The sequence below is a fragment of the Balaenoptera acutorostrata genome, chromosome 11 (genome assembly GCF_949987535.1).
Source record: "Balaenoptera acutorostrata chromosome 11, mBalAcu1.1, whole genome shotgun sequence".
Taxonomy (NCBI): domain Eukaryota; kingdom Metazoa; phylum Chordata; class Mammalia; order Artiodactyla; family Balaenopteridae; genus Balaenoptera; species Balaenoptera acutorostrata.
The window spans coordinates 11,546,952-11,609,733 of NC_080074.1; the positions used below are offsets into that span (position 1 = coordinate 11,546,952).

Below are 62,782 nucleotides of genomic sequence, written 5' to 3' on the forward strand. Positions count from 1 at the left end.
AAAAACTGAAACACTGCTTTTCATTAGAAGTTCAGGAAGGGGGTGTGCATAGCAGTTTTCCAGGAAGAATGATAACATCTCACCAGTGGTTTTTTTTGTTTGTTTGTTTTCTCCCATCCCTGCACTGAATATGTACCACTGGCACAAAGCAGTTGCTCATCAGTCAGAAGGTATTTCTCTGGTCACCCATGCTGTCTGGTTTGTCTGGGCAGCACTTCTTATTTGAACTAAAAAGACGTTGGCTGCTGCTTCACATTTGCTTTCTAAAAGTCTCTTGCAAAATGTCTCTTCTGGCCCATGCTAACCTGGATCCACGCAGGGAAGGAAATTCTTGGAAATACAGCTCCAGCTTAGCTAAGTCAACACAAGTCCAAAAATTATGTTCACCTTTTTGTTTATCATTTGTCCTTGCATCTCAGACTATCCCTCTAGGGCCATTTTCCTTCTTCTCGAAACATGTACTTTAAAGATACGTTTAGTTCAGGTATCTTTTTTTTTATTTTTATTGAAGTATAGTTGATTTACAATGTTGTGTTAACTTCTCATGTACAACATAGTTCAGGTATCTCAATGGCAGATTCTCAGTTTGTATCCATACTTGACTTCATTTCACCTTCATTACTGAAAGAGAGTTTTACTGAGCATAGAATTCTAGATTGAAAGTTATTTTGTCTCCGAAATATGAAGGTACAATTATATTGGCTTTGGCTTCCATTGATGTTGTTGAAAAGTCCGCTTCTCATTCTAATTGTTGTTATTTTGTAGTGATCGCCACTTTCTCTGACTGCTTTTAAGATCTTCCCTTGCACTTCCATGTTCTGTAGTTTTGAAATATTGTAGCCAGATGTGACCACTTTTAATTTATCCTGCTTATCCAGACATGCTTCTTGTATCCATAGGTTTAAGTTTTTCATCAGTTTTGAAATACTGCATCTGCCATCTATTTAAATGTTGCCTCTTTGCCATTCTCTGTATTTTCTCTTTCTGAGATGCTGATTTTTAAAAAAATCTCATTCTATTGTACCTATCGCTTAACTCCATTTTCATACTCTCCAACTACTTGCCTCTCTGTGTTATATTCTGGGTAATTTCTGATTTTACCTTTCAATTCACTAATTTTCTCATCACCTGTGTGTAATATATAATACTATCCAACTCATCCACTGGGTTTTCTGTTTCAACAGATGTACACACACACATACTCCTATACATAGGTATATGTACAAGTACAATATATATGCCATCTTTCTTTTGCAAATCTGCCTGGTCATTCACTTTAGCTCATTCATTTTTATGATTTAAGCCTTCATTTCTTTAAACATTTTAGTCACACAGTTCAATAATCTGTAGACCCTGGGGGTCTAAAGCTATTATTTATTGTCACTGCCTATTGTCACTCACAGAGATTCAGTGATCTTTGACTAGGAGCTTTTTGCTTCATCTTTTTTTTTTTTAAATAAATTTTTTTTTTTTTTTTGGCTGCGTTGGGTCTTTGTTGCTGCGCGCGGGCTTTCTCTAGTTGCGCTGAACGGGGGCTACCCTTCATTGTGGTGAGCGGGCTTCTCATTGCGGTGGCTTCTCTTGTTGCGGAGCACGGGCTCTAGGTGCGCGGGCTTCAGTAGTTGTGATGCATGGGCTCAGTAGTTGTGGCTCGGCACTAGAACACAGGCTCAGTAGTTGTGGCGCACGGGCTTAGTTGTTCTGCAGCATGTGGGATCTTCCCCGACCAGAGCTTGAACCCGTGTCCCCTGCATTGGCAGGAGGATTCTTAACCACTGCGCCACCAGGGAAGTCCCCATCTTTTTTAAAAAATTATTATTTACTTACATATTTATTTATTTTGGCTGTGCCAGGTCTTAATTGCAGCACGCAGGATCTTTAGTCGTGGTGTGCAGGATCCTCTGTAGCTGTGGTGCGGGGAATTCTTAGTTGCGGTATGCAGACTCTTAGGTGTGGTATGCATGCAGGATCTAGTTCCCTGACCAGGGATCGAACCCGGGCCCCCTGCATTGGGAGCGCAGAATCTTATCCACTGGACCACCAGGGAAGTCCCCTTTTCGCTTCATGTTAATCTGAGTGACTCCTGTTAGCCTCAACTGGGGACACTTTACTCCAGAGGGGACTTTCTTCTGCTTCTGCTTGGAGGCGGGGACACCACTCTCTCAGGGTCACTTCAACCCTTATCCCCAGGCCTTGACCTAGCACAAGAGCTCCTGGTCCAGGTTCCCCATGTCACGGCTTCCCCTGGGGCTCAGCATTCTAACAGCAGCACTGCCTTTGCATTCCACAACAACCTCCCAGATGCTGTGGGTTCTGGCCCCAGCTCTCATCATGGGATTTTTTTTCAGTGGGGGTGGGTGGTGGGGTGGGAGGGTCATTGGAGAACCCTGCTACTTCTTATCGGGCTCATGATTCTTTGAAGAGTGTGTGCTATCTAGGGTCTTGATGCTTTGCAGCAGCAGGGTCCCTCAGCGAGTCTGGTCAGGCAACATGTTAGAAGTCAAACAACTGAATTTTCCAGTACATACTTTGCATGGTCTGTTTAATGATTCTTTTTTTTTTTTTTAACATCTTTATTGGCATATAATTGCTTTACAATGGTGTTTAATGATTCTTAAACAGATGTTTTCTAGTGCATTCTTACAGTTGAATTGTACTCCCGCAAAAGATATGAACCCCCAGTGACTCAGAATGTGACCTTACATGGAGATAGGGTCTGGACAGAGGTTATTAAGTCAAAATAAAATGATCAGGGTAGGCTGTAATCCAATATGACTGTTGTCCTTATAAAAAGGGGAAATTTGGACACAGAGACAGTCACTCACAGAGGGAAGAAAAATGCGAAGACACACATGAAGATGGAGGATTAGAGTGAGGTGTCTACACGCTAAGGGATGGCAAAGAACGCCAGAAAACTACCAGCAGCTAAGAAGAGGCAAAGAAGGATTTCCCAACAGCCTTCATTGGAAGCATGGCCCTGCAGACACCTTGATTTCAGTCTTCTACCCTCTAGAACTGTGAGACAATAAATTTCTGTTGTGAAAGCCATCCGTGTGTTGTTATTTATGTATTTACTTATTTTATTTTTGGCCTCGCTGGGCGGCATGTGGGATCTTAGTTCCCCGACCAGGGATCGAACCTGTGCCCCCTGCAGTGGAAGCGTGGAGTCTTAACCACTGGACCACCAGGGAAGTCCCTGTGGTACTTTGTTATGGCGGCCCCAGCACACAGATGTAGGGGGCCGTGATGGCCTGGAATAGCACTTCCACAACACAGGGCTGTGGGGATGAGAGGCGCTGGCAGCCTGCCCTTTCTGGGGCTGAAATGGCAAAAGACGGGGAGCTGAGGGGAGAGGGGTCCCCCATCTTCTTGGCTGCATCCACTCAGAATCGTGCATCTGGAGCAGAGTTTCCATCACATGAAGCAGGGGATGGGGAAGGGAGGGGATCACATTGAGACTCATATGCCACAGACTCATTGTTCTTACTGAGATTTAGCAGGCTTTTCTAGAATAAATGCTTCTCCACTTGCTGTATGCCCTCAGAACAATTTCTAGAAACTTTCAATGGTTGGTTTTTAGTATTTTTAATCAGTTCAGTGTTTGTTTCACTGGGGAGGGGCGTCCACCAAGCTCCTCCTGCAGCCATTCTGGAGGTGATAGCTATTGCCATTTTAGCTGCTTAGGAGAGAAAAAGCTTATCCAGCTCACAGAGGAAGAGCCCGTCATTCTGCTTCCTCTTCCTCCCTAGTGGGGCCAGGGTCTTCTCTCCGCTCACCACCTACTTACAATGGAGACCACCAACACCACGACCCAGGTCTCTGCCCCCTCTGCAGAGCAGCAGGAATAAGAGGGCAGAGGAAACCCTCGACCCTGGTCATGCAGAGCGCTTGGTGTTGGCCTGACCCAGAGGGCTCCCGGGGGAGTATGACTTCCATGAGGCAGGCGGCCACTCCTGGGAAAGGGCGTAAAAGGGAGTGACCAGAAGGGACGCGAGTGTTGCTGGGTTTCTCCACACCTGGGCACAGGGCGAGGGAACGGGGCAGCTGGATCAGTGGCCCAAAGCCAGGGCCCCCTCCCGTATATAAATGACCCCTCAGTGATGCTCATGAATGAGTATTTTCCTCCCTCTCCTCTCTTTCCTCAAAAGACACTATCTTCCTCAGTCCAGCACTTTGAGATGAAATGGTTTATTTAATTCAGAGACCAAATGTAGAGATGGTACAAGCCAAGACCAGTGGGTCCATCTGATTCAGAACCAGGAAGTCTGTCCCGTGCTCCCAGCCTTTCTTGGTCCTAATCCTCTCCGAGGGCTCTTTGCTAGGTGTCCCCTCACTGCCCCAGGGATGCCACTGGCTCAGGGGACCGTGTTGTAGACCTTGTAGTTGTCCTGCTGGGTGATATGCAGCTTCCAGGGGAAGAGGTGCTTCTGGGAGGGGAGACCTTGGGCCCACTTCACCATGAGCCTCACATCCTCGTCTGATAGCAGCCGAACCAGATCACCCTCGGCATCCTGATAATTGAGGGCGATGTCCTCCCTCCGGAACTCCCTCCTGGGTGGGAGAGATCAGGGTTCAGGAAAGGTCCAGTGGCCTTAGGCCTAAGCGTGGGGGCAGGGAGAGGGGACGGAGGGAGTTTTAGGGCCGGGACCTAAAAAATCAAAAGAGGTCAGAGCTGGACACCAGCCCTATCATCCGAGTGGTCCAACCTCCTACTATACAGATGGGGAAACTGAGATCTCGAGGGGAGAATGGGACTTTCACAACAAATTAGTGGCGCAGCTTGAAATGTCTTGTGCATAAATGTGCTGAAGACTTAAGAACTGTCATAGGGAAGAGGAGTGGGTTTTGCCGGGTGCAGAGTAGAGCAGAAAAAAGCCCCTGTGACAGCCCCTGTGTGTGGCTATGAACCTTTTAAGGATTGGAACCGTCTGACCTGGGGTGCAGGTAGATGGGCGAAAAGCCATCCAGTTTTCCATAGGTAATCTGATAAAATGGGTCAGAAGCCCTATCAGACTTGCAAACACCTTGAACTCCAAATCTCACTTCTAGAAAATCATCCTAAGGAAATAATCAGGCAAGTCACCAAATATGTGAATCCCAGCACTATTCACGGTAGTAAAAAAGTGGAAGATAACTTAAATGGCCAACAGAAGGGGATGGCTACGTTAGTTATGGTGCATCCACAGAATGATGCTGTGTAGCCAATTAAATAATATTTAAGGGGGAGTGGGGTGCAGGTGGGGTGTGCGCTGAAGACATCTGAATGCATATCAGATAATGAGAGGAGGAAAATATGAGGGGATTTCACCTCTTTATATTTTCTGGGATTTCTGACATTCTTTTTAAAAAAATAATGAATTGATATTGCTTTTACAGTCAGGAATATAACAATGTTATTTCCATTCTGTAAAATGACTGTTCATAACTCAACTGGATCTTGGGAGGTGGTGGTTCCCTGAGGGTGGAGGGTCCAAGTCCAAGGTTTTGAACCTAGAGAGACTTTAGCAAATCCAGGCCCACAAACTGTAAGCCCCTTTACCTCTCTGCAGCCCCCCACTCATCTCTAATGTGGACAGGCGATACCCACCCTTCAGGGCTGGGCTATGGATAAAACAAGAAGGCGAAATAGATGCAAAACGCCCAGCCCCTGAATGCACTGTTTCCCCTTCTGTTCTCTCCTCCAGAGTGTCTGACGCCCCCAGCGCCTCCCACCCCAGCCCCTCACCTCATGAGCTCCAGCAAGTCCTTGAAGAGTGGGGTGCTCTTGAGGTCTTCCTCCACTGCAATGTCCCTAAAGGGACAAGGGGCAGGGGTGGGGAGGCAGCAGGCTGGAAGGGGGACAGGGGGATGAGGCTGGCCAGGTCACGCTGGACCTTGACATCCTGTGACAGACTTTTGGCTTATCTGGAGGGCGCTGGGAGCCCCTGAGGGCTTTTAAGTGTGTGTGTTTGGTGGGGGGACATGCGATCTGGTTTGGGTCTTAGAGCCCAGAGTGTGATATGGAGGTGGGGGAGGGGGGAGGGGCAGGGAGGCTGGACAGGCCCCTCCCTCCCAGCAGGGCCACTAACTTGATGGTGCTGATGGTGTCCTCATAGTAGTAGCAGCGTAGCCAGTTGGTGGGGTCATCCTCCTCCGGGAAGTCCTTGAGGATCTTCACAAAGGATACCGGGAAGATGCCTGTGGTTCCCCGGACAGTGCCCTGCGAGGGGGGAGGGGGAGAAGGCACTGCCCTGTCCGGTACCAGCAGAGGCAGCGGGGCCATGCCCCGGGGACCCGCCCCTTTATAATGACAGGACAGGCGGACGAGCTCTGGGTCCCCTTAGGCAGAGGGAGGAGAAAAAGTGGGTAAGGTCACCAAGCTGTTCACCCCAAGGCATCCATTTTAGAACAAGTTAAGACCTGAATTTATCTGGAAAGCTGCTTTCACCTCATTCATTTATTCACTCAGTCATTCATTCAAAGGCTTCTTGAGTGCCAGCTAAGGAACAGGCTCTGGGCACTCAGAAGAGATGAAAATCCCTGCCCTCCCTCCTGGAGCTTCCACTGTGATGGAGGGCGACAGACAATGCACAGGTAAACAGGTGAACCTCACGGGGACTCAGGTGGTGGTAGGCGTTCAGGAAGAAAATTGGGGGGGGGAGGGAGGAGGGGGGGGCCCATTCACTCATTTGTCCACGGATTCCACCTGCTCTAGACCAGACAGCCAGAAATCTCCCTCCAGCCAGGCCTCTCTCCTAAACTCCATCCAAGACCCAGCCACTGCCTGTGCTTTGTCACCTGTTCTCTTAATCTTCGCAACACTATGGAAGACATATTGTTTCCGTCCCCTTTTACAGACATATAAACTGAGGCTGAAGTACTACCCTCGCTCTTCCCCTAGCCCTCCCTTCCATCTGAGGCCAGAAGTCGGCCAGCATACTGACTCATAGAACTTTCTAGAAAACAAGAAGTCAACAAACATTTCCTGTTTCTGGAGAATGACCCAGCAATACCCTTCAGCTGTAACAGCTTGTAGACTGCCTGAGACAGAGCTCCGGGACTGGCGTAAAATCAAAACCGCCAAGTTGCGAGACCAACGGTTGGTCTACACTCCTCTCCAGCCCCTGGATGCCAGGGACCCTCCCCTTTCCTCAATGGTTCCAGGACCCCCGGGGGCTGGCCCTGCCTCCTGTGCCATGACCTCCTTCACACCCCACCCCCCAGGAGCCCCGAGAAAAGAGAGTCTTTCATAACTATAGGACTTAATCCAAAAGGCTGGCACCAGGCCAGGGCCTCCCACCCGGTGACCCCCACCCCCCATCTCCCATCGTGCTATGAACCCTTGTGTGGATCACGCTTGCCGCGTGCAGGGACAAAGCATGGCCAAGATGCCACACACCCAGGCTCCCTATGGGCCGAGCCCTGAACAACTGCGCCTCCGGGGCTTCCCTGGTGGCGCAGTGGTTGAGAGTCTGCCTGCTAATGCGGGGGACACGGGTTCGAGCCCTGGTCTGGGAGGGTCCCACATGCCGCGGAGCGGCTGGGCCCGTGGGCCACAATTGCTGAGCCTGCGCGTCTGGAGCCTGTGCTCCGCAACGTGAGAGGCCGCGATGGTGAGAGGCCCGCGCAACGCGATGAAGAGTGGCCCCCACTTGCCGCAGTTAGAGAAAGCCCTCGCACAGAAACGAAGACCCAACACAGCCATAAATAAATAAATAAAATAAAAAAAACAACTGCGCCTCCTTCAACCCTTCCCGGAAACCTGTGAAGAAACGGCCACTGTTAGTTATCTCCATTTATGGGAAAGGAAACCACGGGGTTGAGTAAGTTTCCCAAAGTTGCAAAGCTAGTTAAAAACAGAGCTAGGATGTCACGCCAGACTCTGGAGCTCAAGTCTCCCTCATCACCTTCACTCGCTCCCTGCGTGGTGAGTAACGTTACCCCAGATTACAGACAGTGCGTCTCAACTGGGCGTGATTCTGCCCCCCAGGGCCAGAGGTCTGGGGACACATTTGATTGTTGCAGCTGGAGGGGTGCGACTGGCATCTAGTGGATGGAGGCCAAGGACGCCGCTAAACACCCTGCAGTGCACAGGTCAGCCCCCCAACAGAGAACTGCCTGGCCCCAAATGCCAATAGTGAACAGGCTGAGATACCCTGTTATAGACCAAGAAATTCAACTCAGAAGGTTAACTGACTTGCTTAAAGAGACCGTTGGTGGGGGTCAGTACCAAAGGCAAGTGTAGGCTCAGAATCTGCTTCTGCAGCCACACACAACTGTATTTCCTCAGGCTTCCCCGATCCACCTGCCCAGATCTCCAGGACTATCTTTGGACAGCATCTCTTCCTTAGGGCCTTCGCAGATCCCTCCGTGTTCTCTGATCCCCTCACAGACTTGAAGTGACCTCACCTCCAACTTAACTTCCACCTCACCTCCAGCCTCACCTCCATCCTCACCTCCAGCCTCACCTCCATCCTCACCTCCAACCTCACCTCCATCCTCACCTCCAACCTCACCTCCATCCTCACCTCCATCCTCACCTCCATCCTCACTTCCAATCTTACCTCCAGCCAGTCTTTATTGATCCGACTGAGAAGGAAGATCACATCTCCAACTTTGAAATTCAGCTCCAGTTTGCTGTTCCCAGTGAAGTCAAACAGGGCCTGGGGAGAAGGTGGAGTAAGGAGGGAGGGAGGAAACATTCACTGAGTTCCTACTAAAGTGCTTTACATACTTCAGTGTCCCATTTAACAGATGAGGAAACTGAGGCTCAGGGAGGATAAGTGACTTGTCTGAGGCCACTCTATCTGTTAGCGGAGGAGCCGGGTTTAGAACCCATGTCTCCCTGACTCCAGAATGGTGCTTCTTCCAGGTCTGCCAGGGTAAGCATGAGAGGGAAGGGGCCAAACTCCGTGGACTGGGCAACTCCCCATCCCCCAGGCCTCACTGGGGACTTCAGTGCCCCCGTAACCCCCAGGGCATTGACCACACTGGTTTTGAAATGCCCATTTCTAAGGGTGCATCCCTGGGGAGCTGTGAGCCCCTTGAGGACAGGGCCTGGTCTGAGTCACCTCTGAAGCTTCAGTCCCCAAGGCAGGGCTGACCCAGAAGAGCTTGCTGAATGAATGATGGATGGATGGATTCCCCTTTGCCTCTGTGTGCTCCTCACATGCCCTCCCCTCAGCTGGCTGGGAGTCCTCAGGTGTCCAAGGCCGCGGCTGTGGGTCCTTCCACCCCCCCAGTACCCAGCCCCATCCTGGGCACACAGCGGGCGCCAGCAGGACGGGCTCAGTGGCTGAAGGGTGGAGCGAGCCTGCTGCCCAGTGGTGAGGTACCTCTGCTCGTGGAGCTGCCATACGGTCAAAGCCGGCGCCTTGAGGGGAGGCGCTCTTTCTGTGGAGAGAGAAGAGCGGCTTGTCACCTTTCCTGCTTCTGTGCCCGGAGGAGACCCTCAGCAGAGGCAGGAAAGGTAGGGGAGGGAGAGGGTGTTAAAGATGCAGCTACAATTGCTCCTCTGGACCAGCACATTCCCCACAGCTTTCACCACCCTGGAGGAGGGATTGCATTCCCCTCTGTGGACCAGGAGGCATAGGCTCAGATATACATTTGCTTAGTGCCATAGCTTGCCAACCCTTTCACATTACTCCCACACTCAACCCCTAATTTTTCAGCTGAGGAAATGGGCTTCAAGAAGTGCTGAGCTCCACTCCAGGACACAGGGCTGCTGTGGGGCACAGCAGGAATTCAGAGCTCACCTGCCTGGGTGCACAGGGGAGATGGCCAGGCACCACACGGAGAGGACACTCAGAGATACTGGCCAGAGGGAGGAGGGAGGAGTTGGGTGGGAGGGCGGGGCTCAGGAGCCCTGTCCTGGAATTCTTAGCAGCAGCAGCCAAAGCAGCAACAGCAGCCTCTTGTTTGGAAGTCCAGCCCTATTTCGGTGGCTTGGATTTTTGAAGACTTTTTCCAGCTTAGGAGGGGCTGGAGGGAGCTGTGGGCCCTTTGGAATAAGGGAGTGAGCAGCAGCGCCCCCTGGGGCCAGTGTGATACACCAGGAGCCACAGCCGGCCCCATGGAACTAAAACTAACCAGGGACAAGGCATCCCAGGAGATCCTGGGAGGAGTGTTTGCAGACAGAACGATTCCTCCTCCCTTCCCCACTCCCTACTCTCCCCAGGCACCCAAAGCCCTCGGACCATCCCCAGTGGTTGCTGAGGCGCCAAGCTCTCCCCCATCAATGGCCCACCAGCCCCTGCCCTCCAGCCCTTACTGTCAAACACACTTTCTGTCCTCTAGGCACTACGCTTGATTTTCCAAGCTCACCTAACAAGCCAAACCACCCTGGAGTGCTTAGGTGTAGACCTGGTCTCTACTCCTTGCTTCTTTCAGGGAAAATAAGGGCCTTTGCAGCAGAGGCCTCTGGGACAGAGTGCCTGATTAGGAGCAAGTGGCCCAGGGCTCTAGCTGATGGGGGCGCAGGGACCGGTCACTTACACTTTCCGGGTGCGCGGGCGGAGCCGGCGGAGCGCCTGGGGCACCTGCTCCGCGTCATAGGACGACTGGTAGAAGAAGATCCGGACGTCCTCATCCATCAGCACCCAGATGGGCAGGCTGAGGAGGTGCTGCGTTTGGGGAGGGTGCAGGACAGATGGGGTGGTCAGCAGAAAGCTCTTGACATCCCAGCCCAGCTGCCCCATCCCCGCCCCCCATGCTGCGCCCGCCTCTCTCCACTAATGTGTTCTCTGCCTGATAACAAGTAAGACATATTTTAAAATCTCAGTAGGCTGAGGGTAACACGTCACAAGATTTGCCCCTGGGTTCAAGGTCAGGAGGGGGCCAACTTGCTCGAGAACAGTTCATTTGGAAAAGACCCAAAGGCCTTCAGACACGATGGTAATGGTGACGACAGGTCACGTGATGTGGTGGTGACTGTCCTGGCATTGCACTGATGGCCCCACGGCGTGACCTCGCTCCACCTAACAGTAACCTGGGAGCGAGGGTCAGAAAGGTGAAGGGACCTGCCCAGGGCCACGCAGCCTAGCGAGTGACACCCAGAGCCATCTGCCACCAAGTCTCATCCCTTAGATAAAAACGAGACAACGGTGGGGGAAGTATTCCCCAGATAACCCAAATTAACAACAGTTAGTGGAATTACAGCCTAAAAAGATGCTTCCTGATACTTCATCTCATATCACAGTTGGGGAAACTGAGGCTCAGAGTGAGAAAGTGCCCGGGCCGGTGGGCAGAGCTAGGAAGTGGTGGGGTCGGGACTCTCAATCAGATGCTGGTTACACCCACCACAGTGCAACAACCCTCAGGCTGTGAGGATGCAGAGCGCCCAGGACCTGCCAGGGTCATCCCCCCAAGCTGCCCACTGCACGGGTCCCCAGGAGCACTGTGATTGGCTTTGAGTGCTACAGCTCCAGAGGCACCCAGACCCCCTCAGAGAATTCCGTGGGGACAGCGGGTTGGGGAGGGGCCGGGAACTCCACTCCAGAGGAACTGGGAACGCAGAGCCTGGAAAAGACACAGTTGTCCTACAGGGAGGGCAGCGGGCCAGCCCAGAGATGGGTTCAAGGGCACAGAGAGAGAGAGCCAGGCGATGCCCGGGATAGAATCCCGCTCATCTGGGTGACCTGGAGCAAGGGTGCCTCTGTATGTTCATTAATACAATGGAGGTGATATTATTTCCCCCATGGAATTGTGTAAAGATTCAATAAGTGAACACGTGCAGAACACTTAGAACAGCATCGGGCATCTAGCAAGGGCCCTACCCAAGTCGGATATTATTATTGTTGCTGTTACTTTTATTACAATACAGCACAGTGGGTAAGAGCTCAACCCTGGAGTCACAGAGATGTGGGTTCAAATCCCATCCTACCTACCTAACTGCTCTGTGACACTGAGTGAGTGACTCTACCTCTCTGTGCCTCTACTTCCTCACTTTAAAATAGGGATAAGAGTATTGAACTCACAGGTTATTGAGGGAATTAAATAAGCCTATTTATTTATCCAATAAATGTATATCAAGAGCCTCCTTGTTGCCAGTCAGAGCACTCCACATAGTTCTAGGCAATTGTCATTACCACGTGAGCCCTATTCTTCATGAGGACAGAGGTGAGACCGGTGGGTAGAAGTCACAGGGAGTCGGGCTTTTCTAACAGCTGTCCAACAATGGAAGAGCAGCCTGGGTCAGGGGAGAGTGGTAGTGAGCTCCCCGTCTCTGAATGTTTCAAGCCCAGGGTGAGGTTACCATAGCACTGACTGACCTCTGAGCTTCGAGGAACCCACTCAGACACAGACAGGCAGAGATGAGATCCTTCAGGCTGCTGGTTGCCAAGACCAGGTGTGGATGGAAGAGCTCCAGCTCCACAGCCCCTCCTCCCTCCTTCCAGCCCCGCTGGAGTAGAGTGGAGCCGCCAGCTGCCCAGAGGGAGCAGCTGTCACAGCGCCCCCTGGAGGGGAGATGCCTCCAGTACTGGAGCCCATGGGCTTTCCCACCCTACCCCTCCTCTGCCCAGAGCCCAGGATTCCTGCAGCCACTGGGGAGGGCAGGCCGGCCACCTCCTCCCTCCCCCACCCCCTTTATACTCCTCCTGCCCCCTCATTCCACTAGGAGTCATGCTCTCTCACATTCTGGAAGCAGGTTCACAGTTTACAAAGCACCTTCCTGTCCTTTTCTCAATAGATCCCAACATCACTCCCCTCCTGTGAGACTGGAGAGCTGGGGGCACGGCTCCATTTCATAGGTGAGAAAACCAAGTCCTAGACAGAATGAGCAAATAGCCCTAAATCACCCGCTCAGTGTCAGAGCAAAGACCAGAGCACTTAGCTCGGTGCTCTTTTCCCATAAGAGTAGAACAGGGAGGCCTCACTGTCTGTGAGGATGCCTCTGGGCTATGAAGAGGGCTTCTCTCCCCAGTTTCCTAAGGTTGCCATCAAGCCAAGGTTTGCATGCCTCTAGTGACAGGGTGCTCACTACCTCATGAGGAAAACTATCCCTCTCTTGCCCAGCTCTAATTGGTGGAAGGCCTTTCCTGACCAGCCTGGCTCTCTGCCTTTAAGATGTTCCTTCCTCTGTGCTCCCATCTTCTAAGGAGGTAGACAATTCACGGGTTGGGGAATACACAAGGGCATCCATCCAAGGCCCCTGGATGCAACTAAAATCCAGCCTGTGGCCTGTTCATACAAAGGTGCTACGTGAGAAAGCCGGGGCCTTGGTCCGCCGTGCCCTTGTTATACAGACCGTATCCCTTTATGGTTTCATGACCCACCTGTCTGTATTCCCCCTGGACAGCGGGGACCCTGGGGCAGGCACTGGATCCTATTCTCCTCTGTACCAGGACACCCGGCACAGCCATTAGATTTGTCAGTTCAAAGTGTGGCTCTCTGAACTTTCTCCATTGCTCCTGTCCCATCCCCCGGAACCCTGAGAACACATCCTGTTTCTCTCCCTAGGCTTGGTCTTTAAGGATTGAAGATGGGGACCATCGGAGCAGGAGAGCCAGCCCTAGTTCCCAAAGCCATGCCCAGGGATGGTACCTGGGCCCCGCCCAGTCCTCAGCATCCTGGGGCCTCCCAGGGGCCACCTGGCCTGGCCCCTCTGTTACCTTCATATAGGCGTTGAGGGCAGGTATCCGCATCTCGGCGATCTCCTGTTTCACACCCATGTAGACTTTGGCTGGGGAAACACAAAGAGCTGTCCTGGGAATCTGACCCAAGAGTGTGGTCTCTGGGCCCAGAGCTGCCCACCCGGGCCAGGAACCCTCCACACTGGCTCAGCGCTTTTCCGCCTCCTCTTCCCATGGCGCTGCGGTGGCCACCATCCAACGTGCGTTCTCTGAGTTGTACTATCACCAGCTGATATTTTTCTTGTTTTAATTGTTTATGTATTGGCTGTTCCTACACACACACACACACACACACACACACACACACACACAGTTCTTCGCTCTGAGAGAACAGCATCTTTGCAATGCTCACAGCTGTATTCTCATCACCCTGGCTGCACATTCGTGTCACCTGAGAAGCATTTAAAATCTCCTTGCATAGGACTCACTTCAGAACAATTAAATCAGAATCTCTGGGAGTGGGACTCGGGCATCAGGATTCTTTAAATCTCAAGGTACTTCCAATATGCCACCAAGGTTAAGAACCATGGTGTAGAATCATGCCCAAATCAATAAATATTTGTGCAGTGGATGGGGGAATCATGCCTCACAAGCAAGGCAGAGTGTTTGTGGGAAAAGGGAAAGCGATGACGGCTGATCAAAGACAAATGTCCTCTCCAGGAGCCTCAGGTGGGGGTCCTGGGAGAACTGCCCACCCAGAGAGCCCCCCAGAAAGCGAATGTGAGATGGGTCTGCTTCCTGCTGCCCACTGCCTGTGAGACACACTGGCTGGTGTCTGGCGGTGTAAGGAGGGTAGCGTCTGAGGTCTGGGGTAGAGAGAGACATTGGGGAATTAGTAGCAAGAAAAGGGCAGTTAAAATCACAGGCACGGGTCAGATTGCCTAGGGGGGAGTGAGAAGACAAAACTGAGGATGACGGTACAGAGGATGCCCGCCTTCCAAGGAGCACCAGAGGAGGCAGATTCTCTACGGAGATGGAGGAGCAGCAGTGAGGTAGGAAGGGAGGTGGGAGATGCTGGCAGCACAGGAGTGTGGAAAGAGCTTCCTGGAGAAAAAGAGGGACAGGGAAGATGAGGCCTGAGCTGTACCCACAGATCAGAGTTAATGGGTCACGGGCCACTGTCCCGAGGGGAATTCAGTGCAGCAGAAAGAGCTGAAACCAGGCTGCTGGGTTGAGCGGAGGATGGAAGATGAGAAGGTGAGACAGCAAGTGAAGATTTATCACCGAAGGAAGGAGAGATCTTTGAGGGTCCTCGGGGCTCAAGGAGGCTTGTGGCCAGAATGCCCAATTAGGGCACGTGTTTGTTTAAAGATGGAAGAGAACCGAACCCTCCCGTGGTGAAGCTTGGCAGAGAATCAGAAGATAAAGGAGAAGGTGAGTCTACAGGGAACGCACGGGACAAGGTGTCAGGGAGGAGAGGTCAGCTGAGAGCAAGAGGGACCCCTCCTCCCTGCTGCTCAGAGATGGGGAGGGGGCGGGGCGGGGCCAGGGAGTGGGCGAACCCCTGGGAGACAGTTTCCTCCCTGGGGCTGGATGCTGGACACTGGATGCAGGGAACCTCAGGCCCTGGCTGAGGCAGAGAGGAAAGCAAGCTGGAGGCAGGGTTTGGAGCTTGAGGAAGGGAAGGTCAGGAAGTAGCATCTTTGCTGTTTAGGGGAACGGTGCTTGGATGCAGCCTGCAGCGTGTGCAGGGCACAGCCAAGACCACGCCGTGTACCCGAAACCCCACTCTGATGGGGTTTTCTCCTGCTGGGCTCACGCAGGCTGGCCTTGAGAAGCCAGAGGTTTGGGCGTGTCCAAGGTGAGGACCGAGCAGGGGAGGAAGGTTAGGAGACAAGGGGTGAGGGGACTGTCCGAAAGCGGAGGTGCACACCCACAGCGTCCCAGCAGAGCAGGGAAGGAGGGGGAGCCACGGGGAACTGGGGAGTTAGAGGGCAGTTCCCCCGCAGGGGACAGAGGGAGGGCTGGAAGATGAGCCTCTGTTTCACGTGGGAGACACGGGGATTCCTCTCTCGCAGAGGAGAGGCCCGGGCTGATGCGCTCCGAAGCTGGTGGTGGATAGCTGAAGCAGGGCGGCCGTAAGGGTCATCAGAGAGCAGGAGGTCAAGGGCTATGAGCCCGGAGAGTTACAGGTGGCAGCCCGTGGCTGGCAGGAGGGGGGCCGTGGACTAAGTGAACGGTTTTCACTAAAATAGAACGGTTTGTGCTAAAATAGAAGCACCGAACAGCGCCCACAGAGCTGGGAGGAGAGGCTGGCGGGCGCCGCTCCATCCTGGGGCAGCCCGTTGGTGGCCTACCTGGGAGCGTGGGGAGGACGCAGGTGTAGGGGCTGGCCTTGCTCTCCGGCCCGAAGCGCTCCTCCAGCTTGCTCTGCAAGGCGTAGAACTGGCGGTAGCGGCGGTAGATGAGGTACTTAGACCCCCCTTTCGTCTTCACCTCGATGACAAAAACCTAAGGAGGAAAGAGGCCAGGCAGTGGGGCCTCGCATGCCAGGGGGTGGGGCCTCGTAGGCCAGGGGGTGGGCCTTTGCAGCCCAGGGGGTGGGGCTTCGAAGACCAGGGGGTGGGGCATCGCAGGCCAGGGGGTGGGCCTTTGTAGACCAGGGGGTGGGGCTTCGAAGACCAGGGGGTGGGGCATCGCAGGCGAGGGCCAGAGCCGGGGAGAGGTCCACAGGTCCTAGGGTTAGAGCAGAATTTCTCGACTTGGTATCACATGCGAGGCCAGGTAATTCTCTGTCGTGGGGACTGGCCGGTGCACCGCACTGCGTGAAGCAGCATTCCCGGACTCCAGGCAGTAGACGCTCTGCCCCAGGCTGTGATAATCAAACCTGTCTCAAGATATTTACTGCCAAGCGTCCCTTGGAGGGCAGAATCGCCCTGTTGAGAAGCCCTGGGATAGAGGTGAAGAGAGGAGAGCGCTGGAGGCTCAGAGGTCAGGGGGTGAAGGTCCAGGGGTCTCTCTTACAAAGTGGCTGGTGAAGCCTTTCTTCTCCTCGATGTCGGCGATGTTGGCTGAGGTGGCAATGTCGTCAGGAAGCTGGTCGAAGTCGCTGAGGGAGGCGGGAGGAGGAGAAATCCTGGTTATCACCCTGCTGTGTTGGGTGGCCCCTGGGGGTGAGGCCCTGTGCAAAGTGAACCCATGTACCCGCATTCCCCCGTTCAACACCCCTCCTGTGCCAGGCAGCGACACAGACCAGACCTTGACAGTGAAGGCATTTGGAATCGGAGCCATATATCAGCAGCCATAGTAGAGTCTAGCAAACCGCTTTGGGGCTGCGTTATTCATCCGGAAACAGGGAATCAAGTACCCCTGCCTATCAGACCCTGTTCTAGGCCCTGGATCACAGGGGTAAACAAAGTCAACACACACCGCCCAGAGAGAATGGCTCATTATACCCAGGTTGGGAAAATCCTCACAGAGGAGGTGACATTGGAGCCAGGTCTAGAAGGCTGAATAAGAGTCCACCAGGTAGGACCGGGGAGGGGGAAGGGCCTTCCAGGCAGAAGGAACAGCACATGCTAAGGGTCTGAGGCCCGAGGAGTGGTTCCAGGTCTAGTGTGGCTGGACTCTGGTGTGATCAGAGACTGAATAGGCGGATGAGGCCAGGTTGAGGAGGGTCTCCAGTGCTGAGCTAAGGAGTTTTATAGGCAACAGGGAGCCATGTAAAGCTTCAGAAGAGAGTGAAAACACAATAGGACCCTGGCTTTAGGAGGCCAACTGGGGTAGCTGCATGGAGAGGAAAAGGAGGGCCGAGACTGAAGGGACAGAGCACCACTGGGACGCCCTGAAGTGGTCTAGCTGAGAGATGATGTGGCCCTGAGCCAGACAGTGGGGACAGGCGGAGAGGACAGACACAAGGGACACCACCCTTGGCAGACACTGTTCCCTTTTTGTGTCCCCTGCTTCTTCCTGCTAATCAAGCTCCAATTTTTTTCAGGGTGGCAATGCCTAGCCCCAAGGTGATAGATCACTACTGGTCTGAGCCAAACATGCTAATCCCGTTGCTGTTTCCCAGACCCCCTTGCAGCTAGGAGCAGCCATATGAGCAGTTCTGGCCAATGAAACCTAAGAGGAAACCTAGAGCCTGTAGGAGCCTCTGGGAGAGTGTTTGCTTCAAGATCCAGAGGATTGGACAAGGCTAGCTTGGTCTCCTCCCCTTTCCCCCTCTGCCTGCCTGGAAAGCAGGTGAGACATCTGGACCTGCAGCAGCTGCATTGCATCCCTGAGGCAAAAACATGAGACTGATCACAGGAATCTCTGGAACGCTGGTACTGAAGTCACTGAGCTGCAGAACCAGCTGTGGCCCTCGTCTGGACTTCTCATTATGTGAAAACATAAACCCCTGTTTGTTTCAGCCACTATCAGTTCCTCTGTTCTCTGCAGCCTTTTGCATATCTGACAGACACACTACTACTTTGTGAGTCATTCCAGAGTTACGACCAGCAGGGTTTGGAGACCGTTTGGATGCGGAGGTGAAAGAAAGGGCAGTGTCAGGAGTGACACCCACATGTCACCCATATTCTGACCAGGATGGGTGGGACAGGGGGAGCCTGGTTGATGGGCTCAGTTTGGGGCATGCTAATCTGAGAGGTCCCTTGGGCACACAGGTCGAGGTCTGGCAAAAGGTGGTGTGTGGCTCTGGAGTTCAGCGGGGGTGGGGCTGGGGGCTTCTCCACTGGAGCGGGAGTGGTAAAAACCATCTGCCCTGTGACTGGTGGTTAAGACCCCCAGGGAAGAGCAATCACTGAGCAGAGGAGGGGGCTGAGAGGGACAGATGGAGGAAGAGAAAAGGGACCGCCAAGGAGATGGAGAAGGAACAGCTAGGTGTCGCTGAGTCCAGCCGCTTGTGGACAGATGAGGAAATAAGAAGCAATCAGCAATCCTGTTCCTGTTGCGGCGATTGGGAAACAGAGTGGGAGTTGGGGGCAGGGCTGCCCTGTCCGAGCCTCAGAGCTGGCTGGGACCTCAGTCGATATTGGTTTCAAAGTCTACACACCCAGTCCCGGCCCTTGCTGGTCCCCACGTGACCTGGGCTGCTTGGGATCTCAGGCTACCTCAGGACTCTGGAGGCTGGCGGGGAGGTGACTCAGGGTGGCAGAGGGCGGGAATAGGAAATCCCCAGCACTCCCAGAGCAATTTGGTGGCGGCTGGCAACCTCCCCACTCACTTTCCACACACGGTCCTGTGGTAACACCCATGGGAGAAGCTTCCTCCTCCACTTTCTCCCCTGAGACTGCATTTCCTGGGTATATCACCTGCAATAGGATGGGAGTGGGGCAGGAAAAAACCCCGAGAGGTAGAAATGGCCCTTTGCGGGGAATCAGGAGGGTTGGGTAACAGTAACTACAGCTAACGATTTCCTGAGCACACTGACCACCAGGTACCCTTCTAAGACAGCGTCACCTTTTTCCAGACAAGGAAACCGGGGCACAGAGAGGTTAACGAACTTGCCCAAGTAAGTAAAGAAGCTGGGATTTGGCTCCAGAATTTTGGTCCCAAACACTGCTGCACTGGCCCTGGTCTGAAAGCTCCTAGCAGCTTGTTGTGTGAACTCAGATAAACCCCAGCCCCTCCCCGCCTCAGTCACCCCATCCAAAATAATAATAATAACACTGTTAGAACCTACTGTAGCTCAGACCCTGTTCTAAGAACATTAGGACATGGCCTCTGCCTTCCTGGGTCTCATAGTTGAGTGGAGGAGCTGGACAAATAATTACATAATTTCAGTGGTCCTAGAAGCTGTGAAGGAAAAGCCCATGATGTTTCGAGCTGCAGCAGGGGCCTGGCCATTATTATATTCCCTCAACGAATTGGTAGTAGTGGGCAAAAAAGCTTGGCAAGCAGACAATTCTAAGATGAGGGTGACGTTTATCAGAGAGAGAGAAGCAGGGGTCCTGTGTATGTAGGAGGGCAAGGTGCGCTCAGATCGAGGATGGTCAGGGAGGGCTTCCCAGAAGAAGTGGCACCAGGTCAGGGGGAGAAGTAAAGAGGACCTGGCCCCAGGATGACAGGCAAGGGAAAGAGCGAGTGCAAAGACCCCAGCCATGCAAGAGGAGGCAAGTTATGAGGGACGAAGCCAGCGAGACAGGCAGGGCCTGCTCACGAAGGGCCCTTGAGCCTCACCCTTTGGTGGTGGGGCGAGGAAGGGGTTGTTACATCGGGAGACCTGTGTGTCATGGAGTGAGAGAGCACAGGTGAAAGATGAAGACCCGAATTCCCGCTCTGCCGTCACCAAGGTCAGCAGGCTTGGGGAGACTCCTCTCTGCACTCTGGCCTCTCCCCGACTCCAAAATGGGGACCATGGAAGTATTTACATCCCTGGAGGGTCCAGAGGTCACATCTGTAACAAGCACAGCTGGAGAATCCCCATGACAGCAGGGACCCTGCTCACTGCTGCATCCCCTGGGACCAGAACAGCCCCGGCACATAGTAGGTGCTCAGGGAGACGCAAGGCCACTCCCTGTGTCTGTCTTTCAGCAAGTCTGCTTTGGGCCACATGGAAATAGCCTGGCTGCCAGGGGGTTCGGTGCGGGGAGCTGAGCCTGGAAGTTGCTGCATCAGGGCGACACCAGGGGTGCAACAAACCCAGCTGCAAGTCCCACTAGAATAGCGGCCCCCTAGACACCTCAGCCGGGACCCCTCTGAGCTGAAGTCAACTCAGGGCCCCTAGATTCATATCGTTCATGAGAAGTCCAGTTTGGGGGCCTGCACGGGAAGGGCTGAGTAAGGGGTGGAAAGACCCTGAGGCGGCAACTAGTTCAGGTTTTGTGCTGCCTGCACACAGCAGGTGCTCAAAACATGTCTGTGGGAAGCAAACTCCTTCCCCCCATGGCAGTCCTTTCCATCTTTAGATGTCTTGGGTCTTAGAAAGTCCTGCTGCCAGAAATCTACTGCCCTCCCATCACATCCTCCGCTTCGGCCTCAAGCATCAGGGACTCACTTTCAAACAGGCATCCAGGCGCAGGGAGGCTGAGAGACCCCGGGGCCTGGCTCTACAGCCCCATGAAGGAAGGGAGCAGGGAGCCTTTCCTCCATGGAGGGCCAAGGACATCTGCAAAGGGACGGGGAGTGGGAGGGAGGGGACACACTGTCCGGCTGGCCAGCTCTGGGCATCCTCTCTCTGACCCACATGCTCTGAGAAATAGGAAGTGCCACCAGCCTCAAACAGCAGCTGTTTTCCGAAGGTTTGGGTTTGCGTGCCAGGCCCAGTCTCCAGTGAGGACTCGTGGGCTGGAGGGGCTGGGATCTGGCGGGAGAACCTCACCCCAGCCCCGAGCACCAACCTCTGTGGCTCTCAAAGGCCATTCTTGAACCACCCTCCAAGCATTTGCTTCTGCTGCCCCTCCCGCCATACACACAAGCCTTCCTTCTGACATTCTCGACCTTCGGGAATTCCATCCTGGGTTCCACTTCTAGCCACAGACACCACCACACACCCTCTGCTGCCCACTTCTGCTGCCCAGACCAGCCTGACCCATCTCCAGTGACCCTCGGAGCCACCTCTACACTGTTCCCACACTCTTTTTCTGATGTCACCTGCTGTTCCAATCCAGGAGGGCAGGAGCCAAGCCCTGTGTCCTGAGGTCCCCCAAGAGCTCGGAGCACAGGCCTGGCTACTGAGGAAACATTCAGAAAGTGCCTCCTGAGAAACGAGGCGAGGCCCTGACAAGGCTGTGCTCTGAGCCCCAGCCTTGCCATTCATTCCATGTGACCCCGAGTAAGTACTTTATTCTCCTTGGGGCTCAGTTTTCTCACCCATACAGTGACAGGATTGGACCAGAAGGATCTAAGAACATTTTCCAGCTCAGTGGTCCATTCATTCCTTTATTCCTTCATTCAGTCACTCACCAGCATTTACTGAGCACTTAGTCTGTACTGGCATTGTTCAAATCCTGGGGATATAGCAGTGATCAAAAGAGATAAATACCCTATGGAACTTGCTTCTAATTGGGGAGCCAGTGATAAAGAAAACCAACGAGTGAGTATAGACTATTATGCCTGTAATGTAAGGACTACACAGGAAAAGGAAACAGGGCAAGTGTTCAGAGGGGGCTATCAAGGAAAGCTTCTCGGAGGAGGTGATATTTGAGACAAGCCCTGGAAAAGAGCCAGATTCTATGCCTCTGTCTGAACAGAAAATGAAAAGCCATTACTGAACAGTGTGGAGCAGCAAGGCCCAGCCTGGGCCCCAGGACACCTGAGTTCCCGTCCAGACTCTACCACCCACTCCTGCGTGACCCTGGGAAAGCCACTCCCCCTCTCTGAGCCTCAGTGTCTTCATCCGTGCCTGAGGGAGGTGAGCCATGACTTGGAGTTTCCTTAAAACAGTTCTCAGAGTCTGCATTTCTGAGTATTTGGGTTCTGACTCAACTCCAGCCTCTCAACTTTCGACGTTGATAAGGGGCTGCAGGAGGGCAGGCCTCCATTCCCCCAAGGCCTGCCAGGAAGAGTGAGGAGCCCCCTGGAGGGCAGCGCCCCTGCACTCACCTCTCAGCCCGCAGCTGCTGGGCCACGGCCATGGCTGTCAATGGTCCAGGGGCGGGGGTGGCGGAGGTTCTCTCCCAGCCAGGCCCAGGCTGAGTTTGCCCCTCACTTCCCTCCAGCCACCTTGCGTCTCGGCTGTGGTCCCAGGAGTCCTCAGGAGCCGCCTTTAGGGAGGCCCCAGCCTGGCTTCTCTCAACTCTAGAAGAGGCTCCTCCCCCAGGCCCTCTGGGGCTGGCCCGTGGCCCACACTTCCTCTTCCCCACCTCCCAGCTGTACCACAAGTGGGGAAGTGCGCACTCGCTGATGCTGGGTATGCAGGAGTGCACTGATATGGAGGGTGTCGGGGACTTCCTCGATGTCAGTTCTTGGGGCCAGGCCTCAGTTGGGCATCAGAGACCCCCTCTCCATCAGAGATCGGGTCCCAGTGCTGGCTCAGCCACCATGGGGACTTATAACCTTGGGGAGTCACTTCACATCCACTGACTCATCAAATCCAACCTGCACCCCTTCACTGTTGAGACTTTACCCAACCTATTCCCTAGGCCTGGAGTGCTGGCCTCCACCTTGCCTGCCTTCCCAAAGGCCCAGCTCAGAAGCCATCTCCTCCAGGAAGCCTCCCTGGTTCCCCCAACGAAGTTAGTGCTCACAGGTGCTTGTGTCATATTAGAGTGTGAAGGTTGGTTTATGCTTCCGTCTTCCCCTTTTCCTGGAGCTCTGGGCTGTACTTTCCTCATCCCTAGCTCCCCGGGCCTACATGGGCCTGCCATAGCCAATCCTCCCTACAGGGCTGCCAACCAGAGTGAGCTTCACAGTACAAACCTGATCACACCATTCCCTGCTTAAACTTTAACTGCTTCACCCTGCACTTAGGAGAAAGTCCAAACTTCTAGTCCTGTCTGCCTCCAAAGTTCTGAACACCCTACTGGCTTCACCAGCCCCCTCTCCCGGGCTGTTTCCCTCCCACACTGGCCTCTAGTCCATTTCTAGAATGTTCCAAGGTGTCTTCTCCTCTGGGCCTTTGTGCATGCTGTTCCCCTGCTGGAATGCTCTTCCCTGTCTCATTTAGGGCTCGACTTGGAAGTCACCTCTTTAGGGAGACCTTCCCTGAACCCTCACCCTAAATATGCAACACTCTCTGATATATTCTCTCCCAGATCCCTGTACTTTTGCTTTAGAGCATTTGGAACTATTGTAACTTCATATTTGTTTGTGTATTTATATGTTTGACCACTGTCTTCCCAGCTAGCGCAGTGCCTAGCACATTGCAAGTGCTTACCCAATATTCAGGAAATGAACACAATGCTTCTAGTTGGTGATTCTGTGGCCCCTTTAACATGTCTGGCTATTGGATTCCGAGGGAGCTCACCCTAGAAATTCACAGCCACACCCAGGAACCCCCAACTGGTCACATACACACACACACACACAATCATATTTACATTCATATAAACTCATGCATCACAGATGCAAAGTAGAAAGGCAGCAGGAAGAGGATATAGATGATGGGGAAACCGTGCCTTGTGCAATCACAGAATGGGCCCTTCTGACTCCCTCTGCCCCAAACCCATGCTGAATTAAGACCCCCCAGGACTGGGACAGGGTTCTGCGGGTTCAAAGCCGGCTGGGTGGAGCCTGGAACCAGGATTTCCCACTGCAGTTCCTTTGTTATTTCCCAGACACAGGGACTGGTAATACGAGCCATTCTCAGGATCCCAAGGGCTGTCTGGCTCCAAGAATGCAGGGCAGCTGGGAGCCTCAAGCCCTTCCTCTGAACCTCATCCCGCTCTACCTAGCTGCCCCAAGGGAACTTCTGCCCCAAATAGAGTTCAGGGTGGAGGCAGAGTCCCCAGGAGGAAATATGCTCTGGGCCCAGTACTACAGTCCTGACCCAGTGAGGATCTGCCTCCCTCTCTTCAGGGCTCGTCTGAAACCAAGATCCTTTATGGACTCCTTGGGAGGCAGAGACTGCTTTGGAGAAGGACAGAAGAGAAGACAAGAAAGGAGAAAAATGGAGAGAGATACCCAATCAACAACTATTTACCAAGAAAGGCATTTAGAATATAGATATAAACTAACATTGCAGGGTGAACACAAGTTGAAATTTCCCATCCTACTCCAGGCATATAAAAACTGCTAGATAATATATTTTTAAGTATTTTAAACATAGAGAGTCCAGCTCAAAAGCAAGAAAGTGTAATTTTCAGATTTTAAGAGAGGGGAAACCTATACCAGTGAGAGGCACTCCACACCCAATGGGAAAACCAAGGGTGGAAATGGGTTCATAGGGCTGAGATTTTAATGCCTAATCTGAGACTAGGTCCAGGCTATAGGTCCTGCTCTGTTGGCAGGAAGTCAAATCTGCGCTCCCAGTGTGAAACTGAGTGTCAGAACCGATTAAAGGAATAGAACGTCTCAGCTATCAGCCTAGGGTCACTGCAGGAATTGAGATACTCTCCCAGGCCATGGGTGGAATGAGAGAGACATAGACCAGATCAGAGCCTCAAGCCTGAAACGTGCACTGATCTAAGATCTAAGCTGCCCACACGGTATAGAATTCCCAAGCTGAAGCATTACATCAAAATACTTTGGAGGGGCTTCCCTGGTGGTGCAGTGGTTAAGAATCTGCCTGCCAATGCAGGGGACACGGGTTCAAGCCCTGGTCTGGGAAGATCCCACATGCCACGGAGCAACTGGGCCCGTGAGCCACAGCTACTGAGCTTGCGCGTCTGGAGCCTGTGCTCCACAACAAGAGAGGCCGCGATAGTGAGAGGCCCGTGCACCGCGATGAAGAGTGGCCCCCGCTCGCCGCAACTGGAGAAAGCTCTCACACAGAAACGAAGACCCAACACAGCCATAAATAAATAAATAAATAAATTTATTAAAAAAACTTTGGAGTCCGTGAGCCTGCAGAGCAATAACAAAACTGCCCTGTGGGCTCACAGACCAAAATTACAAATTGTGGAAAGAACCTCTCCACTATGAAAGATAGCTTATAGACCGAACGTACAGAAGAATTCACACCCAAAGAGCCAGAAATAATACAAACAATGACTCCGACTCAGTCACTGGTGTCTCAGGGTTCCGCTCATCTGGAGGATGAAACAACTAAATGAGCAGTAACAGGACAGGGTTACTTGTGGCAGATGTGGCCATTGTCTGTGAGTTCCAAGAGGTGCAAGCGCTGAGCCGTGGCTGGGGACCAGAAGGACATTGGCCTAGAGTTGGTCAGGAAAGACAGGAAGTGACAACAATTTTAGCCAGAAAGTTTGATCCAGCACTGGCATGTGATTGTGTGTATCATCATATGTGTATACTTAAAAACACGTATTGTATATAAACGTGTTTATAAACACATACGAGTCTGTGTAGACAAGTGTGTGTTTGTGCTGTGTCTATCCAAGCATGCGATGTGTGGAGTAGTGACATTGTGAGTCTGAGAGGATATATTTATTTATTTATTAAAATATTTTTTATTGCGGTTGATTTACAATGTTGTGTTAGTTTCTGGTATACAGCAAAGTGATTCCATTTTACATATATACATATATATTCTTTTTCAGATTCTTTTCCATTATAGGCTATTACAAGGTATTGAATATAGTTCCCTGTGCTATACAGTAGGACCTTGTTGTTTATCTATTTTATATATAGTAGTGCATATATGTTAATCCCAAGCTCCTAATTTACCCTCGCCTTCTCCTTTGGTAATCGTAAGTTTGTTTTCTGTGTCTGTGAGTCTATTTCTGTTTTGGAAATAAGTTCATTTGTACCATTGTTTTAGATTCCACATATAAGTGATATCATATGATATTTGCCTTTCTTTGTCTGACTTACTTCACTTAGTATGATAATCTCTAGGTCCATCCATATTGCTGCAAATAGCATTATTTCATGCTTTTTATGGCTTAGTAATATTCCATTGTGTATATATCCCACATCTTCATTATCCGTTCATCTGCCGATGGACATTTAGGTTGCTGCCATGTCTTGGCTATTGTAAATAGTGCTGCTATGAACACTGGGGTGCATGTATCTTTTCAAGTTAGAGTTTCCATCTTTTCCGGATATATGCCCAGGAGTGGGATTGCTGGATCATATGGTAACTCTATTTTCAGTCATTTAGGGAACCTCCATACTGTCCTGCATAGTGGCTGCAGAGAGGATATATTTAAATGCTGGAATCTAAGTGGGCACAAAACGACCATAAACATGAATACATTTACAGCATGTGAACCTGGGTGAGCTAATATGTCCTTTTTCATCCTTTCTTTACTCATCTGTAAAATAGGCTTACCGAATGGGGTTGTGGTAAGAATTAACTAGAAAAAATGTGTGAAAAGTACCTAGATGTGGGAATTTCTCAATCTTATTCAAAGTTTTCAATGTGTACGTGTGTGTGTGTGTGTGTGTGTATGTGTGTAGGGTAGAACAAGCCCTCAAATTCACCTTCCCAGGTTTCTCAAGGTCTTCCCTCCCCATCCCCGGCCCCCTCCACCCCCAGAAGCCTCCCGTGGCCCTGACTCAGCCACTGGGCAAGCTGCCTCTGCCTCGGCGGGTGGGGGGCGGGGACAAGGATGTCCGGGGAAGGGCCAGGGGCCTGCCGTGGGCCAGCTCTTTCCCTCCCCAACTCCTTCTCTCCCTTTCTTCTGTCCCTGCCCGTGGGTCTGCTGAATATGGGTATTTTCCCTGGCTCCTCACATACAGAACACTGCTGCTAATTTTTTTTTTTTTTTTTTTTTAATTTATGGCTGTGTTGGGTCTTCGTTTCTGTGCGAGGGCTTTCTCTAGTTGTGGCAAGTGGGGGCCACACTTCATCGCGGTGCGCGGGCCTCTCACTATCGCGGCCTCTCTTGTTGCGGAGCACAGGCTCCAGACGCGCAGGCTCAGCAATTGTGGCTCACGGGCCTAGTCGCTCCGCGGCATGTGGGATCTTCCCAGACCAGGGCTCGAACCCATGTCCCCTGCATTGGCAGGCAGATTCTCAACCACTGCGCCACCAGGGAAGCCCACAATGCTGCTAATTTTATGCCCGGGCTCTGACACTGTGTAATTTGAGGCCAGACATTGTCAGCAGCGGGCTCCGGCCCTGCTGCTGCGATTCCCGTGTCCCTCCACCCCTACCATCGGTCTTCTGCTGCTCCTACTGCTGTAGGGGGAGAACGAGGCAGAGGAATAGCCAGGAAGGGGAGCCAAACCCTTCACACATTCCAGCAAGCACATCTGTATCCAGCCTTTCTGGGTAGATACAAAGAAATGCCTGAAGTGACCTCCTGCATCTCGAGAACTGACTTGTGATAACCTCCCTCTCCCCCTCCCCCCGCCACAGCCTGTGAGTGAAACTCACACACAAGTCATCCAGCTGTCCAAATTGGTAGCTCCCGGTCCAGGCAGTAAAGCTCACATATTTTATTCACAGAAGCATACACGCCGGCCCTCCCTTCCCACCAGGTTACTTTGAAGGTACACCCAAACCTAACAGCTCAGAGGTTTGAAGCAGAGAATCAGGAGGAAGAAGACTGCTAGGGGCAGTCGGAAGCAAATGACAGTAAAGTGACATTTTGACAGTGGCAGAGAGGATGGAATATGAAAAATAAATAGGCTCAAGGACCAAATGCCGGGGGCCACCCAGAGAAGGGGTATCGCTGCATTATGAAGGTTTACTAATGTCCATTCATAACCACGTCTCCAAGGAAAGTTTCAATACACTCAGAACATACCTGAGGGATTGCCAGAGCCTGAATGAGGGCTGGATCTAAATGTCACAAAATGCACAGCCTTTTTCAAACCTTACTCATTCGGGTGCTGTGGGTATGCAAGATAAAATGAGGAAACCTACCTCTGAGTAGCCATTTGTCAGGGCTAAGAGCTCCAGCTGCAGGAAAGGGAGCATGGTGATGGTCAGGGGCTGGGGAGGAGGTAAGCAGCTTCTGCAGGACCAGGAGATGCTCCCAGAAGCTCATCATGGGAACTCAGTAAATGCCTGCTGCCTGAATCAGTGACTCTCCTAGGGAAGAGAAGGAAAATCTCAGATCAGACTGAACAAGATTCCTGGGGATCCCTCATGCCCTGAATTCCCCAACCCTGACCCACATGTGTCTCTTTATAGTTTATGAGGCGAGCTTCACTGGACCTCCTCCCTGAGCCATAAAGAGCCACCCTGGCAGGCCCTCAAGAGCAGTATTTGAAGACAGAGAGTGTGTGGGTGAGGCCAATTAAACAGCAAGCTCCCTGAAGGCAGGGTGCCCTGCCCTCCTCTGTGACGCACCAGCAGCAGAGCTGGGTCTGGAACTCAGGTGCCCTGGCTCTGGCACACACGAGCTCTGTGACCTCTCTGACCATCAGTTTCCTTGTTCATTTTTCTAAATGGAGATAATATTTGCTTCATAGGATTATTGCCTTATTCATTTGTTCAAAATGTAGTGAGCACCTTCTACATCCCAGACACCTACTGTGTGCTAAGTTCCATTGTTCTTGTGGTACATACCTTCTGCAAGTGTGTTAGATAAGGTGGTGAATGCCAAGTACTCAGTACAATGCCTGGCCCGTGGAAGGTGGGCAGTAAATCATTGATGTTGATGTTATTATTGATGATCATTTCCTTAGTATGTCTTGGTCCCGTCTTGGTCTGTCTCTCCCTGCACACCTTACCCTCCTCTGACTTAAAACTTATCACATCAAATTCTATTTTTTCCCCATATATGTCATCCACTATCACTGCACTTGAGTTGTGGAAACGGCTCTGCACTTAATCAAAATATTTACGGAAATAGACCACCAGGGGGCGCTGCGACCGAGAAGCCCAGTTCCCACTCTGCAGCGCTACCTAGAGGAAGAATGTCGTAAACCGCAAGAGAAGGACCGGTCCGACCAGAGGGTCAAATGTGTGAGATAGCCTGGCAGAGCTCTGCCTGCTGGATCTCACAGCCCTCTCCAGACGGCCTCATCAGTCAGAATCTGAGCAGGATTCATAAGATGCTCCCTGAGGCTTAAGGATCCTGAATCTCCTCTCCTTTGATCATAAGTATGATAACGGCCAAGATGCTCTGAGTTTACTGTTTAACCCTCCACCATAAAATTGCAGGAGTGGGGCTTCCCTGGTGGTGCAGTGGTTAAGAATCCACCTGCCAATGCAGGGTACACAGTTTCGAGCCCTGGTCTGGGAGGATCCCTGCGTGCCGCGAAGCGGCTAGGCCCGTGCACCACAGCTACTGAGCCTGCGCTCTAGAGCCTGTGAGCCACAACTACTGAGCCCCCATGCCACAGCTACTGAAGCCTGTGCACCTAGAGCACGTGCTCTGCAGCAAGAGAAGCCACGGCGGTGAGAAGCCCGTGCATCCAGTGAAGAGTGGCCCCCGCTCGCCGCCACTAGAGAAAGCCCACATGCAGCAATGAAGACCCCACACAGCCAAAAAAAAAATTGCAGTACAGGAAAAATTACAGGAGTATATGAGTTAGCACTTGCAAAGCCCTTCCAACAGCGTCTGGCTCATAGCCCAGCTCCGTACATGTTGGCTCTGATTATTGTTACTTAATCCTCACACCAACTCCCATAAAATAGGTCATATTTTTATCCCCACTCTGAAAATGAGGAAACCGAGGCTCTATGGGATTAGGAGACTGAACCAAAGTGACCTAGTGGGTGAGTGGCAAAGTAAGATTTTGACCTTAAATCTGGCTGACTCCAAACCCACACTGTTAACAACTGTGCTCTACTGGCCCATTCATTCATTTATTCATTCCACAATCATTTAGCGTCCACTCTTCACAGGTAGAAAGGATACGGAGATGAATCTGGCACAGGTGCTGCCTTCAGGGAGCTCACACTCCTGTTGAAGTACACATGTAAATATGCATGCATGCATACACACGTGCACATGCATGCACACGCATGCATATGCAGGGCATGCATGCACCTGCACACACATGCACATACACAGACGTGTGTGCACACGCACACATGGAGACATACATACACACACATGCATGCATGCCCACACATTAACACGTGCATACAGAACAAAGCACAATATGGGGAGAAATCAGGAGATAACACGTTAAGAATCCAGTTTCCCTGATTCCATGCCCAATGCTGTCTTCAGCCCCCAGGGGGTTGCAATCACAAATGTCTCCAGGGACCTGGCAGGTATCCTCAGTTTCTGATGGAGCCAGGGTGGAAAGGCAAGGGGGTGGGCAAGCTGTGGCTTAGGGTCTGCCTTCCATGCCATCACCTTCTGGCACAGAACTCCAAAAGACTCCAAGAATTCTAAATTTGAACCTGGGCTTCCAGCTTGCCATGAAGGTTTACTTGTCAAGGTAGAAGGGCAGAATTGTTTTATTTGCGGTTTGTTGGCTCGTTCTGCAGCTTTATGTATTTAGACACATGGTACCTGGGCCTCCATTTGTCCTACTGCTCCAGTGCCCGTAGTGTTGCGGTCAGTAAGTAGGGCAGAGGGACTTGTAGGCCACAGTAATCCTCTGGATTTCATTCAAAGGGGAGAGAGAATCCATGAGAGTGTTTTAAAAAAAAGAGTGATGTAATCTGATTAACTTTTTTAAAAAATTTATTTATTTATGGCTGCATTGGGTCTTCGTTGCTGCGTGCGGGCTCTCTCCAGCTGTGGCGAGCGGGGGCCACTCTTCCTTGTGGTGCAAGGGCCTCTCATTGCAGTGGCCTCATGGGCTCTAGGCACGCGGGCTTCAGTAGTTGTGGCACATGGGCTCAGGAGTTGTGGCTCGCAGGCTCAATAGTTGTAGCGCACGGGCTTAGTTGCTCCACGGCATGTGGTATCTTCCCCGGATCAGGGTTCGAACCCGTGTCCCCTGCATTGGCAGGCGACTCCCAACCACTGCTCCACCAGGGAAGCCCTGATTAATGTTTAAAAGATCCCTTTGTCTGCTACTTGGACGGTGGCTCACGGGAGGTGGCCTTGGAAGTAAACAGACTATGTGCCCCCTTCTAACAGCATTGCTTTTAAGAATTGGCTTTATCGAGGTATAATTTACATACGATAAAACTCACCAACTTAAAGTGTAATTCAATGGGTTTTGACAATTATGTAACCACCACGTCACAATATAGGAGATTTCCATTATTCCTAAAAGGTCTCCTAAAAGATCGTGCCCCTTTGCCATCAATCTCCTCCCTTCCCCACCCCAGGCCCCGGCAACCACTGATCTGTTTTCTATCATTCTATTTTGCCATTTCTCAAATTTCATACAAATGGAATTAATTATAGAGTATGTAGTCTTTTGTGTCTGGCTTTTTTCACATGGTATAATTCATCAGAGTTGGTGTGTACATCAGTAATTTATTCTTTTTATCGCCAAGTAGCAGTCTATTGTACGAATATACCACAATTTGGTATCCATTCACAAGTTGATGGACATCAGTGTTTTTTCCAAGTTTGGGGTTATTAAAACAAAGCTGCTACAAACATTCACATACAAAGACTTGTGCGGACATGAGTTTTCATCTCTCTTGGGTGAATATCTAAGAGGGAGATGCTGGGTCGTATGGTAGGTGCATATTTAACCTTCTAAGAAAACCATTTTAGAAAGTGGTTGCAGCATTTTGCATTCCCCGCAGCCAGCCAACAGGAGGCATATATGTTCAACGTTCCAGATCCACCGTGGCTCAGAGACAGGGGCACCGGGTCTGTAAAGACCAGGGGTCTAAATGCATCCATAGCCTGTGGGCTAGTTATTATCTCCTCTTAGCTCCAAACCTATCCTTTTATGCTCAGCTTTCTTGAGCTGGGGTTGGGTCTCCAAACCACATTTCTGCTTTGCCACTGATTGCCAGTAGTCTCTGCCACTAGGGGGCACTAGAGGGAGGCCAGAAGGATGGAGAGTAGGAAGGCATTTACTCCTTTATATTCGTTCACTGTACCCAGCGGTGCTGCCCTGGAAGCCGTAGGTGGTCCCAGTAATAATAGATTCTAGTTTCTAGTCTTTTCCACATTCCCAGTATGAGGCTCACCTCACCCCCTCCTCAGCGATCTGAAGTTCTGAGTCCCAGCTCCCTGAGGTCTCTTCTCCAAGTTTCTAAGGCACCAGCACCAGCTGGGCAAAAACACCCCCTCCACCATTTCCCTCCTCCAAGCTTCTAGGTTGTGACAATCCTACTCTCTTTCTCCTGTTCCCACGGTCGTAGGAAGCAGTTACTATCTGGTCACCTCAGTGTCCCCTTTTGCCTTTTCAGTCTTCTGAGATCTGTTCAACCAATCCCCTATATTAAATTCTCACTGCTAAAATAATTTGTCTGCTGTTTCCCCAACACCCAGCCAGCCTCGCAGGCCACAAGTCTAGCTCCCAGCTAGAATGTCCCCTGGGAAGCAGGATGGTCAGGCAGGACGAGCCTTGTGCAGGGAACAGAAGGACGGGCCCTTGGACAACTCACCTAACCACTCTGACCATCAGTTTCTTTATCTGTAAAAAGCACCGAGCTAGAGCCTGATCTAATTGAGGGCTCAATAAGTATTTGAGGGAGGAAGTGGGGGAAGGAAGCATTTTATAGTAGTTACAGACGCCTGCTCAGTTTGGGCATGTTACAAATTTTATTCCAATATCTTACAGGGAATGCAAATTCCTCTCCCTCCTCACTCTGTGCTTTTGTTCTTGACTAGAGAATGCTCTAGAATCCATGTTCCCCTTCTTCCTTCGGTAATAAAGTCCAAAGGAAGTTGGGCTGGACTCATGTCCCCCTGGTAAATGTACCATTTCCCAATCTACCTTGTAGCTACATGTGACCACGTGACCAAGGGCTGGTCAGTGGGATCGGAGGGGAAGCTATGGGCACGACTTCTGGGCTGTGCCCTCAAAGGAAGAAGGCGTATCCTCCACTTCCCTCCTCCCCTTCCTGCTGGCTGGAGAGGCCCAGGGTAGCAAATGGTTGAACAACAAAGGCGAGGGAGTGTGGGTCTTTGACCAATGCTGCACAACTCACATTCAGCCTGTTCATGAGAAAGAAAGAAATCTCTATTGTGTTCAAGCCACTGATATTTTGACCTTCGTTTACAGCAGCTGAGCCTGTGTCCTACTTCATGCATTAGAGCAGTGCTGGCAAACGTGATTAGTGAAGGGCCAGGTAGTAAATATTTTAAGCTTTGCAGGGCGCCGTTCTCCGTCAGTCATAACTACTGGATTCTGCTGTCATAAACAATAAATAATTGAATGGGTGTGGCTTGCTTCCAATACAACTTTATTTACAAAAATAGGCCACAGATACGGCCCTTGGTCCGTACTTTGCAGATCCCTGCACCAGACTTAAGAGCCAAGAGTCTCCCTGATAACAGTTCACAGAGACTCTACTAAGAGCTGAGGAGAGCTCAGGTGGGGATGAGGCCGAGCAGCTGCCCAAGTGCTTGCCCTGCCCCCACCCAAGGTCGCCTCCTTCCTGGGGATCTACTTCTGCTTCTTGGTGCCACTATGATGCCACTGCCTTTAATTAAAGCTCTGCCCCAGGAAAGAAGGGCTCCTCTGACTGTGGTCTGTACAGCCTGGCGATGTTGGTAATTGATGTTTTTTAATGATTCCATATATTTTTTCACATTTTTTTTACGGAGGTAGAGTTGATTTATAATATTATATAAGTTTCAGGTGTACAACATGGTGATCCGTGATTTTTAAAGGTTATCCTCCATTTATAGTTATTATAAATTATTGGCTATATTCCCTGTGCTGTACAATATACTTTTGTAGCTTATTTATTTTATACATAGTAGTTTGTACCTCTTCATACTCTATCCGTATCTTGCCCCTCCCCCTTCCCTCTAACTTGATTTTCTTGAAGGCACCAAAAGGGGATCCTCCCTCGCCCAGGCTCTCCCTCCAGCCCCAGCACCCAGGGCATGTTTTCCTCCTGTTTCCTGCCTTTTCTGTATCCTACAGATCAACTTGGCTTCTCTCCATGCCTTCTCCCCACTTTCCTCCCACTGTTGTGATTCTAGCACTTTACCTCATCCTTTTAACTCTCTGTATCACCTAAGCTGGTCAAAGACTTTCCCTGAAGTCTGGGCAGCCTCTCTCTCTAGCTCCTGGGAGTTGGGGGTCTCTATCAGATCGTCTTCTAGACTTTCCACTTCTTCCTGCTGAGGATTATGTACCACGAGCACATTCAGGTCAAGGACTGTGTCATATTCATCTATGAATCTCCAATGTCCAAAGCAGGGCCAACAGGAGTTGGTGGGAGAGAGGAGGTGAAGAAGGGGACACAGCAGGTGAGGGGCTTGCAGCCGGCTGGGACTGGGCTTCCGGTCCCAGGAACTCCCCTCTCCCTGGGCCAGGCTGGGACCCTGGTGACCGAGGTAATGCATTTCCTCTGCCTCATGGCTCTGCCTTCTGTGTTAAAGGAAGGGCTTCCTCTCTCCTAGCCCACAACGTGCAAGAGCTTCCCAGAGTGCCCCGCTGCCCCGCAAATGCACACACAGGAATTGGACAGCTTTGCAACATGAGGTCCTAGAAATTCTGTAGCCGCCCTTCCATCCTCTCCCCCTTTGGCAATCTGCTCCCACCCCTGAGTCCCCGGGACCTCCTGCCAGGGTGGCCGGAGCTGCTCTCAGTGCATCCACTCCAGGCCTTACATAGGGCCCCTTCTCCAGCCTTGGCCTCTTCTGATGCCCACGAAGCGGGCTTGGTTCCCTGGCACCGCCTCTCCAGCATCTCCTCCTCGTCTGGGGGCTCCATCCCAGACTCCTCACCATCTGCTTCCTCAGCCCCCTTCTCACCCTGCACACTGTCTCTGGCTGTGGGTTCCATCCACTTCCGGGCCTCATTCCCCTCCTCTCCCAACTCCAGCCCACACTGCAGGTTGGTCCCCGAGCATGTATACAGCTTCTCTGCTTGACCAACTCCCACTTCTCCTGAAAGACTCTATGTACCATCTACAGGAAAGGTGTCGCAAGGATTAGAAATGTGGTATCTCCTGGCACACAGTAGGTGCTTGAGATGAGGAGGTTAGGATTGTTATGTGTGGGGGACCCCAGAGCCCTGGGGGTGCTGACACCAAGCATGGTTACTGCTTTCATCAGATCCCAGCGTGGGCGTTACCTTCATAATGACATCTGATGCTCTGACCACTCCAGCCAGTGTAGTGGTGAGAGAAGGGGTCACCCTTTCCCCATTTCACTTAATAGCAGGATCTAGACCTTCTCCAGCCCCCAACCCTGATTCTTTCCAAGAGTCCACTTCTCCTAGAAAGAGGAGGAAGAGGGGCCTTATCTCTACTACTCTGCAGCCATACCCTTCCACCCCTACCCCTGCCCCCTTGGGCCCTGCAGTGTCCCACGTGGGGCATGGGTCTGCCCCTCATTCCCCTCAAACCACATTTACAGGCTTCCATGGAAGGGTGGAAGGTGTGGGCTTGACCAGAGGGGTGAGAGGCTCCTCGCTGGCTCTCTGTCTTGGGCCAGATGCATGGCCCACTTCAGGAATCTTCTCCCATGTATGATCCTTCCTTTCCGACTCTCCTCCCTACCCAGTGGCTCTGATTCCACCTGTTACTTCTTTTCACTGATGTGTCACCATTTGAACAAAAGATGCAGACACTTATTTCACAACAAGGAAGAAGATTTTGAAGGATGCATTGGAGGTTAATGCTCTGAGTCCTTGCATACCTGAAAAGGTCTTCATCCCATCCTCATGCTTGACTGGGCTTAGCTGAGTATAGACTTGTTTGTTGAAAATCATTTTCAACAGAATATCAAAGGCAGTTTTCCATTGTTTTCTAGCATCCTGTGTAGGTCTTGGGAAAAACAGAAATACCAACTCCATTCTTATTTTGGTTTCAATGTGTTAAAACATTTTTTAAATTTTGGAAGCTTTTGGGACCATCTCTTTATCTCTGGTCTTCTGAGGTTACATGGTGATGTTTGTAGTGTGGATTATTTCTTGTTCATTTTACTAGTTCCCAGTAAACCTTCTCAATCTGGAAACTCACGATCTTCAGTTTGTGGAAATTTTGTTTCTTTGATAATTTTCTTTGCTCTCTCTCTCTGTCTTTAATTCTTCTAAGTCAAATGTTAGACCTCCTGAGTTGTTTTTCTAAGTCTGTTTTTCCCCCTCATATTTTCCATCTCCATTTCTTTCTGTTATACCCAAAAGATATTTCTGTGACTTATCTTCCAAAGTTGCTACTGAAATATTTATTTTGGCTACCTTATGTTAAATTTCAAGATCTCTCTCTTGTTCTCTGATTGTTCAGTAGTTTCCTATTCTTGTTTTATGAGTTTTATCCATCAGCTTTTGCTGTGTAACAAACAACCACAAAAATCTCCGTGGCACATAACAATAAGCAATTTATTTTTGCTTATACATCTGTGGCTTGACTGGAGTCATTCTGATCCAATGAATCATTCTTTTTTTTTTTTTTTTTGGCCACGCTTGTGGGATCTTAGTTCCTCAACCAGGGATCAAACCTGGGCCTCAGCAGTGAAAGTGTTAAGTCCCAACCGCTGGACTTCCAGGGAATTCCCCAATGATTTGTTCTTGAGTCCCATCTAGTGGGATCTAGTTTCTTCCAGTTTCTTTTTCTTTTATCATTTTAGTTTGGTATCTCTGTTTCACATGGGTGGTTTTCCTCATGTGTCTAATGCTCTTTGGTTATTCATTAGTATTTAAGACAAATGCACTAATAAGGCTGATCAGAAGCTCTGCAAGGGTGGGTGATGGCATGTGGATTGACAGGTGTCTGTTTGGGTGCCGGGGCAGGGAGGCAGCTATGTTGTTGGGAACCCTCACAAAGATAGCATGTATAGGTCTGTTTCTCTAGTAAATTTTCCAGTACTTGTCTTGCAGCTGACCTTCTACGGTTGCAATGTAGGAGTGGGCAAGTGTGGACTGGGGGTGAGAGTTTCGGAAGGATGTCCTGACCATTCAGAATGTAAATTTCCAATTAATACCATTTTCAGCCCTGGGTCTTGTCCCTGTCCTCTGTCATGCTGGTGGCTTTGGTGTCCTGAGAGTCTCCCCTCCACCGTCTCCAGAGAATAAACCTCCTGCAGGAGGCTCAAGGGTAAGCCCCTGCCTACTGGCTCTCAACTCGCCCCATCATCCCCTCCACCTGCGCCCCTAAAGTCCCGGTCCTTGTTGGGGTTCTGGAGGTTCACTCGTTTTCTTCTCACTGGAGTCCCCTTCTGTGCGCTCTGGTTTCTGCTGCCTTCTAAATATGTTACCATCATTCCAAACAAATCCCTCTTCTAAAAGTGTGTTGCAATCGCTCATCTCTTAATGCACCCTTTCTATTCCCTTTGTCCTTGTGGGATTATACTGTTAATATTTTTTTCTCTATAATGACAGCTCGTACTCAGGAGGGAGGAGAATCCAACACTGCTACCTTTTTTCTACAAAGTAGTTTATTGCTTTTTGTGTTTATAAACATCTTTCATCCAGACTTTGCCCAGAGGGCCTCTCTAGTAACAACACAAAAATTAATCAAGGTATTTTCCTGAACTAAGAAGTCATCATCTGCTACCAACTCCTCCAGGAATGAAGCATAACAGGTATTTTAAAAATTGGCAATGCATATTTTTTTCTTTCATTTGCATTATTCCTCTCATTTCATAGATGAGGAAACTGCAGTTTGGAGAGGGGAATGAATTGCCCAGGTCACAGAGCTGAGCTGGGAGTTGAGTTCCATCCTTCTCATTTCAGAGTGCCTGCTGCTTCCCCTACACCACACGGCCTGGGGCCCAGAGCGCTCCTTGATGGAGAACACAGATGCAGGGGCCACACACAGACCAGGTGCTTTACCTGGCTCATTCAGCACTGCCGGCTGCAACGGTCCCCGTTTATACACAAGGAAACTGAGACTCGCCAGAGTGACACACCCCACATCTTCAAAGGGCAGTTCCCCTCCACGAAGGGCTGACTTCAACCATTTTCTGATGCTTCTCTTGCAGACATTTCTAACTTTGTCACAAATTCAAAGATGGTTTCCCGACAGACCTAGCTTAGGCATCCACCAAGCATCGGGCGCCATGGAGACCGTGAAGCAACAGAACCATAGGAGAGGGTTTTCCCTTTGGAGACTGTCATCTGCCCTGGCCCGAGCAGACCCAGAGGCCTGGAGAGGCTGAGCACCTGGTACAAGGTCACTGGCTCCCATCAGTCCAAGAGCTCTCAATTCTCACCATATGAGAGAAAACACCCTTCGTTCTTAAATGTGGTGACTAAACTGTGTCTCAAAAGCTAATCCAATTTGCAGACCTATTTGGATGGAGGTCTCAGGTGGTGAATCATTATTTTGCATGCCCCCCTGCTGTTTGTGTAGCATGTGCTGGGGAAGGGTGAGGGGAGCAGGCTGGGAGCTCCCTGGCGCCCATCCTGAGTGTGTGGCCCCAGGGCCGAGGGACTTTTAGGCTAAAGAACCAGGCCAGATGGGTGTCCACAGTGCCATGTGGGGAGGGAGGATTTCCAAGCCCTGCGGACAAACTCTGGGAAAAAAATGGGTCACCCTAATGCTGTACAGTCTTCAAAATAGAAGTCTCCAAATAGTAATCGGCTGGAGGTGGCCACAGAGCAATTAGGCAAGGAAGCTGGGGAGAGGGGAGGAAACAGGGCCAGGGATGGGGAAGGAGCTTTCCAGAGAAGCAGGCACAGCTGTGCCACTGGCAAAATATTGATATGCTTCTACACCAATCAGCTAACAAGCACTGCTCCTTGGCGCCTGTGCACCGCCCCCCTTCCCAACACTCCCCCCGGACTTCTGGAGCCTCCTCACAATGCAGCAACTAAAGGGTTAATGCCTGGTATCTCAGGTGGCCTCCAGGACACTGCTTCGGACCAGACAATTGTGGTGACAGATTTTTGAAGAGGACCCCTGAAAAAATAATGACAATTAACTGACACGGATGCCACGCTGGCTTAGGGCATTCCCTCTCTGCGTTAGCCCACGGGCACATCCATGGACCAAGGAGCCTCTGCTGTGTGCCAGGCCCTGTGCTGGGCCCTGGGGAATCAGGCAGGATGCAGGTGCAGCTCAAAGTCAAGTGAGGTTCAGAGACCTGGGAGTTGGTTCATTTGGCTGCAAATAGAGCAGAAGCGGAGAGAGAGGAGAGGCGAGGCGGAGAGGGCAGCAGGGGACAGACCAAGGAGGGCTTTAAAAGCCAAACGAAGGAGACTGAACTTTATCCAGCAGCCCAGGAACAGCTGGGGAGGGATCTGAGCAGGGAAGGGACCGGATGGGATTTGCGTTTTACCTAGAACATCAAGGAAGCCAAGGGAAAGATGTGTGGGAGCAGGGCAAGACGAGAAGCTGGAAGACTGGGCAGTAGACTGAGTCTGTATCTAGGGGAGGGTCTGAGGAGAAGGACAGACAGAAGGCAGGATCACAAGATCCTTGGCTGATTCCATACAGCCATACTGTGTATGGAGCAAGGTTCAATATCATCCCCATTTGAAAGGTTGGGAATGTTGAGGCTGCAGAACAATAAAAGTAGCCCACCTATATTGAGTGCTTACTGTGTGTTCTAGCACTGCTCTAGGGGCTTTACATGTAAAGTACCAATAAGTTATCTATTCCTATGATACCCATTTTACAGATGAGGAAACCAAGGCAAAGAGTCAGTAACTGGTTCAAGGTCATGCTGCTAGGAGGCAATGTGAGAAGAGGAGAAAACTCAGAAAGAGACTCATGCTGGCTTTGAAGAGACGTAAATTCATTCTGTGTGTCGTTAAAAGGAAATTCCAGGTAGGATAGAAGGAAATGCCAGCTCCATATAAAGCATTTTCTAACAGGCCAGACTGCCTTGTGAAGCAGTAAGCTTTTGGTCAATGGCAGTCTGCTAGTGCAGTGGGGGGTCCCTGTAGGGAGAAACACCTGGAGCAGAGGGACATCCTAAGAGGGGGCTCTGGATCCAGATGAACTGGGTTCAAATCCTAGCATGCTACCTTCCAGCTGAGTGACTTTAGAAAGTTACTTAGCCTCATTGTGACTCAGTTTTGTCATCTATAAAATGGGGCTAAGAGTAGTGTCTGTCTCCTAGGGTGGTTAAATGAGTTAATACATGAATTAACTCACCATTATCAGCACCCTCATCACCTGAAAACGAGCCCCTCTAAAACCAACTTCCCTTCCCGAGTTTATGATTGCTGTCTCTATCCAAACCCTTTCTTGCTCCCTCTGACCTCAATCTTATGCGAACTGAACACCAATCAACCAGAGTCAGATGACTAAAATTGCTGTTGTTAAGATCATTAATGACTAAAATTGTTGTTGTTGATAACATCATCGATGTACTAAAATTGCTGTTGTAGACATCATCATTAACATACAAACTCAAGTTGTTTGTCCAGGGAAAGATGGGTTAACAGGCCCTGAGCCATGGACCACCTGGCCAGAGAATCGTAAACTGGAGGCATCCTGACTCCCGAGACTATGATTAAGAAATGTCAGAAGATGACGTTTCATCCCAGCTTCTTTGTTCTTCTCCTTTAAAAATACCCCCAACTCAAAGACCAAGTTGGAGGGGATCTGAGACTTGTCTCCTACTCCTTTGCTTGGCGCCCTGCAATAAACCCTTACTTTGCTGCAAACACCCACTGTCAGTGTTTGGCTTTCTGCATCTCGGGCACAAGAGCCCTTGCTTGGTATCCACACCCCAGGGTTGCGGGGTGGCAAATGGCACTGAGCCCAGGGAAGTAGGCCAAGAGCTAGTTAGTGAGGGACCCAAGAAAAGCAAGCTTTCTCTGGATTCTCTTGAGTGACAGGCTGCAAGCAGGTTCCAAACACCAGATAATGAGCTGAGCAAGACGTGCCTAAATTCATGTCCTCTTTGTGTTTACTTCTCAAATGCTCTCCCTTACGGTTCAGGGAAGTCTTTTGACAGTTTCAGGATGATTCTGCCTGAATTCCAAGGATAAATGTAGGAAGGAGTTTGTGTCCCTGGTTGTGTTGGAACATTAAGGGATCACAGCATCCCCTTCCCAGCCCTTGAGGCCAGAGTGAAGGTGATGACAGATCCAGACTCCAGGGAAGACCCTGTCCAATGCCTGTGAGGAAATTGGACTTTCTGTGCTCCACCTTCATCTCCTTATGTTCACACTCTTCCTGTCAGGGTTGTAAAAGTAGAAAACCAAAACCAGGAGGAAGGAGACAGCTCAGTAAGTCCTATGAGAAGATCCGTCTCATCTCTTCATTGTGAAGAATTCTTTCTGATGCAAAATGGACAAAAATGCAAAAAAGACAGCTTGATCGTCTTGCTCCTCCTCCTTCTTCTCCTTCCTCTTCTTCTTCTTCTTTTTTCCCAAGACTGGGGTCTAAAGAATGGTTACTGCCCCAAATCAAATCTACCTAGTGCATCACCCAGGGTCCAGCCAAAAAGGAGAAAGCACACCAGTTATTTTAATAGAGAGAATTTACTAGAGGGAATTGTTTAGACAGGTCTTACAACCTAAAGGTTCAGAGAAGGACCCTGGAGAACTGAGATCTGAACCACTGAGAAGGGACACTAGCCAGCTGGCTCTGGGATCTGAAGGAAATGCAGTAGGGCTAGTTTTGGGTGCTGGGAAAAACCGGAGATGGTAACAAGTGCTGCCGCGGAGAGGAAGGGCCATTGCTAAGCGGCAGATGTGAGGCCAGGTGATGCTCACGAGAATGGCAAGCAGAAGGGAAAACCCAAGGCCCTCCTACCTCCAAGAGTCCGCAGTCTCCCTCTAGTGCCCACTAGTGGCAGAGCCCTACACGAGGCAGCTGGCAACACAGAACTGGATTTGCAGAATCCCAGCCCCAGCACCACAGAGTGGGACATAGAAAAGGGTGGGTTTGGGCCTGAGATGATAGCTTAATAACAGACTACCTTCACCATTGGGGACTTGCAAAGAAATGGGCCACAGGCCTCGGAGCAACTCCCAAAGCACCATTTAGAGGGATAAAAACTCTCTTAGAAATAAATTCTGATTTATCTAACATTTATTGATCACCTACTATGTGCCAAGCACGGTGCTGGGTGCTCTGGGGAGGCTTGGAACCAAAAAGATCTTCAGGGTTGAATGCTCACGTGCTGACTCTTTATCAAGAAAAATTACAAGGCAAAAGCTGGCTCTACTAGGAGCTGCTGGACGAGTCACAACATTGACCTCTATTTTCTTGATCATCCAAGGCAGATGGAGTGATCACCTTACATGTAGACCTTATGGCATAATTAGGAGAATTGCATGAGCTAAGAAAGGTAAAGTGCCCACACTCAGGAGCCTCAGATTAGCCTTCCTTTTTTCCCTCCTTTTCATTCACCTCATCTTGGTCCCTCCTCTGCTCCTGGCCTTCTTTTTTTCCTGTTCCACCACCACGACCACCACCACCACCATCATCATCACCATCATCACCCGCAATTGGCCCCTCTCACTTAGATGCTGCATGCATTATTTTATTTACTCCTCACAACCATCCTATAAAGTGAATAATATTATTATCCGTATCTTATAGACAAAGAGCCTGAGTCCCCGAGAAATAAAATCATTTGCCCAAAGTCACAATACAAAATAGGAAGTATCCCTCCCCTTTTACAAATGAAACCAGTGAGGTCCAAAAAAAATGAAACGACTTACCCAGAGTCATCCCATAGCCTAATAAATGACAAGGCCATTCAGATGCAATTTTCAGGCTGCATGTCTGGAATCCAGCTTGCTGGAAATGAGTTGCAGGTTTTTCTATTTTGTCTTATATTATATACATAATAGGGTTTTTTTCAAGTCAGAAAATATAGATGGGTTCATCACCCTGTGATCCAGATTATACCCCGAAACATTTTTTTAAATAAAAATAAATGATGCGTATGGTAAAAAAACAAAAACAAAACAAACCTCCACAGTATATTTCATTGTATGGCTAATCCATAGGTATCTCCCATTGATGGAAATTTAAATTGTTTATAGTTTATTTTTGCTATCACCAAAATCTTCTGAAACAAACATTCCTTTGAGAGAACCATCATAAGTATCCACAGGATAACTACCTCACGGTGGAATTTCTGGATCAAGGGGCTTGTGCATTTTTAATTTGGATAGAAATCACCAAATTTCCCTCCTAAAAGGGAAATTTACATTTCCTCTCCTCATTGCCATTGCTGGATAGGATCATACTTTAAAGTTCTTGCCAATCTGATAAAAAAAAAAAAAAAGTATTTCATTTTTGATTTGTGTTTCCTTTATGGTTGATGAGACTGAGCAGAATTTAATACATTTATTAGCCATCTGTATTTCTTTCCCTTTTACCCTCCTGTTTGTGCTCAGGACCCTTTTTTCCTATCAGATTGTTCATCATTTTCTCATTGATTATGAGCTCTTTGTAAATCAGCACCAATCAGCTCCTTTTCTCTTGTGCGTGTTGCAAATATTTTTCTGTCCATTTTGTAGTTTGCTTTTTGATTGTATTTTTTTTTTTTTTTTTTTTTTGCCTCGCAGAAGTTCTACATTTTCCTCCAGTCACATTTTTCCATCCATTTATTTATGGTTTCTGGGCCTCCCGGTGGTTTTAGAGCTGTCCCTCTCCTTGTCAGCAGGTCGCTCTGCGTTGCTCAGTGACTCGGTGACTGGCTCCATCCCTGTGCTCACCCTGCAGCACCCCTACGCAGGGATGCTCCCCTGAGAAGATTCAGCAACTGCGGCCCCTTGGCCTGCTTTGCTCTGGGAGGTCTCCTGCCTCCACTTTCACGGCGAACTTCGGGATGCATCGGCTTTGCTTCTCCCCTGACATCCAGCTCCTTTTAAGGAGCTGTGCATCTTATATGTTCCTTAATCCTCCAACTAAATTTACCAGCTTTTGCTTGCAGCCAAGGCATCAGCTAAATTAAACTTTGGAGTCGTGAACACAGTGTGTCAGATGCACCCCAGTGAGGAGTGATGAGAGTAGCCACGGCCCATCTGTCCTGAGGGCTGGGGGTCAAGCCCTGCCTCCTGGCATCTCCCTTCACTCAGAAATGCAATTGTGGTCGGGCTTCCGCCCCACCTTGAGCACCCCTGGTCCAACCATGACCACGCCCTGCCCAATTTCAGATACTTAGACTCCACCTTTACTTTCACCTACGTTGGCGGCCCCAAAAGATGGGCATGTGTAAAATATCTTGAGGAGGACCTTCAAGATGGCGGAGGAGTAAGATGTGGAAATCACCTTCCTCCCCACAAATACATCAAAAATACATATACATGTGGAACAACTCCTGTAGAACACCTACTGAACACTGGCAGAAGACCTCAGACTTCCCAAAAGCCGTGTGGCTGACAGGGTCTTTGTGCTCCAGCCAGGCATCAGGCCTGAGCCTCTGAGGTGGGAGAGCCGAGTTCAGGACTTTGGACCACCAGAGACTTCCTGGCGCTACGTAATATCAATCAGCAAGAGCTCTCCCAGAGATCTCTGTCTCAATGCTGAGACCCAGCTCCACTCAACGACTAACAAGCTCCAGTGCTGGACACCCCATGCCAAACAACTAGCAAGACAGGAACACAATACCACCCATTAGCAGAGAGGCTGCCTAAAATCATAATAAGTTCACAGACACCCCAAAACACACCACCAGACGTGGTTCTGCCCACCAGAAAGACAAGATCCAGCCTAATCCACCAGAACACAGGCACCAGTCCCCTCCACCAGGAAGCCTACACAAGCCATGGAACCAACCTTAGCCACTGGGGACAGACACCAAAAACAACTGGAACTACAATCCTGCAGCCTGCAAAAAGGAGACCCCAAACACAGTAAGTTAAGCAAAATGAGAAGACAAAGAAATATGCAGCAGATGAAGGAGCAAAGTAAAAACCCACCAGACCAAACAAATGAAGAGGAAATAGGCAGTCTACCTGAAAAAGAATTCAGAGTAAAGGTAGTAAAGATGATCCAAAATCTTGGAAATAGAATGGAGAAAATATAAGAAACATTTAACAAGGACCTAGAAGAACTAAAGAGCAAACAAACAGCGATGAACAACACAATAAATGAAATTTAAAATTCTCTACAAGGAATCAATAGCAGAATAACTGAGGCAGAAGAACGGATAAGTGACCTGAAGATAAAATAGTGGAAATAACTACTGCAGAGCAGAATAAAGAAAAAAGAATGAAAAGACTTGAGGACAATCTCTGAGACCTCCGGGACAACATTAAATGCACCAACATTCGAATTATAGGGGTCCCAGAAGAAGAAGAGAAAAAAAGGGACTGAGAAAATATTTGAAGAGATTATAGTTGAAAACTTCCCTAATATGGGAAAGGAAATAGTCAATCAAGTCTAGGAAGCACAGAGAGTACCATACAGGATAAATCCAAGGAGAAACATGCCAAGACACATATTAATCAAACTACCAAAAATTAAATACAAAGAAAAATATTAAAAGCAGCAAGGGAAAAGAAACAAATAACATATAAAGGAATCCCCATAAGGTTAACAGCTGATCCTTCAGCAGAAACTCTGCAAGCCAGAAGGGAGTGGCAGGACATATTTAAAGTGATGAATGGGAAAAAACTACAACCAAGATTACTCTACCCAGCAAGCCTCTCATTCAGATTCAACAGAGAAATTAAAACCTTTACAGACAAGCAAAAGCTAAGGGAATTCAGCACCACAAAACCAGCTTTACAACAAATGCTAAATGAAGTTCTCTAGGCACGAAACACAAGAGAAGGAAAAGATCTACAATAACAAACCCAAAACAATTAAGAAAATGGTAATAAGAACATATATATTGATAATTACCTTAAATGTAAATGGATTAAATGCTCCAACCAAAAGACATAGACTGGCTGAATGGATACAAAAACAAGACTCGTATATATGCTGTCTACAAGAGACCCACTTCAGACCTAGGGACACATACACACTGAAAGTGAGGGGATGGAAAAAGATATTCCATGCAAATGGAAATCAAAAGAAAGCTGGAGTAGCAATTCTCATATTGGACAAAATAGACTTCAAAATAAAGACTATTACAAAAGACAAAGAAGGACACTACATAATGATCAAGGGATCAATCCAAGAAGAGGATATAGCAATTGTAAATATTTATGCAGCCAACATAGGAGCACCTCAATACATAAGGCAAATGTTAATAGCCATAAAAGGGAAAATCGACAGTAACACAGTAATAGTAGGGGACTTTAACACCCCACTTTCACCAATGGACAGATCATCCAAAATGAAAATAAATAAGGAAACGCAAGCTTTAAATGATACATTAAACAAGATGGACTTAGTTGATATTTATAGGACATTCCATCCAAAAACAACAGGATACACTTTCGTCTCAAGTGCCCATGGAACATTCTCCAGGATAGATCATATCTTGGGTCACAAATCAAGCCTTGGTAAATTTAAGAAAATTGAAATTATATCAAGTATCTCTTCCAACCACAACGCTATGAGACTAGATATCAATTACAGGAAAAAAACTGTAAAAAATACAAACACATGGAGACTAAACAATACACTACTTAATAGCCAAGAGATCACTGAAGAAATCAGAGAGGAAATCAAAAATACCTAGAAACAAATGACAATGAAAACACGACGACCCAAAACCTATGGGATGCAGCAAAAGCAGTTCTAAGAGGGAAGTTTATAGCAATACAATCCTACCTCAAGAAACAGGAAACATCTCAAACAACCTAACCTTACACCTAAAGCAATTAGAGAAAGAAGAACAAAACCCCCCCAAAGTTAGCAGAAGGAAAGAAATCATAAAAATCAGATCAAAAATAAATGAGAAAGAAATGAAGGAAATGATAGCAAAGATCAATAAAACTAAAAGCTGGTTCTTTGAGAAGATAAACAAAATTGATAAACCATTAGCCAGACTCATAAAGAATAAAAGGGAGAAGACTCAAATCAACAGAATTAGAAATGAAAAAGGAGACGTAACAACTGACACTGCAGAAATACAAAGGATCATGAGAGATTACTACAAGCAACTATATGCCAATAAAATGGACAACCTGGAAGAAATGGACAAATTCTGAGAAAAGCACAACCTTCTGAGACTGAACCAGGAAGAAATAGAAAATATAAACAGACCAATCACAAGCACTGAAATTGAAACTGTGATTAAAAGTCTTCCAACAAACAAAAGCCCAGGACCAGATGGCTTCACAGGTGAATTCTATCAAACATTTAGAGAAGAGCTAACATCCATCCTTCTCAAACTCTTCCAAAAAATTGCAGAGGAAGGAACACTCCCAAACTCATTCTATGAGGCCACCATCACCCTGATACCAAAACCAGACAAACATACTACAAAAAAGAAAATTACAGACCAATATCACTGATGAATATAGATGCAAAAATCCTCAACATAATACTAGCAAACAGAATCCAACAACACATTAAAAGGATCATACACCATGATCAAGTGGGATTTATCCCAGGGATGCAAGGATTCTTCAATATACGCAAATCAATCAATGTGATACACCATATTAACAAACTGAAGAATAAAAACCATATGATCATCTCAATAGATGCAGAAAAAGCTTTTGACAAAATTCAACACCAATTTATGATAAAAACCCTCCAGAAAGTGGGCATAGAGGGAACCTACCTCAACATAATAATGACCATATATGACAAACCCACAGCAAACAACATTCTCAATGGTGAAAAACTGAAAGCATTTCCTCTAAGATCAGGAACAAGACAAGGATGTCCACTCCCACCGCTATTATTCAACATAGTTTTGGAAGTCCTAGCCACGGCAATCAGAGAAGAAAAAGAAATAAAAGGAATACAAATTGGAAAAGAAGAAGTAAAACTGTCACTGTTTGCAGATGACATGATACTACACAAGAGAATCCTAAAGATGCCATGAGAAAACTACTAGAGCTAATCATTGAATTTGGTAAAGTTGCAGGATACAAAATTAATGCACAGAAATCTCTTGCACTCCTATACACTAATGATGAAAAATCTGAAAGAGAAATTAAGGAAACACTCCCATTTACCATTGCAACAAAAAGAATAAAATACCTAGGAATAAACCTACCTAGGGAGACAAAAGACGTGTATGCAGAAAACTATAAGACACTGATGAAAGAAATTAAAGATGATACCAATAGATGGAGAGATATACCATGTTCTTGGATTGGAAGACTCAACATTGTGAAAATGACTATACTACCCAAAGCAATCTACAGATTCAATGCAATCCCTATCAAATTACCAATGGCATTTTTTTATGGAACTAGAACAAAAAATTTAATTTGTATGGAGACACAAAAGACCCCAAATAGCCAAAGCAGTCTTGAGGGAAAAAAAAACGGAGCTGGAGGAATCAGACTCCCTGACTTCAGACTATACTACGAAGCTACAGTAATCAAGACACTATGGTACTGGCACAAAAACAGAAACATAGATCTATGGAACGAGATAGAAAGCCCAGAGGTAAACCCACGCACCTATGGTCAACTAATCTATGACAAAGGAGGCAAGGATATACAATGGAGAAAAGACAGCCTCTTCAATAAGTGGTGCTGGGAAAACTGGACAGCTACATGTAAAAGAATGAAATTAGAATACTCCCTAACACCATACACAAAAATAAACTCAAAATGGATTTGAGACCTAAATGTAAGACCAGACACTATAAAACTCTTAGAGGAAAACATAGGCAGAACACTCTATGACATAAATCACAGCAAGATCCTTTTTGACCCACCTCCTAGAGAAATGGGGAAAAAAAATAAGTAAACAAATGGGACCTAATGAAACTTAAAAGCTTTTGCACAGCAAAGAAAACCATAAAAAAGATGAAAAGGCAATGGGAGAAAATATTTGCAAATGAAGCAAATGACAAAGGATTAACCTCCAAACTATACAAGCAGTTCATGCAGCTCAATATTTAAAAAAGAAACAACCCAGTCCAAAAATGGGCAGAAGACCTAAATAGGCATTTCTCCATAGAAGATATACAGATTGCCAACAAACACATGAAAGGATGCTCAACATCACTAATCATTAGAGAAATGCAAATCAAAACTACAATGAGGTATCACCTCACACCAGTCAGAATGGCCATCATCAAAAAATCTACAAACAATAAATGCTGGAGAGGGTGTGGAGAAAAGGGAACCCTCTTGCACTGTTGGTGGGAATGTAAATTGATACAGCCACTATGGAGAACAGTATGCAGGTTCCTTAAAAAACTAAAAATAGAACTGCCATATGACCCAGCAATCTCACTACTGGGCATATACCCTGAGAAAACCATAATTCAAAAAGAGTCATGTACCACAGTGTTCATTGCAGCACTATTTACAATAGCCAGGACATGGAAGCAACCTAAGTGTCCACTGACAGATGAATGGATAAAGAAGATGTGGCACATATATACAATGGAATATTACTCAGGCATAAAAAGAAACGAAATTGAGTTATTTGTAGTGAGGTGGATGGACCTAGAGTCTGTCATACAGAGTGAAATAAGTCAGAAAGAGAAAAACAAATACCATATGCTAACACATATATATGGAATCGGAAAAAAAAAAAGATTCTGAGGAACCTAGGGGCAGGACAGGAATAAAGTCGCAGACATAGAGAATGGACTTGAGGACACGGGGAGGGGGAAGGGTAAGCTGGGACGAAGTGAGAGAGTGGCATGGACATATATACACTACCAAATGTAAAATAGATAGCTAGTGGGAAGCAGCCACATAGCACAGGGAGATCAGCTCGGTGCTTTGTGACCACCTAGAGGGGTGGGATAGGGAGGGTGGGAGGGAGACGCAAGAGGGAAGAGATATGGGGATATATGTATACCTACAGCTGGTTCACTTTGTTATACAGCAGAAACTAACACAACACTGTAAAGCAATTATACTCCAATAAAGATGTTAAAAAATTTTTTTCATTAAATATATTAAAAAAAAAAAAAAGAAATGCCATTGTCCCGCCACCAGGACATCATTTATATTGAGTTACCTCTTCTCTCTCAAGGATCCATCCATTCATTCGATACATAGTTATCGAGTGCTTCATTTTGCCAGGCACCAGTTCTGGGGAAACCTCTGAGGTTTTCTTTCTAGTGGGGGAGACAAATGATGGAAAAATGAATAGGCAATCCCCAGGCAAGCAGCCGAAGAGCCTTGAAGAAACAAAAGCAAGTGAAGACAGAGGGAAGCGGAGGGGAAGGTTGGATGCCACCGTAGACTTGGTGGCCGGGGATGGCCTCTCGCATGAGGCAACATGTGCGCAGAGACCCTGATGAAGCTCTAGAGAGTGCCATGAGGGTAGGATACTGGGGGAAGAAGGTTCCAGGAGGAGGGAGGAGCTAGGGTAAAGGCCCCAAGGTAAGAACACATGTGGCATTGTGTCCCAAGACCAGCAGGGTCACCAGAGTCCCTGGAATACACAGTGAAGAAGGAAGGGCAGGGTGGGAGATGAAGTCCGAGGGAGGGCGGATGGAATCACCCAGAGCTTGCAGGTCATGGGTCCTGGGAAGGAGTTGGGATTTCCTTCCACATGTGATGGGGGTGTCATGGGAGGGGTGAGCATTGGGAGTCAAGGGATCTAATTTCCATCTTTACTGGATTTGGTTTACATTTCCCCTCTATGGCCACCTACATGATGGAAAGGCCAGACATGGATTCCCACTAAGAGAGGCCTACCTGGTAGCTACATGTGAGCTCTAATGGCGGTGTTTCTGGTACTACCACCACTCCTGTTCCATCTTGGGGATGTGCACGAGGCCCTTCCTGCTCTGGGCAGAGTCCCAGGCAGCGAGGTCCACCTGGCCCAAAGCAGCATCCTTCCCACCTGGAGGGAAGAGGCCCCTCCATCACTGGAGACTCAGGCCCAGCAAGTTCTGTACATGGGCCCAGCTGTGATCCTGCATCCGGGTGCCAGACACCAGCTGCTCAGCCTAGCCTCTGAGGATGGGGCAGGAGTGGCAGGGGGGCGACCGTCCTGCGCAGACACCACAGGCTGGGTCTGGCGCTCGGTGTTGAAGGCTCCAGAGTTGAACTGACCAATGCAGCCAGAGCTGAGTCAAACATGCAGCCCTGTGCCAGCTTGCTAGGCTCCTAGGAGGAACAGTTATAAAGCACCATAGCACACCTGGTAGACAGCAAGGTGTGGGTAAATACAGCTCCCTCCCCGGGTCCCTCTCCAATCTTGGCCGATGAGATGCATGGTCACCTCCAGGGGGGGTGGTTGAGTTAGGAGTGTCAGGACCAGCCCAGGAGGAGCCCAACCACAGGTTCCTGACTTGATATCAACCATACAAACACACACACACACACACACACACACACACACACACATACACATACACACACACTCTCACACTCACATAGTGTCAGCTCCATATGAAAAGGCTCCCTCATCTATTTTTTTTTTTTTTTTTTACCTTGTATTCCAAACCCCTAAATCTGGGTATGTTATCTTCTCAAATGGCTGCTCTTGCTTTTCTTTTTTTTTTTTAAACTTTGGGTTTATTTATTTATTTATTTATTTATTTATTTATTTATTTATGGCTGTGTTGGGTCTTCGTTTCCGTGCGAGGGCCTTCTCTAGCTGCGGCAAGTGGGGGCCACTCTTCATCGCGGTGCGCGGGCCTCCCATCATCACAGCCTCTCCTGTTGCGGAGCACAGGCTCCAGACGCGCAGGCTCAGTAATTGTGGCCCACGGGCCCAGTTGCTCCGCGGCATGTGGGATCCTCCCAGACCAGGGCTCGAACCCGTGTCCCCTGCATCGGCAGGCAGACTCTCAACCACTGCGCCACCAGGGAAGCCCCCTCGTCTATTTTTGCAGAGAGAGGGCTCCCAGGCCCAAGAATCACCCCCGTGATTCCATTGTTAAGCCCCAAATTCCACCATTAAATTCCACCTGTACCACCAAACTCTGCACATATGTAGTTATGGCCAAGAAAGACTCACTTAATTTTTAAAAAATTTTTATTGGAGTATAGTTGATTTACAATGTTGTGTTAGTTTCAGGTGTACAGCAAAGTGAATCAGTTATACATATACATATAGCCACTCTTTTTTAGATTCTTTTCCTATATAGGCCGTTACAGAGTATTGAGTAGAGTTCCCTGTGCTATACAGCATGCTCTTATTAGTTATCTATTTTATATATAGTAGTGTGTATATGTCAGTCCTAATCTCCCAATTTATCCCTCTCCCTCATCCCCTGGTAAAGCCTCACTTAATTTGACTTCCATTGAACATATAGAGCAGGATATGTCACTCAAAATGCCTCTTGGTTGTTCAGTATTCCAATAAATTGGAGGTAGAAATTTTATGCCAATCAAAGAAAAGATTGCCGTTTGGGGATAAACGATCAAAGCTTTATGTGTCTAGGTCCTACTATTGGAGCATCTGCATATGTCATATGTGCAAATGCGGCTGAAAGTAAACACAATCGCGGCTTCTTTTTTAACATATTCTCTAATCTTCCTGCATAAATCTTCCTCCAGACCAAAATTAGCTTTACAAAGAGAAGAGAGCATTCCTCTACAATTTCCACTGCAAGTTAATTCTTTTGGAGTTCCTGGGATGATGGCAAACAGAGAGAAAAGCTCTTAGGAGATGAAATGATGGCTCAGTATTGTTGGGGCCTTTTGAATGTAATCAAAGGAAGAAGCTGGAAGGTAAAACATCCCTTGACAGAGGAGCCCATCACGTCAGGGGAATGCGCAGCAAGCCTGAGCAGATTAATTTCCTCCTGGCACAAAATATTCCTTCTGATCGTAAAGAAATTTGTTCAGAAGTAACTCCAGCAAAATACAGAACTGTTACAGGAGAGGTGCTGGATGATAAATCACAACTTTGATGGCGACAAAAAATAGAAAAAGTGAGCATCTCTGGATTCAGATTTGTCCTTCCCTGTCATCCTTCAAAGGGGAAATCTCCAATCCCACCCTCCCCTCCACTAGAGAACATTAAGTCTCTCATACCCTAGTATGAATTAGACTGTCTCTGATCAAGAAGGGCAGGCAGCCAGATAACCCTAGGGAGGAAAGAGAGTAAAATGCTTAAGATGAAGACACAGGATCAAGAATTCAGCCTGGCTCCTTGGCACTTTTCTGAACGTCCACCATCTTTTGCATCGGGAAACTGGAGTTCTCAAAGTGTGTCACATGGAACACAAATCACATAAGATCCTCCAGTGGAAAAGTTTCCAGAATATTTAGAAAAACAGCATAACAACAAACTATAGGCCTCTTTTTGCCCCCTTGGAGAGAAGGCTGCAATTAAAGAATCTTATTTCCATTTTGTTTTTTCCACTGTGCATTTCTCAAGTTTATTTGGCCATCAAATGCTCTATTTGTCAAACACCTGAAACAGTGTGTTGAAATTTAAATATTTCCATCTAATTTTTAGCTGAGAGTCCAAGACAAGAGCTGCCAACTGTTCCCACATACCAAAGGGAGATTCTACATTGGAAAATTTCTCTTAAAGGGTCAGATATTAAATATTTTAGGCTTTGTGGCTCATACCTCATGAGCCAGTAAACAAATTATAACTCAGTAAAACTGGGAGAGGAGAGGTGGTTGGCTGGATTTGGGCTATACTTTGCCAACCCCTGTACTAGATCCCTTATGCTGGTCTTGCAAAAATGAAAGGGTCAAAAAACTCTTTTGTGACCCTTGGCCTCTCCTCCACTGGAAGCTATAAGAGGGTTAAAGTTGGAGAGGCAGAGAAGTTGAAGGTTAAAGATTTTTCTTTAGAGGGGTTTGTTAGAGGATGTTCGCCCACCCCAAGGGGTAATTGCTGGGGTATGTTTCAGTTACCTATCACTGTGGGAAAAACCATCTCAACCTTAATCTTCAAGGATAAATTATTTCTAATGATTCTTTGGGTTGGGTGGTTGGATAGTTCTCTTGCTCTGTGTGGTGTCATTTGAGGATTACTCACATGGCTACACTCAGCTGGGATTTAGGTGCAACTGGGAGACCAAGGGGGTGTCACCCACAAGCCTGGGACATCAGGCTGTACACCTGATATACAGGGATTGGAGCCTGGCTGGGACTTTCTCTCTCCACGTGGACTCTCATCGTTCAGCGGTTTAGCTCAAGCTCTGCTACAGGGTGGTTGGATCCTAAGAAAGCAAAGGTGGAAACTACAAGGCATCGTGAAGCCTAGGCTCGGAAACTCACACAATGTAACTTTTACCCATGCTGTTGGTCAAAGCAAGTCAGAAGGACATCCCAGAGTCAAGGGTTTGGAGGAACAGATTCCGCATTTTGATGGGAGGAGTGGCATGCCCTCGCATGCCCTCGCAGGGTGAGATAGGGAAAAGATAACTTCAGTAGATGCTTCCATTAAAAAACAAGAGAGAAAACAGAAAGTGCACAGCCATCAACGGGCCACAGCAATTTGAAATCCAGCGAGGCACATGTCATCAGTGGATTCAACATTCGTGTGGGTTCAAATCCCACTTCTGGTAATAACTCCTGTATCAGTTTTCTATTGCCGAGTTAGTGTTAAGCCCAACATTTAGTGTCTTAAAATAGCAACAACTGTTTGTTTGCTTATGATTCTGCAACTAGGCAAAGCTTGGTGGGAACGGGCCATCTCTGCTCCATGGGGTGTTGGCTAAGTTGCTTCAGCTAAAGCAAGAGGATTCAAGATGGTTTTTCTAACACTCCCTGGCACCACGAAGAGTGAGTGGAATGGCAGGGCTTCTCTCTCACCCTTTGTCGTCATTCATTCTCCAGGTCTTCTCTCTCTGACAGGGTGATCAGATGTCTTTATGTGATGGCTGGCTTTCTGCTGCATTGTGTCGGTCAAAGCCAAGTCACAGAGCAGCCCAGATTCAAAGAGGGGAATGTAGACTGCACTTCTTGATGAGATAAGATGCAAAGAACTCGTGACTATCCTTAATCCACTCTAGTCTGCCCTTTGGCCACAGATATCACGCATATAAGATACCCTTCTCCCTCCCCAGATCCCCAAAGTCTCGTTTCATTTTGCAATTAAGCTTAAGGTCCAGGATCTCATCATCTCCATCAAACAGGCAGAGGTGAGGCTCCTCAGAGGCAGCTCCTCAAGTTCAGTTTCCTCTTGATTCAGAGACTCGTGAACAAAAAGACAAGTTTTCTGCCCCCCACACCTAGTATACAAGGGTGAGACAGGGATGAGATCACCGTAATAGATGCAACCATCCCAAAAGAGGAGGAAAGGGAAGCACGTAGCAGTCACTGGTCCATAGAAAATCTGGAAATCCAGCTGATCACATGTTACCATTTTCCCCTCCTCTAGGACAGTAAAAGCTACTTCACTAGGGAGTAATTCCTTAATCCACTGTTCTTGGCTCTTGGTCTACCCTCTGGGGTCTTGGGTCCACCCTCTGAGTCTTCTTTCCTTTTCCATAAGAAATGGCCCACCATCTGCAGCAGAGTAGCTTTCTTGACTTGCTTCCTAACTATAGAAAGTTGGGATCCCAAAGACCTCTCTTCAATATGAACGATCTCTCTTTCTTTGAGTCCAGGCTGATTATCCTTTCACCAATCACTCTCCTCAAAAACTTTGTAAGTTTCTCATGAATGTTATTGGGATTTACTCTGTGTCCCAAAAGACCCACCCATAATTCTTTCCAAAACAGATTTCTTTTTCCTTTGAGCGTGGCAGGGTGTGTGGGAAAACTCCCTTAAGATTTTTGAAAACTTTGGTCTATCTGAGAGGGTCTATAAAGAAAAACCTTAAATGTTTACAAACTCTTAAAAGAGGTCTTACAGCCTTGGTATGATCTTTATCCTGAGGCCGTATTTTACTGGCAGCATGCCCCTGTGTTTTATCTTTGCCCTGATACTATTTCTGACTTTGAGAATTTTTTGCTGACTGGAGAGGCTGTCCTGGGTCCTCTGTTGCCTCAAAATTCTACCTGCATGGGACTTGCCTGGTGGTGCAGTGGTTAAGAATCCGCCTGCCAGCTCAATATCAAAAAAACAAGCAACCCAATCCAAAAGTGGGCAGAAGACCTAAATAGGCATTTCCCCAAAAAGAAGAGATACAGATTGCCAACAAACACATGAAAAGATGTTCAACATCACTAATCATTAGAGCAATGCAAATCAAAACTACAATGAGGTATCACCTCACACCAGTCAGAATGGCCATCATCAAAAAATCTACAAACAATAAATGCTGGAGAGGGTGTGGAGAAAAGGGAACCCTCTTGCACTGTTGGTGGGAATGTAAATTGATACAGCCACTATGGAGAACAGTATGCAGGTTCCTTAAAAAACTAAAAATAGAATTGCCATATGACCCAGCAATCCCACTACTGGGCATATACCCTGAGAAAACCATAATTCAAAAAGAGTCATGTACCACAATGTTCATTGCAGCTCTATTTACAATAGCCAGGACATGGAAGCAACCTAAGTGTCCATCAGCAGACGAATGGATAAAGAAGATGTGGCACATATATACAATGGAATATTACTCAGCCATAAAAAGAAACAAAATTGAGTTATTTGTAGTGAGGTGGATGGACCTAGAGTCTGTCATACAGAGTGAAATAAGTCAGAAAGAGAAAAACAAATACCATATGCTAACACATATATATGGAATCTAAAAAAAAACATGGTTCTGATGAACCTAGGGGCAGGACAGGAATAAAGACACAGACGTAGAGAATGGACTTGAGGACACGGGAAGGGTGAAGGAGGGAAGCTGGGACGAAGTGAGAGAGTAGCACTGACATATATACACTACCAAATGTAAAATAGATAGCTAGTGGGAAGCAGCCACATAGCACAGGGAGATCAGCTTGGTGCTTTGCGACCACCTAGAGGTGTGGGATAAGGAGGGTGGGAGGGAAACGAAGAGGGAGGGGATATGGGGATATACGTGTGCATATAGCTGATTCACTTTGTTATACAGCAGAAAGTAACACAACATTGTAAAGCAATTATATTCCAATAAAGATGTAAAAAAAAAAAGAATCTGCCTGCCAATACAGGGGACACGAGTTCAAGGACTGGTCCGGGAAGATCCCACATGTCGTGGAGCAACTAAGCCCATGCGCCACAACCACTGAACCTGCGCTCTAGAGCCTGCAAGCCACAAATATTGAGCCCACGTGCCACAACTACTGAAACCTGCACGCCTAGAGCCCGTGCTCTGCAACAGGAGAAGCCATCGCAATGAGAAGCCTGCGCACTGCAATGAAGAGTAGCCCCCTCTCGCCGCAACTAGAGAAAGCCCACGCGCAGCAACGAAAACCCAACATGGCCAAAAATAAATAAATAAATAAATAAATAAAGTTAAAAAAAATTTTACCTGAAAATTGAACAGTTCCTTCTTTAACTTAATTTTCCTTTGAAATACCTATTGTATGTCAGTAAAAGAAGCTAGTTGTCGTTTCAACATTCTGCCTGAAAATCTCCTAAGAAGATCCACAAATTCATGAAGTACGTTTTCTGTCATCTGCATTATTGGAGGTAACAGTGTTGCTAAAACTTCTGCTACTACATAAAGGGCTCCACCTTTCTCCAGCCTCTAGGAGAAACTTTCTCAATGCTCTCGTGGCCTCCACTAACAATCTCCTCCCTACCCTTCTCTCCACCTGCCACCAAGTCCCAAGGCCAATGCCATGTGTTTCAGGTCTTGTTCCAGCAGCACCGACTTCTAGGTACCAAATTCTATTTCAGTTTTGTTTTTCTTTTTTCTTTTTTTTTTTGGCCACGCTGTGCGGCGTGTGGGATCTTAGTTCCCTGACCGAGGATTGAACCTGTGCCCCCTGTGCTGGGAGCGCAGAGTCTTAACCACTGGACCGCCAGGGAGGTCCCCTGTTTCAGTTTTCTATTGTCATGATTAGTGGATTAAAGCAACAATGCACTATGTCTCATGATTCTGTGGGTCCATTGGGCTTTGCCGGGCAGTTCTCCTGCCACATGGTGTCAGCTGGGGTCACTCATGTGACTGCATTTGGCTGAAAGCTGGAGTGGTTGGAATGGTGGGGGTGCTGGCCAGGCCTCTCTCTTCTCATGTGGTTTCTCATCACTCAGAAATCTAGCTTGAGCTTCTGTACGTGGCAACCGGATCCCAAAAGAGCAAAGGTGGAAGCTACACAGTAATGCTGAGGTCCAGGCTCCAAACTTGCACAGATCACTCGTACCTTTTCGGTTGGTCAAAGTCAGTCACAAGGTCATCTCCACCCATCAAAAGAGCAGAGGGATGGACTCCACCTCTTGCTGAGGTCAATGGCATGTACATGGAGACGAGAGGAATTGCTGGTAGCCGTCCTTGCAGATTAATCCGTCATGGAGTACTTGAGCAGATCCAAGCAGACCAATGGGAAAGGTTGACCCAAGTGTTCTGGATACCCCCGGCCCCATGGATTGTTGTCTGATGAAGTGGCCAGGGGCAGCAGAGGACAGAACTCTGATTGACAAGTGACAGTACTCCCAGCTACATAAAGCCTAATGCTGTCTGGGGAGCTTATTTTCTGTAGACGTGGTCACACAAGAGAGCAAGTCAGCATAAGATGATCTTAGATCCTGACCTTGACTGCTGCCTGGAGGGGTGAAGAGACCTCGGCAGAAAACTGCTGGAGGGGTAGAGGTGGATACCCAGGGATCAGGAGAGGAGACTTCAGTGTCCTTTCTGAGAAGTGTCACCCACAAAAAGAGGGAGAGGTCCCTAGCAGTGAGAGTCTCCAAAGAACCCACATAAGTGGCCTCCTGAAAGACTCAATTTTAAACATCTGACAAACCCAGAAAGAGCCTACACCACTTCCCAAGAGTGCCAGAGAGGTAAGGACTTCCCTGTCCCCTCACCATCAATTCTGAGCAAGCCAGGGGATGAGTCAGAAGAGTGAAATGCAGGGAACCAAGAAAACTGGGCCCCATCCCCCTTTCCCACTGCAGGCTCCCCCTCTGGCAGCTAGAGGAGGGGCGAAGCTTTATCTCTGAATAAAATCTGGAGTTTAAATCATTAAATAAAACTGGACATGCTAGTTATTGAACTGATATCTATGGTGGCTACTGGCACGAGAGAGCTTTTAACTACCTAAGAGTGAGACAATTTCCTCCAGGACCAGAGTAGGAACAAGCCCCATAGCACTGGTGTGGGACAGGAGAGATAAAATTGCTTCTGGTTAGACCTGCTCAGTCGCTGTGACAGCTGTAAATCTATTTCCATGCCAGAGGACACTGCTTGGGTAAGGCTCAGTGAAAATTAGCAGGATGCCCTGAAGCCTCATTAACGCCCGAATGGGGCCTGGTTCACACAGCGACGTACCTGTTCTCATTTCTGGCTTGATTTAAAAAATTCTATCCCATGCTGATAGGGATAGAGCAGAATCATTAAATAGTTAGTTTAGAAATCCCACCAGGGGATTAAAGACAGAAAGGGAATTTTAAGGGAGTTTGGGAGACTGTTGTAAGCTAATGACCACTCAAAAAAAGAATCTAGTAACCTAGCAACAATCTACTCTACCTTGAAGGAAGACCAGGCACAGCCAAGCACCAGACACACTCAAGCCACCAATCCTGATAGTTAAAACACAAGACAATAGATATGGGGTCTGAATCTTGCAACATGAAGTCACAGTGTTAACGGTACTTGAAGAACTGCATTTCTGCGTGTAGCTAGTACAAGAATATAGGTGAAAAGTGAAAAAATTCGGGAAAGGGGATATTACACCAAAACCTGAGATGAATTACCATATTTTAGCATATATTATCACCCTTCTGCTACTATACATATGATGTAAATAGCACCATGGCAGTCCCAGTTAGACCATATAGGGTCAAAGGAGGAACTAAGGATGTAAGCCTTGACGTCTGCCCAAAAATGAGGAAGAAGGTTGTCTTCTCCCCTCCCCACTTTTTCTTTGATTATAAAAATGTAGCCCTCTTTGTTCTCGGGGCTGTGCTCCCTTGCCTGCCCGCTGGTATCTCTCACAAGCATCCTGTGCTAATAAACTCACTCTTTGCCTATCACTTTGCCTCACACTGAATTCTTTCTGCATCGAGACAAAAGAACCTGAGCTTCAGTAAGTCCTGAGACCAGGTGAGAGGTTTCAATTAAAAGACAGTGGGTCCGAGTCCCCTCCTAAGTCAGGGATTGTGGGTTCAAGTCCCAATCTGAGGTGCAGCTGTGTTCGAGTCCCATCCAAAGGAGTGTGGTTTCAACGCCATCCCTGTGGACAAAATACCAGAACATCTCCCTGACCCTCCATGCCTGTGCTGCAACATGGAGGCTCATAGCATGGGTTTTGGGGTCAGAAAACCTAGATTCAAATCCTAATGCTGCCACTTATTATTCATGGGATCTAGAATAATTCACTTAATTTCCCTATAGTTCAGTTTTCTCATCCATGAAATGAGGATATTATGCCTCTCTCACACAGTTGCTATGAGGATTAAAGAGATTATGGGTACCAAGCATTTAGCCGGTGCAGGGGAAATTCTTGATGCATACTTGTGTGTACAGTGGGTTACCTCCTAATAATAATAAAAAGGGAGAAGCCTGCATCTGTTTGGAATTGCGGTTGCCCAGACACAGAATATCTCTTGAAGGAATCATAGGAAGCTGATAACATTGGTTGCCTTTGGGGAGGAAACTGGGTGCTTGGGACAGCAGAGAAGGAAGACTAGACTGTTAAACTTTTGATACCTTCCAAATTTTGAAGCATGTAAATGTATTTACTATTTTAAAAGTAAATTTAAATTTAAAAAATTTCCAACATTCTATTATGAAAAATTTCAAATGTACAGAAAAATTGAAGGAATTCTACTGAATACCAGGTACCCACTGCAGAGAATTACTCTTAACATTTTGCTAGACTAGCCTTATCTCATATATTTTAATTTTTTTAATAAAAATTAATCAATCCCTAAGGCCCAAGAAAGTCACTTTACTTATTAGAGTCTTGATTTTCTCTCTGAAAAATGAGATGCATGGAGTATTATCCCCGTTTTTCACTATACCAGGGTTGATCTGAGTGGTAGAGCTGTTGACCATCTTGCCCATAAAACACAAGCAACTGTTGGGGTGGCTCCCTGGTGTAAAACAGTTCCCTCTCCTTGAGAACAGCCCCCTGTCACATGTGAAATTAGATGGGGCCATGTGACTAGCTTTGGCCAATGAAATGTAACAGGAAGTAAGGCGTGTCCTTCTAAGGGAAAGAACTTAAGAGCCAATGGGGTGTACTCCATGCCTGTGTTCACCTGACGTGCCAACCAATCAGAGGCCATGTTCTAGATGGTTCAGCCACAGGATTCTGAAATCTCCCTCAGCCTGGATTGTTGAGTTGCTACAAGAAGATCAGTTGCCCTGGAAAGTTCTCTGGACCCTCAGCAGTCCATATATCCTTTGGATTGAATTCCATCTGAAGTATGTTCAGTTCCAAAATACATGCTAAGGACAAACTATGCATAATGCTCTGGGTTTTGCACTCTGCAAACACTTTCCCTTGCTGTTCATTCAGTCATTCATTCATTGAAAGCAATGTTGATAGAAAGTCAAACGTATGCCACGTTCTAGGCTGGATCCCAGGGATATAGCAATGCGTATGATACACTTGTTGCCCTCAGTGAGCTCAGAATCAAATTTGGGCAGCAAACATGTAATAACAATAACAACAACAATAAGGAAAAGAATAGTTGATACTTAGTGAACATTTTCTATGTGCCAGGCAATGTGCTAAGCAATTTACATGCATTATATTACTTAGTTCTAACAACAACCCTATGAAGAAGTATATTAGTCAGTGCTTCAGTTATTTACTGCTGTGCAACAAGATACACCAAAACACAGTGGCTTAATACAGCAATCATTTTATCATCACTCCAAATACTGTAATCTGAACAGGGCTAGATTGGGTGATTCATCAGGTCTCGCCTGTGATCACTTATATGGCTGGATTCAGCTGGCAGGTTGACAGGGGGCTGGACTCAGCTAGGACACCAGGAAGCTGAGCTTCTAACTCTCTGTGTGGCATCTTGACCTCTCCCTCTTCATGTGGCATCTCCAAAAGGTCTCTCCTTAACTTACAGGACAGCTCAGGCCTCCCGAGAGCACAGAAGCTGTCAGGCCTTCTTCAGGCTTAGGCCCAAGAACTGGCACAACACCATTTCCATCCCGTTCCATTGATTAAAGCAACTTGCAAGCCCTGCCCATAGTCAAGAGGAGTTAACAACACAAGGGCATGAATACTAAAAAGCATGGTTCATCAGGAACCACCAATCATAGTCAGAATTCCCTTTGGTGTAAGGGAAATAAACTTGACACTTGCTAACTTAAGTTTAAAAGGAAAGGTGTGGAGAAGGATTTATTGGCTTTTGTAATTGGAAGCCCAGGAGGGTATCTGTCTTCAGGAATGGCTGGATCAAGGGGCTCATATGAGACAATCAGTGTTTCATCTTTCTCTCCATTTCTTAGATAGATTCTTTCTATGTGGTGGGTAAGATAGCTGCCCGCCTCTCTAGAACCACATTCTACTTGCTTAGCAATCCCTGAGTGAAGAGACAATCTCTTCCTATTTTCTTATAGAAAGTTCCAGACAGGTCTGGATTAGCTTGTTTGGAGCCACATGTCTATCTTTAAGCCAATCACTGTGACCAGGAGATGCAGCCCTCTTTTTGTCCAGGTCTGGAACACCTGCCCACCACTGTAGCCCTATCTAACCACATGGGATGGCTACTTTACTTTAAAATAGAGACAAAGGAAGAGAGAAAGAAAGGCTCTGTTATCAGAAAGTCACGTGATGCTGGGAAGACAGGTGGTATGAGCATCCTCATTTTACAGGTCAAGAATC

The 62,782-nt window shown here is 48.2% G+C and overlaps 1 protein-coding gene across 2 annotated transcripts; it reads right to left on the reverse strand.

The window, feature by feature from the left end:
* Positions 1–4,142: 4,142 nt before the first annotated feature.
* On the reverse strand, positions 4,143–22,274 carry NCF4 (neutrophil cytosolic factor 4). Of its 2 annotated transcripts, XM_007165668.3 has the most exons (10): positions 22,098–22,274; positions 16,575–16,659; positions 15,908–16,061; positions 13,590–13,660; positions 10,474–10,601; positions 9,315–9,372; positions 8,544–8,642; positions 6,069–6,199; positions 5,726–5,791; positions 4,144–4,551 (listed from the first exon to the last, which is right to left on the reverse strand). In XM_007165668.3, the coding sequence occupies exons 1-10, from the start codon at positions 22,127–22,129 to the stop codon at positions 4,356–4,358; spliced, it is 1,020 nt and encodes a 339-aa protein (XP_007165730.2). In that variant the 5' UTR covers positions 22,130–22,274; the 3' UTR covers positions 4,144–4,355. The 2 variants fall into 2 exon arrangements, with proteins under 2 accessions (XP_057412885.1, XP_007165730.2); XM_057556902.1 differs by lacking the exon at positions 5,726–5,791 and having other exon boundaries at positions 4,143–4,551.
* Between the last annotated feature and the right edge of the window lie 40,508 nt (positions 22,275–62,782).

Bases quoted from the DNA above. Each gene is read 5' to 3' on its own strand.
- NCF4 (XM_007165668.3), bottom strand. From the start codon at position 22,129: ATGGCCGTGGCCCAGCAGCTGCGGGCTGAGAG. The intron at 8,643-9,314 runs GTACCTCACCAC...CCTTCTCCCCAG, and splicing joins TGGCAGCTCCACGAGCAGAG to GCCCTGTTTGACTTCACTGG. The intron at 4,552-5,725 runs GTGAGGGGCTGG...TCTCCCACCCAG, and splicing joins GACTTGCTGGAGCTCATGAG to GAGGGAGTTCCGGAGGGAGG.